Here is a 72089-nt window from a genome sequence, read left to right as displayed (position 1 = left end):
TAACTAATGTATRACTATTTAATATAACAATATTTATTATATTATATTTATATAATATTACTAATACATTATCATTTTATTTTTTACAATATTAAAAATTAGCTATCCTAGTTTTCTAAAAAAAATTAAGAATATTAATTACACAAATTTTTATCTATGCTTATATTAATATGATTTATAACAGGAAAAAAATTATAATTTATTTAATCTTGAATATAAAATCTAAATGATGTATTAATTGAGTTTATATTAATATAATGTATAATACAATAGACAATAGCATCGGAAACTAATTTTACTGTTAAAATTTGATATATCTTAAATTTTTTGGTCCAATTTTAATGTTTTTTTCTGTGTACTGTAAAATAGATAATCTTTTACTATTATACAGACATTTATCTAAATTTTTATTTAATTTTATTTATTATGATAARWATTATTTGTAAGTAAGATAGATTAAGTTGTCACATTGTCTTGTTTTACACAAAACACAATTAAAATGTATAAATTTTGTAACATTTATATGTAAAAAAATAACAATAAATTTGATGAATAATTTAATAATGAAAACAAAAATTAAATAAATAATAAATAACAATTAATGCAATTAAAACGCTGTGTTAGTAATTAAGAGTAAATTGTTTAGTGTTTATCCAAAAAAGATTGAAWTTTTTTCAAGTAATTTATAAGATTTATAGCTGAAATCTCATACATAAACAATACTAAATATTATACAATACTTTTTTTTGTATAAAGTTTTTCTTTATTCAACAATGWTTTTCATTGTGAAATTAGGTAAACCCCTCCAGCATTGTTATCATCAAATAAACAAACAAACAGCAAAATTTTAATATTATTATTGTTGTTATTGTGTTAATAAGCAATTTATAATTCAATAATATTTGATATAAGAAAATACTTAATGTGTAGATAATATTCAAAGCTCTTAATTATTATTATTATTATTTTACATCACTTATACCTAAATAGTTTTTTAGACAGTAGAAGGTTTGCTATCATGTCATATATCAAACAAAAATAATAAATTACTTAAAACACGTAAATAACTTTTATTTTTTATGATTGTTTATTTATAACAAAATTTACAGCAATACTTCATGTGATAAGTAATTAATACATTAAAATTAAAAATAGCTGAAAACATGAATAATTAATTATTTAGAGTAATTGAAAAAAATAGTATAATAGTTTAGTACAATATATAATAATATTATTTTTAGTCAGAAAAATGTTTGTTTAAATACATCATTAATTGTATACTTTGTACCAAATATTTTTTAAGTACAGTATATGTATATCGTATTACACATGTATTTAAATAAATTTTTATAGTTATAATTTATATGGTGTAATGGAAAATTACTAAACAAATAATTAAAAATAAATAAAATAAAAATAAATCTTATTTTTAAAGTGCATTCAAAATATCATAGAAATATATATATATATATATATATATAATAAAAAAGGACATCAACTATCATCATAGGTATGTCCTTCGCACGAGTTTGCGCTTCAATCTCCCAGTCCTCAGGATTTCACTTGACTTGACTTTTGCTTTACATTAGGAGAAAAAAGTTTTTTTTTCATTTCATTTTTTATTTATTTATTCATTTCCAGTGAATAAAGATTAGTTAAAATACGAAATACAAAAAAATATTTATTTATTTATTTTTTTGTAAAATAACTTTTTAAACAATTTTTGTTTTTGTTTTAAATAACATAATAGTTTTGTATATTTCTTAATAATTAATTAAAATATTATTATTATTGATAAAATCCAAATTCATGACTTGCTTTTTGAGATAATTGTACAAGTTCAAAAAAAAGTTTTAATTACATAAAAAAATCTAGTATTGAATATAGTAATTTATCAAAAGTCATATATATATATTACTGTAAAATATAATTAAACTATTAAATAGTTTGCATATTTTTATATGAATTTTTTTTGAACATTTTTTGATAAAATTTATTAGTGTTGAAAAATTGAAAGTTTAAATAAATTATATATATATATATATTTTATACATTTAATTAATTGATAAAATAAATTTAATGGTGATGATAACTAAATGCCAAATATTTAAATTATTATTTTTGATAATATTTTTCAATCATAAATGTCACACATTTATCACATATATTGAATCAAAATATCCACTATTGGTAAGTATTATTAATATTAGTAATAATAACTAAAATAACTTAAATCAAGTTTTTTTAATACTAATTTTTTATTTAGGGCGAGGATGCACCTCCTGGATCGCCCTGGCCATTACCACAACAATGGACACGATCAACCTATGCCTACCTATTGGACCCAAAATTATTTTTTATGACCAGTAATGCCGACAACTGTACGATCGTAACAGAAAGTCTTTCCCGACTATCCGATGAGTTTAACTTATTATTCAAAACTATTGACGACAACCATAACCACAACAACAACAACGACAATAACACCACAAATTCATTAACATCTTTGCGATCAATTAATCTAAAGATTGATACAACCTATCGGTGCAATGAATTATATCCACAACAAAACGATAACGAATTTTACGAGATATCCATACCATACCAGTCCACAAATGATGGTCAAATCCGTGCCGATACCATATGGGGTGCTATTAGAGCTTTGGAAACTTTAAGTCAATTGATTTACATAAACCCGAGCAGACAATTGGTCATCAATGCCACCCGTGTTAGCGATTGGCCACGATTTGGATTTCGCGGTGTTATGTTGGACAGTAGTCGACATTTTTTACCGAAAAACGTAATCCTCGCCAATTTGGACGCAATGGCCTACAATAAGTTCAATGTATTTCACTGGCATATAGTCGACGACCAGTCCTTTCCATTTGARAGCAAAATATTTCCTGAATTGACCGAAAAGGGCGCGTATTCACCGAAACACGTCTACAAACAGACAGACATCGCAGAGATCATTGAGTACGCCAGGTATCGGGGCATTCGGGTCATACCCGAGTTCGACACTCCAGGTATGTCTCAATTTATTATTTTTGTTGTTATCATCATTTATGTGATACTAATTTTATGTAATTATGTTATAATAGTTTTAGATATAATGTCTATAAAATAATTTTATCAGAAAAAAAGTATCAAAAGGCATATTAAAATTTGTTTTTAATAAATTACTTATAAATTATTATTATTATGAATTTTAATTACACATTAATTATATAATATTGTGTGAAATAAAAAACTACTACTATTACTACCACCTTGATTTTGACTGTTCCCAAGTAGTTATAATTAGTTATTAATTATAGTTAATAACTAACAAAGATAAACAAAAAAAATTTTATGGGAAATCTAATAAATAAAATATATAAATAATTATTATGCATAAATTAAAAATATATGTTTCTATATCTACAGTAATTGATACAACTGTAAATATAATTTTAATTTATGCAAAAAATTAATTTATAATTTATTTTATTTATTAGATTTCCCATAAAAAATGTTTATCTTTGTTAGCTATGAACTTAATTAATAACTAATATATAATATATAGACTATATATATAAATATATAGACCATATGATATAATTTACAGGAAATCACTTGTTTATATTGTATATAAAAAATTTTATAAAATTATTAAATATAGTAATTAATAATTTGAATATAATAATAATAATAATAATATTTATAATATCGTTTAAAAGATTGTATATTTAATATACTATATGACTGTATCACAAATTAATAACCTTCAAGTTGTGTTGGCTAAACATAGACATTCAAATTATTAATTATAGAGATAGTCTTTTTTAAAGATATACAAACTGATAGCATACCTGTGCCCTTAGAAATATAAATATTTAATAATAATCCAAATATAGACCTGTTGTTTGGGAATTTTCAACATTTTTTAGTTATAAGAAATAACCTTTAGATTGAATTATAAAAAAAATTATGTAAATTTTTTTCTGAGAGAAACAAATAAGATTTATTAGACAATTATAGCACAATTTTTTTGAATGATATTTTAAAATTATTGTTTATTATTACAATTATAAAAATTTTTTTGTTTGATTATTTGATTTGAATGAATTCAATGAATTAGGACACACTCAAGGTTTCGGTAAAGCTTTTCCGCATTTGTTGACCCCGTGCTATGGCGACAGTGACGACCGTCCATTTACGGCCAAATACATGAAACACGCGACCTCTGAGATACTGAATCCAATGTTGAACTATACGTACGATTTTATGCGCGTATTTTTTGACGAAGTAAAGCGCGTGTTTCGCGATGAGTACGTGCATTTGGGTATGGATGAGGTCTACTATGATTGTTGGCGATCCAATCCACATATCTGGCAATTTATGATCAATAATAGTTTTACTGAACTCAGTCAAGTGGAACAGTATTATACGGAACGTATGATAGACAAGATCAAGGATCTGGGACTCAAGCATATCATATGGCAGGACCCCATTGATAATGGTGTACATGTATGTCATACTATTAATATTTTAATTATGTTTTATTATTAATTGTTTCTCATTTAAATAGATATCTAATGACACATTAGTGATGGTATGGAAGGAAAGCTATAGACACCCGACAGCCACAAGCAATAGCTGGAAGGCTAATGTTCAGCGTATTGTTTCACAGGGTTTGCTATTTATATTTATATTTATTAATAATGTTTGACTTTATATTTTTATTATTATTATGTATTAAATATGATATTATGAAGGCTATCAAGTGATTGTCAGCGCCTGTTGGTATCTAAACTATATATCATACGGACAAGACTGGGAAAAATACTACCGGTGCGATCCTACCAAAAGTTTAGGTATGCTTATATTGTAGTGTTATTTATTTAAAAAATAATAATTATGTGCACTAAATAATAGTATATGATTTAATAATAATAATAATAATAATATAGCCGATGATAAAGAAAAGGCACTCGTGTTGGGCGGTGAGGCCTGTATGTGGGGCGAGTATGTCGACGGAACTAATGTATTGGCCAGACTCTGGTCAGTAGTCGTGAAATATTTTTAAAACTTTAAACTTATTATTTATTTAAATTGTAGGCCTCGAGCTTCGGCAGTGGCTGAGCGTCTCTGGTCAGACCCATTAATGACTAACGATATCGAGAGCGCAAAGTATAGATTGGATCAGCACAGGTATGTTTGCTATTGTTGGTGTTTTGTAATTATAATTATATTTACAGTATTGTAAATTTAATTTGTACAACAATGCAAAAACAAAACCAACCTAACAATCCATGATTAATGATTATATGTGTGTTTTTTGAACTATAGGTGCCGTATGCTCAGGAGGGGTATACCCGCACAGCCTATACTTAATGGTTTTTGTGGTGACTATGAATGGGAAATGAATACAAATGAATTATGATTACAATTTGTTTTATTTTATTATTAATATTCTTATTTTTAAAGTTAATGTTTTAATATAACATATATATATAATTAATATTGTATTTCAGTTTATTTCAAGTTCATTAATATTTGTATTTAAAATTTTAAATACCATTTACTTTATTGTATTATTTGTATATAAATTGTTTGCATTAATTTAAAAGCTTTTATAAATATAACCACTTCCTATTATTTTTTAATTATAGTTCTATTGTTTTTTATTAGTATTATATTAATATTTAATTTATTTGCATTATATTTAATTTAATATATTTTGTATTTACCTTATTTGAATGAAAATTATTATTTACAATACTATAATAGATTTTTATGTTAAGATTTTTTTCTCATTTTATTTATTTAATATAAATTTCTAATATATAGAAGTGTATACTTGTATATTGAAATATAATAAAAAGATGTGTTTTTTAATTTAAAACAATGTTTTATATAGTAATGCTAATTATAAAAACTCAATGTTATTATAATTTTCAAGAAAAAACTATTTGCATTTAGGGTTAGAAAAAATTATAAAAGTATTATTTATAAAAAAAATATTTTCAATAATTTTATATACTTTTAATTCAATGTATTTTTATAAATCATTGATTAATGTAATTTATAATAATATATATTATTTAGTTTGTGATAAATAAAATATAATAAAGTGATTACCAATTACAGAGAGCATAATAATTTTATTGAAAAATATTTTATTATAATAGAATAATTTAAATCTTTATATATATATTTATCTATATCTTTAAAAAAAATAATTGTTGATAATTACTATTAGTGTAAAATTTACAAAACTTATTATAAATTATTATAGATAGTAAAATAATTAATAACATCTATTAATTATTTAATTTGAAATAAGTTTTTGAATATACAGTATTATAATGTACTATAATGTATTAGATGTTTAAATACTATGTTTGTAAATCAATAGATGGCAATAAATGCGTGTGTTTTTTGGTTTAAATTTTAAAAATAATTTACAATTTTTACACATTATTACTATTATTTAGTATATTGAAAACGTTATTTAAATGAAGTTGAAAGTTAAGTTAAGTTAAAGTAATTTACAAAATATTTAAATACAATGAAAGCAATTACAGTATTGTTATTTATATTTAATTACTTAGTTATCAATACTTATTTTACATAATTAAACAATTATTTGAGTACTTTTTGATCTAAATATAGAAGAAATACTTTTATTTATTTTTTTATATTTAATATTTTAATTATTGTTTTAAATAATTATTTAATTAAAGATTGTATTACTGATTAATTATAATAAGAAAAATATTTTTTTTCATACAGTTTGTCAATTAGTTAGTCAATTGAGATATTATAAATAAATTTACAGATTGATACTATTTTAAAAAAATTATAAATCATTATTTATCTATAAACATAATTATATAAATTTAATTTGCTTATGAGTAACATTCATAAGTAATTAACATTTTATACGGATAATAATAAATCTAATTGATTACAATTTGATTATCTCCTGTATAGTCATACAAATTATAAAATCATTGCCATTAAAACATCTTAACACAAATAAAAAACAAATATACATTTTAAATTATTATAAAAATTTAATACTGTATTAGTGTAATGGTTTTGTTATTATTATTATTATTTATAAATACAGTTACAGTATCTCATTGGATCAATCGTATGAATTGATGAAACCCGATATATATATATATATATATATTCATTAATCGATTTGTAGTGTTATGTATGTATATCGCTAATCAAATCGGTGTATAATTTTTAAATATATATAAAATTATGATAAATTAGATTATAGTTATTATAGTAASAGAGAGAGAGAGAGAGAGAGAGAGAGAGAGAGAGAGAGAGAGAGAGAGAGAGAGAGAGAATAATAATAATAATACTATGTATTATATATTTTTAGCAAATTATAGTATGTTTGGCTGCCGGCCTTTAATCCGATTTTTGAAAAAAGTCTATTTTTAATATTGTTATTTAAATTATTAATATAAATAAAATATTCACAACTATTATCTACATCTAAAAAATAAAAATATCTTACAAATCGCATTTGTTATCTTATTTATCAAAAAAATATTAATATAGAAAATAAAAAAATAATTGTATTTCATTTATTAAAATTATATGTGCATCTGTTATATTTAAATTATATAATATTAATATTGTCAAACTATTAATATTAATATTATAATGTTGAAATAAATAAATTGATAGCTTTAAATTTTTTCACAACAAAAACCAACAAAAAATCTTAAACATTTGTCTCACAATTAGTTTATTGAACTCAAACACTGTAAAAACCACATTAAAAATCGTTTAATATTTTTTGTTATTTTGCAATCATTACAAAATGTTTTTTTGTTATTTTTTACTATTAGATGTTTTATTGACAAACAATTAATAGTTAATTCGCAAATGTTGTTAAAAAATTGTTTTTCATTTAAATACTATATATATATATAAAACAAATATATATATAATTTAATTTACATTAATATATACAATTTTTTTAATTTTAACAATTAAATTTCTATAATTAGAATTATTTAATTTTCTAATAAAAATAATTTTATTTAATTATTTCAATGAAAATAAAATGTAAATTGCAAAATTGAAATATATAAATTTATATATAAGTTATATATATATATAATTATATTTTAATACTAATTTTTTTAATATATTATTCAAATCATGGATATATTTAGATAACTATATTTGATTTAATTTTGTGTTAATATTTGATAAAGTAATTATAACATTTTAAGTAACATTTTAATATATCAAAACTTTAAACAATAGTTATTATATATGTATATCTGTATTAAATGCTAATTTATATATCATACACTAATTTACATTTACTAATAAAATGTATAACTAATAAATTATTTGAAACATTGTTGCCAAAGGGTTGTATATTTTAGCTAATATTACATTATATACATACAAATAGAGGTATATTCCGATATATTGTATGATATAGAGTGTAAAGTACATACTGTATGTATGATTTTAATAATAATAAAAAACTATGAAACAATATACTTATATTTTTTAGTCATAAATCAGATATAAAATAATATGTTATTAGTGAACTTTTTTTTAAAAAATTCAAATACATTAATAATTGAGAATACAATATGATATTATTGAAACATTAAACAATTATTATAATGATACATAATTAATCATGAATGTTTTGTTGCATATAATTTAACCATTACTAATTGTTATAACTAAGTGTATTTTTGTAAATTATATTTAATCAAATTTATTATAAATTCTTAATATAAAAACATAATTATTTTGAGCCACGAATTACAATATAATTTTTTTCATTAATATAACACATTTTCTTTTATTTCTAATATTTTTATATTTAAATAAAAGTATTTGATATATGATTCTTATAAGAGTTTTTAAATTGTAAATTTCTGGAAAATTTTCAAAATACATTTAATAGTAAATTATTCAAGTAATATATAGTCTATGACATATTAATTATAATTTAAAATTTGAATTCATTTAGAAAATTGTTATAAAATTATTATATTATATTAATTTTCTAATCTTAAAAATAAAAATGTGTTAAATTGTTAAATTTGTTAAACAAGTGTTAAATTATGGTCTCATTTGTTTGAATGACATTAATGAGAGAAGAGTGAACTTTTTTTTGAGGATATGTTTGTTATTATTAAATATTAAAATGAAATTTGTTTGTTGAGACATAACATAAAATATATTTTCAAATTATTTTTAGACTTTTTTGTTTTTATTATTAAATCTTTAACTCTATATAATCATAAAATTAATTATTATAAATACTTTTAGAAACTTTATTATAATATTCAAATAATTGATGGCTCCTAAAATTTAAATATAAATTTAATTGTATAATATTAAATTTACAATTGTTTTATATATTATATAAAGTAAGAAAAATTATTATTTAGAATAAAATATTTCTGTAACTTTCTTAATTTATTTCCAAATATTCATTATTAACTAAATCTATGTTTTAAAAAACTCATAAAACTCGAGCTCACATTAGACACGAATTTTTAAATGTTAAGTAAATTTTTTTGCTATGTTTTTATGCGTTATTTTAAATGTTGTTAATGAAAACTATAAATATAGTCATTTATATCAAAGATTAGTGAAGATTATATATAATGTTGTTGTTATTTGAGAGATATTTACGGGAGATATATAACCCATGAAATTGCTTAAACATTCAGTGCACACATATTTAGCATTTTATGCTATTAGTTGGATATAAAACATTTCATAAAACTTGTGATAATAGTATTTAATAGTTTTTTATCTAAAAAATTCAAGATATTTTTTTTGCAAAAAAATAAATAATTATTTTATTTGTGGTTTTGAGATTAATTCAATTTATAGATAGTTTGGTAATAATTTTTGCTTTAAATTAAATTTTAACATCTGTGGCAAAAATATTTGGTTTCTCACATAAATATTATAGTTAATAATAAGTTATAAATATTTTATTACAAAAAAAATATTATTAGTGTTTCTCATGGATTATATTGTATATTATTAGTTTGTTGCTATTTATTTATTTATTATTATTATTTAATAAATTAATTTAATTTAAAATCAATGACATTATATTTTGAGCATAAATTTGCTAATTTAAACCCAAAATTTTTAAATAATAAAATAATCATTTATATATAAACTTTTTTAATAGAAAGAAAATTTAATATCAAATTATAAAATAAACTTTTAGATAAATCGTATTAAAATTTACAAATTAAAATCAGATATTTAATCAAGTGAGAAATTTTTTTGTATCAAAAAATTTAAGTTTGATTTAAATTTAACTAAAAACTAATATATATATATATACAGTATATATATTAAATTAAAGGCATTTAAATGAAATAAATTTTTAAAATAATTATTTATTTGTTATTTTTATTTTCATGTAAATCAAATGATTTCAATTAATTGTGTCAAAGATTTATATCAAAAAATAATAAATAAATAAACTTATATTAAGTTAGTCATCAGTCACTAAGATATGTGTTTATAAAAAACAGTTAACTAAACCTACAGTTTCTCAAATTATAAAAATCCTTTTAAAATCTTACGAAAATGAGAACTAAATCTGTATGTTATTAATTGATTTTATTTTTGAATAAATATCAAAATATAATTTTCATAAATAATATAAAAATATAAAGTATTAGAAAATCAAGACATTTAGTTATTTTAAAAAATACTAATTATATGCATATCATTGAACATAACGCTTAATTAAACAACTTATAATATATGATATATTATATATCAAATATCTTATTAAAATAATATAAATATTTTTATTTATTTTCAATTTACTAATATAATTTTTACTCAAAATATAAATATATTATAATATATTTAATTGATTAAATCTTATTTTATAGAAAATATTATTATGTTTTTTAATTATATGTCAAACAATATTGATGCTAAAAATACAGTTTAATAGCTATTAATATTGTCATAAATTTTAAATCAATTAAAATCTAGCCATTGAATGCCCTTAGAGTATTTAAAATATAGTAATTTAACTATACTTTTTTATTAATTTAAATGTATTAATTAGTTTAATAAGTTATGAAAAACTATTTACTAAAAAATACTTTAAATTAATTATAATGTTTTAGATTTGTTATATAGTATACAATGTAATAATAAAATGTTTTAGATATTTTTAGTAACATATTATAATTATTTTAACTTTAAACTAAAACAATATTATTGACATTTAAAAAATTAGTTGTAATTTTTATTTTATTTTTTTATTTTTTAAGCTGAATTTTAAATATTTTTCTTTGATATCTGATTTAAAATATTATTAACGAGTTATTTATAGCTTTTCACTATTGAATAGTTTACGGCTAATGACTATTTTAAATTAAATATCATTGTTTGTTAAATTTGTTATTGTTTTGTATTAGTATTTTTGTACTAATCTTATTTAAGACACTTATATAATAACAAAATATATATAGTTATAATTATGAATAATTTAAAATATTGTATTTTATTTAATAAACACATTTACTGTATCTCTAAATTTCATTAACAAAATACTATATATTAACACATTAAGTAAAATGTTGTTTAAAAATAATAAATAAAACTTGTATTTCATTTTTATTTATTTGCCTAATGTTTAAATATAATTTGAATATTATTTCTAAACATAAATGTGCTAATAATCGGTTTTATGAATTGTCATCAATATCTAATCAATATTATTTATTTTCTATTTAAAAAAATTAAATTTAAATATTTTTAAAACTTATATTTAAAAAAATAATGATTTATAGATTATAAATTGTATTATTCAAATTTATAAAGAAATATTCACATTAGTGATTTGATATAAATTAGTACCTGTTTGATATTTTTTACTTCAATCAATATAATTTATGAAAATAAAATTCAATAATTTAATAATTGCCAAAAGCAAAGTCAAAATGAGTTTGCAATTAAAATTATTGTTACATTTTTTTGTCATAATTTTTAAGTTTAGGAGATTTTTGTTAAAATGTTTAGAGCTGTCAATTAATTTTTATATCCCTTAACATTAAAAAAAACTTATTATAAATTACAAATTTATCATCAATTTATTATTGATTAGGTGCTCCCCTTTTTTAACAACACTTGTTAAGCGAAAAAAATGCTAAATAATTGTTATATAATAACTGTTATAATCATTAATAGGATAAAGCAGTTGGCTTTTCACAAATTGTATAAATATTTTTTTGTGTTTATCATAATTCAATATAATTACTGTAATATAATACTAATTTTAATTATCTAAACTGTTTTATTGTTTTATTTATAAGTATATCGTAAATAATAAATATATTATTAGTAGTTAAAAAAATTCTTAAATGTTATTAAAAGTCATTTCAATAGTACAATATAAATGTGATTTAAAAACATTTGCTTTGAGGCCTTATATACAAAACAATTATTACTTAAAATATAAATCACTTAAAAATTTATTAATATAAATATAAAATATAATAAAGAGAAAAAATTAGCATAAAATCACTCAATCGGTTTGCAAATAAAATAATAAAAATAGTTTTTAAAAATTTTTGTTTGGTTTTAAGCAAAATCTACTTATATTTTTGATTTTTGAAAAAAAATAAATTAGAAAATAAGATCAAACTTGTGATGTGGTTTTCAATAGATCAATGACTACTACTGTAAACTCTTTGAGCCAAACATAACTAAAAGAGATAAATATATAATTAGAAACTTAAATATAATGGGATAATATTAGTGAGTGAGTGTGTGTGTGTGTGAGAGAGAGAGAGAGAGAGAGAGAGAGAGAGAGAGAGAGAGAGAGAGAGAGAGAGTCTTCAAGATTTTGCCGGCAGTTGTATTTCAGCAGAAAAATTACTGTTAGTTATCAGAGATTAGTATCAATTATAATGAATGCTTTACAGAGCACCGGGTGATGACCAGCAATGAGTTAGCTTTCATTGAAAAACATGACACAAGAGTTTTTTTCATTTACTTTAATAATGCCGATCATAGCTATGATAATAACTAAGTGTATGCTTCAAAACACTGTTTTTTAAAAATAGATATATTTTATTATACAGTATATTAAATAACCTACAGATATATTTAGACAAAAAATATGAGAACAGATAGATTTTGAAAAATGTTTTTGAGTTATACTGACTCTAATATTTTGGTTGATTAACAAAATAGAGTTTTAATAAACTCATTTGAAGTCATTTTTATATTGATAATCATTAATTTTGAACATTTATTTTGAATTTTATAAAGTTTATGTTATTAATCTACTAGTATGTTGTTTCCGTGTGTGTGTGTGTGTGTGTGTGTGTGTGTGTGTGTGTGTGTGTGTGTGTGTGTGTGTGTGTGTGTGTGTGTGTGTGTGTRTGTGTGTGTGTGCAAAACGATAGATGTGTTTCAATGTCAGATGAAAATCAAAATATATATTTAAAGTCATTTATCTATTTTTTAAGTAACTGAATCTCAATATAACTTTAGGTTTACTGTATATAATATTGAATAATATATATATATATATATAGTATATATATTTATACCAATATCTAGGCTCAAGATTTATGGTATAATGTAATAGACATTAATCACAGTATAACCCTAAAATATAAGCCTTAAAATGATATTAGATTTAATTTTATAGTTTTTAATTACTGTATATAATAACAAAAACTATTATTAAAAAATTTTTCATTTTTATTATTATTGTTAAGTAATAAGGCATATATTGTAACTGTAGCATATATAATATATTGAATAAAAAAATGTATTGATTTAAACATATAAGATTAATGACAGTTACATCCTATTAATTTAAGGAATGCCAATAAATATTTTTCGTTAAAAAAATATTTATTATTATTAGCAGCAAAATAAATAATTATTACAAATAAATATATTAGTTCAATATAATATTGATTTTTTATTTCTAGTTTAATACATGCAATTGGTTTTGTAGTTCAAGTTTCACATAGTTTTTATGGCTAATGTTTAACTCTTATTTATACAGTATCTTATATTAATTTATGTTATATTTTATAATTTATGTATAATTTTATAATTATCAGATAATAACTTTATGTAATACATATTTATTAAATGTACACAAAATTTTTTATTTAATATGATACATAATTTATACATTTCCATAATTAATTAGCATATTTTGTATTATATAAAAATCATAATTTATTAAATATTAAAATATTATTTTTCATTTTTATTGCTAATTTATATATATAATTATAGTAATGATTATATTTTTCAGATCATTAATACTAATAAATTTCTGGTGATAATGTTTTAAGTTATTATTTATTTTACTTTAGATAAACAATATTTTAAGATAATTAATAATAATATTTGATAATTATTTACAGTATCATAAATTTTTTCAATCAATAATAAAATTTAAATTTAAATAATTACTTAATCATACAAAAATATTTATGAGAACTCATCATAATAAAATTAATAATTATATTATTATTATTGTTACAATTATTAATATTTTTCATTTTTATAGTAATTAGTAAAAAATAAATGATAAAAAATAAATGATAAAAAATAAACCAGATTATTATTAGTAGTAGTAATAGTATTTAGTCTCTAATAAATAAATGTCTATATATTTAAAGTGTAATTTAGATAAGCAATTATTTGGTTATATAATGCTTTATAAAACAATGGGTGTAGTTATTAATTGTGCCGTAATTATAAAAAATAATTTGTAATAAAAATAGTAGCAAAAAAGAAATACAAAATTACAATATAATTACATTATTTGTTATATAACTTTTATATTTAATAGTTATATAATTTATATAATAGTTAGATATGTGATGCAACTTATTTTCAATGGGATGGTTTATACAATACAAAAATACAGGTGCACTAAACATATTTTTTTGGGGGGAAACCTTTATTTTATTTATGTACTAAACTAAAGTATATACAAATTATCTTAAGTTATATACAATATATACCCTTTATTTGTGTGATAAAATTCATCCATTTCTTAAATAGACATAAACTACATTATAATGATTATCATTATTATAATAACTGGTCAAATATGCGTTTTATTATAAATATATTCAAACACATCTAAACATAAACAAAAAATAATAATTTTTAGTATTTTCTTGAATAGCGTGTATTTTTATAAAAAAAAGTATGTTAGTGTTTAAAGTGAATGAATGAGTGAGTGAGTGAGTGAGAGAGAGAGAGAGAGAGAGAGAGARMTGGTTCAGTAGTATTAAATAATTGGGTGCCCTATAGACACATAACACCCCTCCTCTCTATGAAAATAAAGTAACATTCACTGTATACCTGTGCAAGAATAAGGCATTTCTCTCTCTCTTTTCCCTCTCTCTCTTCCCCCCATTTCTCTGGGCTTCTCTATATTCAGATGTCTTTTAACAAAAATATCGGTCTCTCTCTCCAACCCCTCAATTGAAACCCATGTTCTCCCTCTCAATGCTCTAACGGATCAAAAAACTTTTTATCCCATTCTCTCTCATTCTCTCTTTTTTCTCTGAATGTGTCACACAATTTCATATAAACATTAAAATTTCTATACAATAACTATTTGCTTATAAAACTATAAGCATATTATTGAAATATTATATTGTTTGAAAGTGTTATTTAATAATAATAATAATAAAAGTAAATCAATTGTTATTGCATAGGAAATGTATTATTGAAATAAATATTATTATATAATATCTGTATATCATTTACATCATTATGATTAAGGAAATATTAAATTAATAATAATAATTAATTTTTATTTGTTATATATTTCTATTGTGAATTTTTTTTAATTAAATATTATATTGTAATTGTACTCTTATATAATCATTTGTGTTTATATATATATATAAAAAAATTTAATATAAATTGTATTTATGTTGAAATAATACTACATTTATACAAATGTAGTCCAAATCATTTGATTATAAAATATCTGATTTGTTGTTTGATATATTGAGTTCGGATTTTCACTTATAAAGTGTTTTAATAATAAAAGAAAACTTTTGTGTTTAAATAAATATAAGGGATTTATTTTTATAAAACACAAAACAATTATCGCAAAATAAATATTTTGCAATAAATTATATGCTAAACAACATTTCAATTATGTTAAAAATGACATTATTTGGTAAGTATAAGCAATATTTTTTTTGTTAATTTGTATTTTGTATACAATTAATTATTATTATATAAATAGTACTTTTGATTTAATTAAGTTATTTCATTATCAGACAAACTATGATGTTATCTATAATTAAAATCTTGAATTTTTGCATTACTAAAGATGTAAAATATTAAAGAAATGTATGAAAAAACATATCATAATATGTATAAGAAAATAGTATTAATAATAGTAATAATAATAATAAACTTTTCTCACTTCACTCTAGTTTAACAGTTCATTGCATACAAAATTAATTTTATACACATTTTAATATATTAATATATAAATACAAAGTATATGAAAATAAATAAAAAAAAACTATATAATGAATTACTGCTCACTAAAATTTTTAACGCAAAGCAAACTTTTTATTTTTATTTTTATTTGTTTGTTATTATTATTTCACTACTTTGACTACTGTATTGTCTGCATGAATATAAAAAGAAAAAAGAGTATATAAATAATAATAATAATAATATGATATTATTATTATTTATATATAAAACATATAATTAGGTTTAGTATATAGATATTAAAATATATATATACAGTATATATAATATTATATATATATATATATATATATATATGAGACACGATTTCTTTTGTGGGTATAATTTAAAAGTCACTCTAAATATCATGAAAAAAGTGAGGAATGGATTACATTCATAGAAAATAATAAAAATTCAAGAGTTTTTAAGATTAAAGAGAGTAATGAATGAGACAATTGTTTGAAAATTAAACGCTCAGATATTTTTGGCTTACAATCCGTCACTAAGTTAATGACCACAAAGTTTTATATTGCATTATAAACTATATTTTTGTTATGAAAATAAAAAAAAACTGTTTTTTATATTATTAATATTTTTATATTTCATCTTTATTTGTATTTGTTTGCCACTCCAACTATAATATGCAGTATTTTTTTGTTATTAACAAACAAATTGTAATTCAATAACAACAACAACAACAAAAATAATATAAATAACTGTATTGTATGCAAAATTTTATTATGAAAATAAAAACTTTATTACTTATCGAATTTATTACTAAAATTTTGTAATTGTTATTATTGAATGAATCAAAATCTATAATAAATAAATTCATTTATTTTTGTAAATAAGTTGTACATAAAAATTCATTGGAAAACTTATAAATATATTAAATTAATTTTATTGATTATAAGTTTTATGCATTATTAATAAATATTCAATAATTTATTAAATAAGATTTTATTTTTAAATAAAAAATTTTATATAATTAACTTACTCTATTTTTTAATAGATAAAATTAAAAAATCAAATAAACAAATTAAACAAATTATTAAACAAATGTATTACTAATAATTGTATGTTAAGATCTAATAAAAATATCTAATACTACAATATACTATAATTTAACTAACTAATAGTTTTTTTTAATATGCTAGTTTATTAATTTTTAAATATTAATAGTATATAACAAAAATTGTTTATAATTTATAATACAAATGTATTAAAATTATTAAATTATATCATATAATATTTAAATTTTTGATTTTTATGTTTATGTAATGTGTAACTGAAACATATAATTAAGATAAATATACAAAATTAAAAATATAAGATTAAAAGCAGTGGTTTTAAACATGACATATATTTTTCAAGAAAAATAATAAAAATAAACGCAAAACAAATATCTATAATCGGTTTGGTTTTGTATTGAAATTGCAAACTGAAAACTAAAAACAAAACTGTATTATTGATTGTATACACAGTTTATTATATTTATTGATTTAATAAACATTTTTAAATAACTACATAAAAGATAAATATATTTATAATAATAAACAAGATTTTTATTATTATAATTATTATTAATATTGTTTTTATTTGGTTTTTAACTATAAGTTTAAATAATATTTCTATAACTTATTTTTAGATATCAATAATTGATTTCGTGTTTTTTGTATAGATAGACAAATATAAGAAAAACTAATATTATTTTTATTATTGTTATGTAATGTTATATAATTAAAAAAATGATATTTATTTATTAATTTTTCATAATAAAAAGATTGTATTTATTTATTTGTTGTTTGTTTAGTAGATGTTTAGATCTGCCATAAAAAACAATGTCTAAGCAAATAGTTTATTCAGATTGTTATGTAAATCCTATTTTAAATTAACAATATTTAAACAAATTATATTATATTATTTTGAATAAAACAATGTTTAGGTAATTTGGATTTTATTATATTACTGTATAAATATTTAATTGAATAAACTATTATATAATATTTAGTATGAAATTATTCTGCAATACATTTATAATGTTAAATTAAAAAATATTAGAAAAATTTAACACTTATTAAACTTAAAATTATTATTATTATACAGTATATAATAGATAATTAAATGTAATACTCATCAAAAAAACTGACATTTAATATAAGTGCTAATTTTTCAATGAACCTATAGCCTTGGTATTGACCCAATTATTTGTCAATAATATAAAATAACCATTTAATTATCTATTTATATTAAAAAATAGTTTTCATTTTGAGACACGAGTAAAACTAATTGTTTTATCAAATGCAATCAATGTTTATTTTTGTAAATAAATTAATATCTAAACGATTTGCTATTTTATTTAGTGACATACAATGTTAAATTAAAAAGTTTATTTAAATAACAATTATAAACTTCAAAAGTGATTAATTATATAAATATTTTTTTGTCAATTCTCTATCTAAATGCATATTCAATAATAGTTAATATATAATGATATTTATTTTACAATCGATTAAATGCATGGGATTATTAAAACAACATGAAAAAGCTATTAAAAAACATTGATTGTAATTATAAATTTAGATTTAATTAAAAAAATATTTGTACATTGAACTTGTAATATATTGGTTTTATTTTTAAATAAACGATAAACAATGACATTTTTCATAAATTATATTTTTATAATATATTGTATAACATTATTTTAATACAGTATTTGTAAATATAAAATATACAGTTTTATTCATTTTAAATATGTATAATAAAACTATAGGTAATGCATGTAAATTGCAGTATAAAATATTAAATAATTTTTTAATAAAATTTGTTTTAAAAAGCAAAAAAAAATATTTATTATATATTACAAAATAGCATAACATTTAAATGATAATTAAATTCAATTTTATTTGTAAATAGTACTGTTGTTTTCTCGGTGTAATTTATGTGTTATTTTATTACTTGTATGTAATAATAATGTTTATCTAAAGTGCGTTTTTTGTATTGAATAAAACGTATTTTAATGTATTAAATCACACAATAATATTAATTTATGAGACCTGAAAATTATTTATTCAGTAACTCATTATAGATGTATAATCAACAAAAATAAAAACATACAAAATATTTTTATTTGAGACCCAAACGTGTCATAAAAATTGTCTTAAATTTTCATAATATAAGTACAGGATTTAGTAGAGTTAGAGAGAGAGAGAGAGAGAGAGAGAGAGAGAGAGAGAGAGAGAGAGAAAGAGAGAGCCCATCCCTGAAAACATATATCAAATGATACCTTTCCATCACACCCTTATCCATTACTTAAAATTAAAAAAAAATAATAATTATTATACTTTAATAATAATAATATAAAACAATATATAATAGGGACTACTATTAAATAAATGTATATATGTTTATACAGTATATCAGACACAACGAGAGTAAAACACTTTTCTATCAATGTGTCAAAAATTGCATACATTTATTAACATATATTTTTGTTATAATAATTGTGTTGTGTTAAGAATATAATACAGTAATTAAGGGAACGGGATCACTGGCCGGTTGTATAGTTTTCTATAGCTAACATTGTTCTCTCTCTCTCTCTCTCTCTTAATTTCATAACATCATTACAATTTTAATGGCAAATAATAAATCAATTAAAAACTCGTGTGTTTTTAATTTTGGTGTTTAAAGTACAAAAAAATAAAATTATCGTTTAAATGGAAAATGTATTAATTTATAATTAGTTAATACAATGTATTTTAATTGTGTGCTACAATTAATTATAGTAATTATCAAAATCTGTAAAATAGTAAGAAAGAGTTAAAAAAAAGTTATAATAGAAAAGTAAAATACAATTAAAAAAATAAATTTAATTCATTAAAATAATTTTTTATATTTTAGATTTTATTTTATATTTAGTTAAATATATTTGAAAAACGTTTAACAAATCATATATTATTTAAAAAGTTATGTTAAAAGTTTATTTTATTAAAATTTTATATCTTCATAATGACAAGTAGTTTCAAAAAATAGACAATACTTTTATCAAACTAACAACACTAGACTCACGTAAACTTTATTGTAAAATTAAATTAAAACTATTTATAATGAAGAAAAAAATTATTTTGTTAATGAAAATGCTAAGTCAATGCCACACCACTTGAATAGTTATGTGAGAAAAAACGGTTTTACAACTGTTATGCAATTATTTTATATATATATATATATATAACTTAAATAACTAAATGTTTGGAGGCTTTGACCTTAAAGAGAGCTAAACATACAATCAGAGAGTGAGCTAATCATCTAATAATAAGACGAGAGAGAGAGAGAGAGAGAGAGAGAGAAATGCCTTTTACAATACATACACAACAAGTAGCACAGGTATGTTATATAAAACCTATGGCCTGTATATAACTGTAACATAAAAAGTGCATTGATTTAAATATTATTGATCTTTAAGGCAGTATTTAAACAGTTTATATCACTTTTTTTTATTTATATTTATTATTATTTGTTTTATATTATCGACTTATTTCTCATTAAAAAAAGAAACTGATATTTTGCTAATATTATGTGTAATTGGATTTATATCTCTATTTTTTTATATTTATTTTTAAATGCCAGTTACGACAATTCTGCCCCTTTTTAACATAAAAAAATATATTTATATCTGCTATAAAAAGTAACAACAGTTTTAATATCATAACATTTTTTTTAAAAAAGAAACAAATAAAAACTATTTGATAAAATTAAACATTAGATGTAATTTTCTAAAATATAAATAAAAAACAATATTTACAAATTACTATATAAACTAATATTGCAAATATTTTTAAAAACATAATTTTATACAAAAATAAAAACATTTTCTCTTTAAGCTTATATATGTCAACATAAATTAATGTAATTATATGTTAATTTAATAAATCTTATTTAGATTAGCAATAAATTTAAAGTTATACAATATAAATTAAATTAAACCAATTGTTTAAAATCTAAATATGTTGTAAACAAAATGTTTAATAACAATACACTAAATATCTTTATTATATAGATATGTATTTTTTATTGTTTATTTTATTATTTATAAAATATTGTGTCATTTTATATAAAACATTTTATTATAAATTTTATATAAATACTTAATACGATATATTTCTATACAGTATATATCTCTTTTAAATAAAGAAAAATATGCTAAATATTTTTAAAATCTTAGTGTTTACAAAATACATAACCTTATGACATAATATCACTTTATATAAAATATTATTTTAATATATAAAAATATAATATAAAAATGTAAAAAATATATTTCATTATTTTATATTATTTATTTAGCATCAAATGATTTTTTTTAAATATACAGAAAATAGCAAATAAAAAATTATCAAATAAACAACTTTATTAAGATTTATATACAATGTTTAACTTAGATATTAATAAAACAAAAAATTGATTAATATATAAACTTATTTTTCTGAGATTATTATCATATTTATCTAAAAGATTATATGCTATAATACCCAATAATTGTTTAACATTAATATTTTTTATTCGTAAATAATAATTTTTATCAAAACTGCTTTTATGAGAAATAAAAATATAATTTATTATACAAAATATGTTACTTTGTGTCAGTAAATAATATTTATGGTATACAATAATTTAATAATTTAATTAAATTAAAATTTACTGTAAGCTTATTGTCAGTACAAATAGTTATAAAATATGTTAAATTAAAAATATTTCGAAATAAGAAAACAATTTTTTAGTTAATTAATTTAATTTTGATTTTTACACAAATTGAAAAATTATTTTTATTTTCGATAGTTACTATCTTTATTAAAGTTATTAAAATTTATATTTAGAAATTTATAAAAAAAACACTGTTTATTAAAAATATTATCCAAAAATTGTATAAAACTATTATAATTGTAATAAAAAAGCAATTTAAATTTATAATTTAATTATAAAGATTATATATTTATATAATATATAAATATATATATATATATATATATATATATATATATATAATTATTTATTAGTTTTTTCTATATATTTAATTTTAGTATTATTTTTTATCTTTTTTAAGGTTACTCTAAAGTTTAGAGTCTAAACTAATACTTTTAATGTAGATTAAATGATAATTTAAAAGATATTTATTTTTTAAAACTTGATAATATTGAGTTATATAACATAGTTATTATAGAAAAAATAATTATAATAAAACAATTTTTTATTTACTTTAAAAAATATAATTATTGTATTTTTTACTTATAGATTCCATAAAATTATTATTATTATTATTTACAACATTGTTATCATTGGTATTACAAACAAAATGCGAGACAATAACAGGTGCTTTGGCCGCACAGTTATGTCGAAATCCGTCGGTAACGTCGGCAACAAAGACACCCTACGGTGTCATATGTCTGATACCGGAGCCAGCGGTCAATGACATGAATCTCATAGAGAAACGACAGCAAGAGTTTGTAAGATCACTGCCAAAAATCTTAAGATATGAACAAAATGGTAATTGAAATCACTGTTTACTATTCAATGGATATATCATTTAGAATTTTTTATATTTAATAAAATCAGATAATTTCAATCAAAAGTTTGTGCCACAAATTAAAACAATTAGCAATCAATTTGATGCCCAAACCAATCAATTATCAAAGAGATCCATATTTTCAAATTGGTTTCAAAAGATTTACGATTCTTTCTATAAGACTATCTATAAGTCGTTTCAGAAGTTACAGAGCAGTCCTCAGCAGCCAAATGGACAGCAAAACCTACCTCAACAACAACAACAACAACAGCCACATACCCAACAAACGATGCCAATTGGCGATTCATTTGGTGCCGGCCATCCATTACTGGGTGCAGCCGATCTACCGATTCAAAAACCAGACAATCTGTTTGGTCAGGAGTTCCCATCGCAGGCAATGATACCGATGCCCAGTAATTCAGGTAATTAATAACTAATACAATATCTTATTTTCCATGAAATAATAATATAATCGATTAATAAATGATTTATATGTTTAAGCAAAAGTTAAATAACGTGGGATTAGATTTTATTTTTATTATTATTAATACTAATATTGTTAAATTTTTTTCTAAATCTTTATATATAATTTTCAAATACTAAACAGCAGCAACAAAAATATATGATATATTAATGTGAATTTTGATGAAAAGATTTTACAATGTGTGTACCACCTCATAGATAACCTATATTTTATTAATAAACAAAATATTGTACGGTATATATATATATATATATTAATTTAATATTATTTTTGTTGTTATGTTTTTTAAAAACATTTTTTAAACAATAGAAATACTTTTATTTAATAAACAAAAATAAATAAACTAAACGCAATTATTTTATATTTTAATAAACAAGATTAGAAAAATGTATACTGTATTAAAAATTTTGTTGTTAATTATTTCAGATCAGATAGTTATGCATTAAAAAATAACAGTTATTATTGTTATTATTATTATAAATATTATATTACTGAATAGCATAATAACCAACAAAATAAAACAAACTAAATAATTGCAGATTTTATTTTTATACGTGAGCTAAGCAAAGAAAATAGCAAAATATTATTATTAATTGTCTGATCATATAATTTAATGATTGATTGGCTATATATTTAATCAGTTTATTTGATATTATACTAAAGATTTTTTAATATTAATAAATTATTATTATAGATGTTTATTGTCATAGAGGTGATCACGTTTCAGTTTATTTTATTATTTTTATATAATGTATAAATTAAACTTATATTATTTACTTTTATAAATACTCTATAGATATTTATAAATATACAAACGATTTTTTTCTGAAAAAAACAAAAATATAATTTTTAACGATTTTCTAGTAAATAATTAGCAACAAAAAAATCATATATTTGTAAAAACATTTTTTAATTAGAAAAAAATAAATTTTTTGATAAATTTCAAGCATTATATCAATTGAATTGACATTTAATCAAATGATCTCCTATGGAGACAATCCTTTTTATTTACCACAGAGTGAGTGAGTGAGWGAGWGAGWGAGAGAGAGAGAGAGAGAGAGAGAGAGAGAGAGAGAGAGAGAGAGAGATCTGGCATATATTCTATATATATAAAACAAAAATTGTATTTAATTTAATTTTTTCTAATATAAATTTGTATTTAATGAAATATATAATATTTATTTTTTTTGTTAGAAGACATTGACTTATTAAAATCAAACGGCAATATATAGTATATAATAACAATTATATACCTGTATATTATAAGTGGGTTTTCAGTTGCAAAAAATAATAATAATAATCTCATCAGTAATAGTAAATAAGTAAAAAATATAAATTATTATTTTTTAGTCAATAATAAATAAATGGATTATAATAAAGAAATATATAAATATAACAGTCAAATGCTTGGTTTGATTTATTTATATAATTATTAATATTATTATTATACTTATAATAATTTTGTTTTATATTAAAATGTATCGCAAAAAATATAAACTTAACTTCTGGCAATAAACTAATTTAATTTATCTAAATGCATAATTTGTATATTATGGTCGTATTAATTATTATACAAAATATATTTGTATTATCAGATGGTAATAAAATATATATTAATTTGATGCCTAATTATAAGAAGTGCAAATTTTATTGTTAACATTATTATTATAGATTAACTATTAAACTAATAATAATATTATTATTTTAGTATCATTTATAATTTTATTCAATAAAAAATTATTTTAAAAATATAATAATATCTGAATTTTAATCTTTTGTGAGATAGGAGTGTCATATAATGTTTTAATATTACTATTATGCTAAATTACTATAACAATTATATCAAAAATTATTAAATTAAAATTTAACATTTTGTTTGTAACTGTAAAATAATATTACTTATATTTTTTATTAAAAAAAATTATCATATTTAGAAAAATTTTATAAATTATAATTAATTATTTAATGTCTTAGATTCAAACCCAGAATACATACCACTCCAGGCCTACACTAGCGGTTCCACCGGCGATGATGTGAAGCTGAATGAACCGGTCATTGATGAGCAACCACTGGGCGAAGCCGTTCTCGATTGGCCACAATATAATTACGGATCTATCAGACAGTTGGCCACATATTTGCAGTCAATACAGCATAAGATAAACCGACAAAAATCTAACAATTTTGATACAACTGATGACGATATTGAGTTCGGCGGTAATGCCAATCATGACAATAATAATGACCAGAAAATCGGTGCAAATAAAGAAAAAGATGATATTGTGTTACCATTGTATAGTGACAGCAAAGTCTGGGATAAAGACGAAAGTGAGAGCCGCACGTCTGAGACCGTCCGACACGTGTACGACAATCCACGCAAAATGGTGTTTGAATTTACGGGATATAAAAGAGTAATTCATTTTTCTTATGATTTATATATATATATATATATATACTGTATATTATAAAACTATTTTGCTTTACAACAGAAATTAGATTGTAAGGGACGGTTCAAACCGTTGAAGACCATTGAATCAGAAACAGAAATGTCACCAAAAATGTTGTCATCTTTATCGCCAAAGTCTCGCCGAAAGCGATACATTGAGTTGGACTACAGTCAGATGCAGTTTCGGAAACTTCCGATTTGGTTCAACAAAAACACCGACAATACGGTTCCCGAAGCTATTGTTGAAGTAAAGCCGCGTTCACTGTTCAAATGGCAACAACCAATGCTCGGCTGGAGTCCTATTGTACCGCACGAAATGGTCCGTAAAGATGTGTTTCTCAAAAGAACTGGTGACCCGTTGTCGGGTGAGACAGATCAGGAACAGGTCGAAAGCAGACACTCTAATCGGTGGTATATTTTTGACAAAAATGGTACCGAAACGGCTAATAATGATTCAGAAAGTGCAGAATCAGTGACATTGGAAGCGCTGAAGAACTTGGATTCATCTAAAAGTTCTGTTGTTATTGATCGCCGAAATTATGCCAACAATCGAGCTCTTAATTATCTGTCCAAAGATATGTCCGGTTCCGATAAAAAGCAAACAAATAGCAAATATGAATCCGAAAATCTGGTGTTTAAGCGACGACCGGATTCTAGTTTGTCGTCATATGATAATCAAGTGACCACTACTCCCAAAATGACCACAGATTCGCAGGAATCGTATGCATTGAGCGCAGGTATTAAAGCTGTTGAAGTAGAGAATGTAGGCGAAGATGTAGCCAAAGCCAAAAGTCTGGACGATATTACTTCAATTCCCGGCGCTGTCATCAAACCGATTGATCCGAAACTAACAGATATTTTGCTAAAAGTTTTGAGCCATAATCCAGATTTTACGCAAAAACGTATAACAAATGCTTATTTCCTGGAGTTTCCCAAAATGCCTGAATATAAACCCTCTCCGATCACCACAACCACCCGTTCACCCAGAATACAGAAAATAGTTAGCAAAGAAGCCATATTTAAGCCAACTTTTAGTGAGCCACCGGTGCAAACACGGGTAAAGTTGCCCAACGGTTCATCCTATCAGTTGGACTACGATAAGGACATTCAGGTCACTGACGCTGATTACGAGTACGGAGAGATAGTTTGCGCCAACAAGATATCGGGCGCAGTGGCCGATGTCCGCAAAGGTTGCCAAATGTACTACCAGTGCACACAGTATACAATAGATACATATGTTTGTCCCCGAGGCACCCGTTTTGACGATCAAAAACAATACTGTTTGCCAACTAATCAAGTAATATGTGGAAAATATTCATAAGTTTGGGGTTTATTACTATATTTTTCTATTTAATTATTATTATTATTGTATTAATATTATTAATGAAAACTTTGAACTCAAAATTTTTGTGATTATAAAAAGATTATAAAAAATATATAATAGTTATATCAATAGTTTTAAGTGATATTATAATTATTTGCCAATTATTGTCAGTTATGTGTTTAATGTTTGAAAAATATTTTATAATTAATGTTTTTAAAAAATATATATAAAATTTTTGTTTTATTTGTATGTAAATTATATTTGTCAAGATTTAAAAAGAATAATTAAAATTTTGATTAAAAACACTTATGAATAAAAAAATATAAATATAAATAAAAATTAAAAAATGTTAATGTAAAATTTGAAATGTCAATTTTTTAAATAGATATAAGTTACTTATATTTATTGATGGTATATAAAATTAAAATAGTATTTCTACTTTTTTTTAAATCTCATAAACATTATCAATCAATATAACCAGTGCTAATTCAATATACAGGTAAATATATCAAACATAAATGAATTTAAAAATATCATAAAGTATTTATATTTAAAGTTGTTTTCATTAGAAACCTCATTATAATTACAAAAATATTTTTTTTAATTTGTAAAAATTACTCAAAAAAGCTTTAATTTTTCTCAGTTTCACAGATATAATGACCGCTAAGTCTTATCTTAACACTTGTTGTACCCAATGATGTAGTGTTGAAATCGGGTGTTAGACTTACATTTAAATACCATTTAGTAATAGACTATATTTCTAATGTTCATTATATAAGAAATTTTATTTATAATATACAGTATAGTAGTGGCAATCATAAGACAAGAGTTGAAGGTTTTATTTTTGAAAAATTGTGATAAAAACAAGAAAAATTGATATTTTTAAAATTTATTATTTTCTATCAATTCATTGCTTATATTATATACAATAAGTTATTGTATGTGTAAAAACCAATTTTAATTTATTTTTTAAAAGTGCTATAAATAATAATATAACTGTCAACACACTGCCATCAATTGTCTATTAATCATTTATTTCAAATTAAAAATAATAATTTATAATGATAATATACAGTATTAGATATTATACAGTACTTATTAATTTATGTTTGATATGTAAAAACTATTAAATTTTAGGCTATTTGTAATAATTGCTTAAATAAAATGTTTTAAAATTTAAAGTTAACTTAATAAACGTTTAAACGTTAATATTTATATAAATTCTATTACTATTTAAATAAAAATTCCATATTTAATACACCGTTAAATTAAATAGTTATATGAATTTGAATATTTGTTAATAACTTCAATTTAGATATATTTCAATGAAATAAATAATAATTTAATTAACAAATTGTCACAAATTTAACTTTTATGTCAATAATAGAAAATATTTTGCATTTCTTAAAATATTTTACTACACTTCAAATACCTGACGACCTATTTATATGTCAACCCTTTGTCTAAAACCCATTTATACAGTAAGTGATAGCACTGACCATACATTTTATGCTTGATATGCCAGTGCTTACAACTGCAACGTATAAACTACAAATGTATCAAAAATTCATATTCAAATAAATGATAATTTAAAAAATACAATTAGTTTTTTAATATATTGGTTCGTCTAAACAACAAATGCCATAACTTATATATTAAAGAAATACTATTTTAAAACATTCAAAAATTCAATAGTTATTAAAATTTACTATTAAATCAATAAATAAATCAATCATTAATGAAAATTCATAACAATTTTTATTTAAATATCTTTATATATTCAAAAAAAACAATCGACTAATTATAGTGAACACATTTTATATATATATATTTGTAAATTATTTAAATATTAAACAATAAAATTAAATTTTGTTTTAAAATTTTAAAAATATTAACAACTTTCTCAAGTGTTATATATAAAAAATTATATGAATTTTATCAACAAAAATCTAAAATATTATTATATAATATATGTCTTTTATATGGTAAACATATTTATATATTTGTCTGTGTATATTGTGAGCAAATAAATATATATTTTAATATTAATAATAATAAACATTTAAAATGACAATACAAAAATACATTAACTAATAAATTAACAAAATTTTTAATTGATAATTATAAACAATTTGTATGCTTTTATAAAAAAAACTTTTAGTCACCACTAGATATAAGGCATAGAAATTGTTATATAATTATAATAACTTTTTTAAATTAAAAACAATTGATATTTATATTTAAAATATAATATTTAAAAAATAATAATGTGCTAAATAATACATACAATAATAATGGCTATAAATTATTACATATATTGTAATTATATATTTTTTATCTATTGAATTGTACTTTTTTAAAAAATGCAATTTAAGGCAAATGTAATATATATTAGTAACTCTTTTACAAATGTTGTGTAAACAATAATATGAATCAACTCTTTTTATAATAACCAGTGTCTATGTCCACACATATATAATGATAAGTTGAGGTTATTATGTTAAGGACATAAAACACGACATTTGGGTTTTTGTTTTGTTTGTTTGAATGAAAAAATGTTTKAATTGTGATATATATTATACAAAATGATATGACGGATGATCACAATTGATGGATCGGTCGGTCAYTCATTCATTGTCGTCCTCGTCATCCCAAACGCTGTGTCGCTCATAAAACTTGATAACCAGTTGCGGACACCTGTGTTTGGCCACTTCGGACAACACAATGGTTTGCTGACCATTAGACCATTTAACCAAAAATACAAGCGTATCGTTTAGACTGTTGATGCCGACAATTTCGTTGGCCGTCCAGCCTCTATCCCAACCGTTCAATCGATTGCGGATCAGCTGAAGAATTTCTTTCTCTTCATCGACAGACATTGACTTCTTCGGTGGTTTTGATGACAACTTGATTGATGTTTTTCGTCGTTTAGCAGACTTTACGCTCTTTTTCTGGTCATATAAAAAGTCAAAATACAATTTTACACATTTATCATAAAAAAATGCTACTAAAGTATACCATATATCTTAATAAATAAATTAATATATAAATAATAATTAATATTATTTTATATGATATACTATTTATTAGTTCAAACAATTTATGAATAAGAGTGTAAAAACTACAGCATATGATTGAATTTAATCTCTCATTTAATGGTTTTTTATTGGTTTGTAATGTGAAACGAGAGGTTAAGAGCTATATGTTAATGCAAGCACTGGAATATTGTGGCGGTGTTATCGATGTTGACATACGAGTGCTAAAACATAACATATTTTTATACACACACACAAACACACACAAACACACATCAATTTTACATAAATAAAATTTCAAAAAAATTTTAGTGAGTCATTTTTTTAGTTATTTCATTAGACAAACATTTTTTTCAATTAAAATTTAAATAACGATGAATTATAAAAATATTTTTTTAGGACATCAAAAACATTGCTAAATCATTGTTAAACTAATTTACTATATTTTCGATACTGTACTATAATAGCCAACAATAYAATCAAGTAATGTATTTGTGATARACATAGACTATGAAAACTGCTAATTGGATTCTGCAATTGTATTATTAGTTTTTATAATAATGGAAATATTGTATATTGATTTTTTTAACTATTAAAAAATCAATAAACAATTATATATTAAATTGAAATTATAAYGTAAAAATTTAAATATAAAATTCTCATCAAAATTTAAAAATAATTGAAGTCATTTAATAAAAAGTAAAATTAAAATAAAATCACTTTATTTAGACATAATAGACATGCATGACGTTTTCAATAAATTAAAAATTACATTATAAGCAAAATAAAAGCATATTAAGCATAAAAATACCTTTTTATGACAAATCAACAAATGATTTCTTATTTCCATAGTTTCCTGTAATTTGTAAGACAAACATACGGGTATTGTTTGACGGGTTGTTACCACAAACGGGAGGGGACAGACACAACATAGATAAGCAAATTATGATTTTATATCAATATAAAGTAAGACAACATTTAAAATAGCAAAATATTTACTTAATAAAAAATAGGTTATAATATTATTTACCATTATAATGTAATTGATATTTATATTAAATATTATTATTATAAGTTAATAATATAAACATTTATAACTAACATATATTTTTAAAAATCTTTTGATATCCATATATTGATGAATAACAATGTTTTAAATAATAAATTTGACAAACAATTAGCCAATATAAACATCCCAACAAGACATGCAAAGCATTTGATATAAACAATAAATATATGATTTTTAAGTTACAAAGTTTTATAAACAATTTAAATAAAATATTTTTCAATTATATTATCGTAGTTTAAAATTAATTTTTAACTAAAAAATTGTTAAATAAACTAAATAAATGAAAAACAAGAGCTCATTTCAATTTCATGGCACTCAGTGGGTGAATGAGTGAGTGAGTTAGAGAGAGAGAGAGAGAGAGAGAGAGAGAGAGAGAGAGAGAGAGAGAGAGAGAGAGAGAGAGAGAGAGAGAGAGAGAGAGAGAGAGAGAGAGAGAGAGAGAGAGAGAGAGAGAGAGAGAGAGAGAGAGAGAGAGAGAGAGAGAACCGGTCCTAAAATTTCACAACAGAGCCAATGATACAATAATACCACATAAAATAACATAAGGAAAATAGATTTGGAAAATCTATTTAAAGGACAGGCATATAGTTTTGAGGGCACTGTTATTATAGTATACTTCATTCAAATACAGTATTATTATATTATATTAAAATAGTATTTTAGTATATTTTTTAGTCAAATAACAGTTTTAAATATTTCAATCATCCAATTCATGCGCTTGTATTAAGAATAAGAGATTAAAGTATAGATAAACCTTTTTAACAATTAGTACTATCTCTATAAACACTTACCGATTGATTGGACTCGACATCCGATGGATGGATGTAATTAAGAGGCACTTCATGTAATCTTTTCTTACTATTACTGTTGTTATTACTATTCGTTGAATTAATTTCCTTATTATTGTTAACTATTATTGGCAAATCATCAGTCGCATCACTCAACTTTTTGCCGATAGCTGATTGACCGTCAATGCTGTCATGTAAATCGCCATTAACTTCGGTGATAACTGTGTTCAACATAATGTCATTACTATTTGTTGAATTAATTTCCTTATTATTGTTTTGACTGTTAATATTGTTATTATCTATATTATCATTATTATTATCATCGCTATAGTTCTCATTAAATGTTTGTTGGCTATGATGTAACTCTTTGTATTCAATTAGCGGCACTTCAAGCGGACTCTTTTGAATGTCATCTATTTTATATCAAATTTAAAAATAACATTTTAAATAACTTATTTTCTAACCCTTAAATATATTCTTTTTAATAATTGATACAAACATGCAAATTAAATAAGCAAATAATATATATTTATAGAATATTATATAAAATATTTTACAATATAAGTTGATTATATTTTTAGATTTTTTTAATATCAAATTATAATTAGAAATATTATTTTTTAAAAATAGCAACAATAAAATAATATATACACAATAAATATTTAAAAAATAGTAATTATTATATTTACCATTATTAGAGAACTGTTTAGTGATAGTTGTAGTGATAGACACAAAATTGTTATTATAAACAGATTGCTGTTGTTGTTGTTCCTCAACATTTGAATCATCGTATACTTCATATGTCGAAAGAGATGGTAGTCTAATGATAAGATTAGTTTCCATCGATTTGTTGTAAGAGTTGTATACAGAAACCGGTGAATTGTCTTTGGATATGTCGTCGTCAGTAGAATAGCTAATTTCATTGTTTTGATCATTAAGTTCTTCATCGTTGTTATCATTATTTTCTTCATTTTTCTGGTAATTGAGTTCTTCATCATTGTTGTCATTATTTTCTTCATTTTTCTGGTCATTGAGTTCTTCATCGTTGTGTTCTTTGAGCTCTTCATTGTTGCTGCCATTGAGATCTTCATCGTTGTTGTCATTATTATCTTCATTTTTCTGGTCATTGAGCTCTTCATAGTTGTTGTCATTATTTTTTTCATTTTTCTGGTCATTGAGTTCTTCATCGTTGTTGTCATTATTTTCTTCATCGTTGTTGTCATTATTATCTTCATTTTTCTGGTCATTGAGCTCTTCATCGTTGTTGTCATTATTTTCTTCATTTTTCTGGTTATTAAGTTCTTCATCGATGTTTTCTTTGAGCTCTTCATTGTTGCTGCCATTGAGTTGGTCATCATTGTTGTCATTCAATTCTTGTTCGTTGTTTTCATTGAGTTCATCAACATTTTTATTGACTTCATCGACAACCAAACAAATAACTTTCTCTATGACTTCAGCGACATCACTATCTACACAATCATTGTTGTCAGCACTATCATCGTCAACAACAACAACAGTTTCATTATCATTACAGACTAAAGTAACATCATATGTCAAACTGATGAGTTGAGAAGACTGAGTTGTGACCACCGATTCAGCGATGAGATCGTCGTCAGCCGAGGCAATAATGAGCTCCTCTTCCTGGTTGACAGAAGTAGTATCTAATTCACAAACAATAGCTTTGAGAGCAATTTCTTCTTCGACAAAATCATGCGGTACACGAATATGTGGTAATCTTTGGATCGGTCGCTGGAGATCATTAACACCACTATATTTTACTGTTTGTCTCTCTTGTGGTGAACATATGGAAGCAACGGCCAGTGCTGTCATGTCATTGATTCCACAATCAATTCTATTATCTATATCATCTTCAGTACGATTATCGTCGTCCAGAACATCAATTTCATTTGAATCCTTATCGACAACAATCTCTTCAGAATCTATATTTTTATTGAGACCAATATCTTCATCATTATTATCATTATCAACAACAATGTCTTCAGAATCTATATTTTTATTGACACCAATATCTTCCTCATTATCATCCTTATCGACTTCAATGTCTTCATCGTCATTAACAGTTGTATTGCACTCAATTGTTTCTGTTTCCACTATAGTTATCGGAGACTCAGATATCAAAGTATTATTATAATCGTTGTTTTGGTCTGATTGTGACATATCGTTGTCATTACCCGTAATCACATTATCTATTGCTATTGCACTCAATCTATTATCATCTTTATTGGCGTCAATATTGCCAATCGAAACACTAGTTTCAATGTTTTGAATCTCTTCGTTATCGACCATTTCATAAGCTGTAGTATTATCGACAACTGTATCTGTCTTATCATTAATTAAGAGATCTTCAGATTTGCGAGTATTAATCGTGTCCTGTGAATCGCTGTCGACAATTCTTAAGCAATTATTTTTCAACAATTCAAGCAACTGCTCGTTCGTCAAGTTTTCAGGTGATTCTCCGTCGGCACAGAAGTATATCACTTGGTTGTCATCAGTGGTTGAGGCGGGTATTGATGACGTATCGTCACCTGAAATACTTGCATTTAAGTCAATACTTTTTTCACTTTCTTCTACAACTATGTCGTCATCGCACGGATAAGACAATTCAATTTCTTCCATGGCTTCGGTCAATATATCTTTGTGGCCATTGACTTGTGCTGATGCCGGCGGTGTCATAGATGCCGAACTAATTGACGATCGAGATGTTGGCCTTATTAGTGGCGGCGGAACATCATTTAAAACAGCTTTTAAAAATAAAATTTAGTATAAATTACAAATATTTACAAAATAAACAAATATATATATATATATATTTAAACTAAAATTAATTCTAACCTTTATTTAAGTTACTATTTGCTTGTATAGTATGCTCTTTGTTTTCATAACCAGTCGGATATCCCATAGGTACTGGACTTCCAGTGGTTCCCATATATCCGTGTTTCTGTATAAGTGATAATCGTTTTTCATTATCAATCAGTTTAGGCGATGAACTATTGTCTTCATCTTCTCCTTCTGATAACAATCTCTGCAATAAATCATGTCTTGTGATACTATTATTATGACTATCATTAATAATGGTATTATTATTGTTGTTGTTTTTATTAGTATTGATTTGATTAGACATTTGTGAGTTAAACACTTGTCTATAGTCTGAGCTGTGATTGTTATGTAAGGGTAAACTGGATCTATTGTCACAGATTTGTGGCCTAAGATTCGAACGGTGATCAACTAGTTGTCTGTCTTTAATGTTTATGATATTGTTATCAAAATTAGTCATCTATTAAATAACAAAAATAATCAAAAATTGTTTTAAAAAATAAAATTTATTTAAACTCAACAAACCTGTTGAACATATGGATTGAAAATTGGTTGCTCTTTAAAAGAGTTGACTGCTGTGTATTGCTGGCTATCAATACCATAGTTTTGTTCAATTATTTTTTTACGGACTTCCTCTGACTGTTTTGGTTCAACAGTTATCCTCTTTTGATGACATTCAGCGGGTAATGGAATAAATTGAGTTCTCATTGGTGGAAGTGGTGTTGGAGTTAGATGTTGTTGTTGAACATTGTTATTATTATTGGGTATAGATTTGGGAACCGATGAAGGAGATGGTAATCGTCCACAATATGACATTGTATTGGGCATAGAGTATGGATGACGCTGTTGTTGTTGTGTCAAATGGGACATTCGTTGATGAGTTAGTATATCTGGTCTGATTGTCGACGTATTTACGTATGAATTATATGGCCTTTCATGAGGACCGGGCATCCGATGTTGCAAACGATTAATATTATGATCTACTACTGTATGGGGTAATGGCGATGACCGCATTAGTGATGGATATGGTGGCGGTGGTCTGTTATGTGTTGAATATCCAACAGACTGAGACATTTGCGTTTGAGGACGTATGCCATTACTGCCCATCGATGACATTACATTTGGCATCTGATGTCTTGCATTGGGCAACAACATTGAGCTTCTCATGTGTTCGGATGTCGTATGAGTAGAGGGAGGGTTTCTCATGTGGAACGACTGAAAATGTTGTGTTGTGGATGAGTCCAGTCGACTATTATTTATCATATGTGTTGGTATTCGCCTAATACTATCAGAATATGTATTTGGCTGAGGAATGTTGTAGTGATGCTTTCGTGGCTATTATTAAAAAAATACAATACAAAAAACAACAAAATAAATATACCGTAACTTAAAGTACAACTTATGAATACAACATACATGATTGATATGTGATGTCGATGGAAGTGTTGTCGGTAATGAAGGCATCATTGGTGGCGAATGTTGAGTTAGTGGCGATCGTATGTTGGACTGTATTGTCGACGGAATGCCATGAGTTGGGGTCGAGTGTCGCATATATTGATTGCTATATGTCATCGATGGAACAGTCATACCGTCGGTAACCGGTGGACGGAATGATTGATATGGATGATTGGTTTGGTTGAGAAGAGGCCAGTTTGACGCGTCTGCAACTAATCCATCGTTTGAAATCATTTGTTGAGGATATGATGACCGACTAGTTCGTGTCAAATGAGATAAATTGGTTATTATGGGCGGAGTTGGGTTACGTAAATCAGTCGCTATATCTATATAAAAAAGAGTAACAAAATAGTATAATCAGTTATCATATCTAAAAGGATGGTCCAAATAGTTCATAAAAATTATATATATATATATATTTAACTAAAAGATTATGTCATACTATGGTTAGATTGAGTTATTTGGTTTGACATTTGGTTAATAGTCATGTCTTGTAATGGACTTCTACCTGTAATCACATCGCATAAAATATTGGATGTGGTCTGCAGTTCACCTGATTTGTCTTTGAAATTCTGTAAACGATTGGATATGTTATCGTAGTTGAGCATACTTGATGTGGACATGGATTGAGTGATTGTTGAAATTGGTGGCAATGGTTGCTGATGAGTAGATGATAGTGGTAACGGTGTCTGACTAACTGTCATCTGTGAATGTGCCGGTATTGTATTAATCAGTGGATTACTATCGTAACAGTTGGTATAATTGCTGCCCTGAGAATTGCGATCATATGTAGGTTTATGTTGCCATTGGGAACCTGTAGATGATATAGTCGGTGGTAATGGTGAAGGCGGTTGTCGTTGTGTGGACGAAGACGACATCTGGATATCTAAGTCATTAAATATATCTTCAGTTATAGATGATGTGACACATAAAACAAATTGATTTTTAATAACAAGAAATTTAAACAAGAAAAAACAAATTAACAAAAATTAACAAAAATTAACAAAAATTAAAATAAATAAAATTATTAAATAAAAAACAATTAAAAAAAAAATTTATAAAATAAATGATAATGAGTTAGTGTTTGTTAATATTTAGTTTATTTTTTATCGAAATACCTAATGAATGGTAGTCTAAGAATAAATCATGCGTTTTATCTCCATATGTTTGATATGGATTTAATCGGGATATTAATGACAACGAGTTTGTTAATAGATCAACACTGGATCTTCTAAAACTAATATCTTTAGTTGAATTAAAATTACCTCCGATTTGATAGGACTTATCATATAATGGTGACACCGTAGGTCCACCAACTGGTGAATTATTATTATTAATATTATGATTATTCAGTTCACGTCTATCGACGGCCAACGTGTTTATTGGTGAAACATTTTCAACTATTGGTTGCACTGGTAGTTGTTGTTGTTGATGATGTTGATTAAAGAGTGGCTCCAGGTTAGATCTATTCAACCTATTATCTAAAATATAATTAGAGCCAACGCTATAGTCACAATGGACACTAGTGGACTTAGTAGGACTTCCAGTATAGCAATTATTATCGACTGTTGTGGCCACAGGCGATAAATCCATAGAAACAGGTGATACGGGCGAATAGGCCGTTACCAATGCTGGCAAATCATCAGTCGCATCACTCAACTTTTTGCCGATAGCTGATTGACCGTCAATGCTGTCATGTAAATCGCCATTAACTTCGGTGATAACTGTGTTCAACATAATGTCATTACTATTTGTTGAATTAATTTCCTTATTATTGTTTTGACTGTTAATATTGTTATTATCTATATTATCATTATTATTATCATCGCTATAGTTCTCATTAAATGTTTGTTGGCTATGATGTAACTCTTTGTATTCAATTAGCGGCACTTCAAGCGGACTCTTTTGAATGTCATCTATTTTATATCAAATTTTAAAATAACATATCATTATAAATAACTTATTTTCTAACTCTTAAATATTTATATATATATATTAATAATTGGTACAAACTTGCAAATTAAATAAGTAAACAATATATATTTATAGAATATTATATAAAATATTTTATCAATATTATTTGATACAATATAAGTTGATTATAATTTATATTTCTATTATGTATTATTTTTCAATAGACAAACACATATACATTTGACAGACAGTAACAATAAAACATAGCGGTATTAAAAAAAATACGGCAACGACTTTTAAAAAACTTTTTGAAAAAAATAAATATAAAAATGTAGTCATAAGTAAATAATGTATACTATAGGCTATAAATTTATATAAAACCAAATAATGCAAATCATATGGAATAATTAGTTATTATTATTATTATTATGATAAAAAATCAAAATAACTAAATATTTATTCGTTTAAATTATACTTAAAATATTACGCTATTTGATATATGATTTGACGTTAATATATATAACTATAAAGTGATACAACATATTTTTTGTCACTTAATGAATGTATTCAAAGTGTTAATTAAACAATTATTTAAAAAAATTATTTAATTGTTATTTTAATTAAGTATAAAATCAACGTTAATTAGAAATAAATCTTTTCATCAAATTTTCATCGAAAACTTTGTCACACAAACAAAAATATAATAAAACAAATTTATAATTTATATTAAAATATATTGATGTTATTATAATAACTGTGAAATATATAGAAACTTATTTTGTTGTTTAATATAGTTCTTAATGTCACTCAATATAAAAACATTGCATTAATTTAAAACCATTTCTTTATAATTTCAAGATATGTAGTTCAGTAGAGTATAAACATATTTTATCGACTTTCATAATAATAAGTTTTAGCGCAATACCACAAAACATACGTAAGTATATATATAAATATATACCTATATATATATATATATATATAAAGTTATATTATAAACTATAAAGTAAGTTTATATATATATGGTATATTATACAGGTATACTACAGTATACAATATACAGGTATATACAAGTATATTATGTTTAAAACACACAGTAAATTCACTAATAAAAAAATTGTGTGTATGTGTGTGTGTGGCATCATTTGCACCAGTATACTGTATATGTCTCTCATGGAAACATTGATAAATCAATGGGAATATATATATATATATATATAAATATAAATTATATATAATGAAAAACTACAATATTAAAATTAGAAGACAACTATAATATAAGCACAATGTCATCTAAAAAGCGTTATATTATTATACAGGTATATATAGGTAAGTCTATGAGTGTGTCACTAGTAGTCATTCAATATTATAGATATAAAGAAAATTAATGACATTATTCACAAGAATTTTTTCAATAATAATAATAAAGCTATTAAACTAATGATAACCTAATAATAACAATGAAATAATTGATTTGTTTCAAATGTTTATATTTTTTTAAGATAAAAATTAAAAAATGTAATATTTTGATTTATAAAAAATTGAAATCCGATATAGACAATATATTAATAAAATATACTGTATATAAATAGCCATAATTTTTAATTTTAGTAATTAGAAAAAATAGATTTTTTTAAATATTAAATTTTCAATTATTAATTAAATTATTGGCTCAAAATTGTATATAAAATAGTAAATTATAATTAGATATTATTAAATTATAAATATTATTATTAAAAAAAATAGCAACAATAAAATAATATATACACAATGAATATTTTTAAAATAATAATTATTATATTTACCATTATTAGAGAACTGTTTAGTGATAGTTGAAGTGATAGACACAAAATTGTTATTATAAACAGATTGCTGTTGTTGTTGTTGTTCCTCAACATTTGAATCATCGTATACTTTATTTGTCGAAAGAGGCGGTAGTCTAATGATAAGATTAGTTTCCATCGATTTGTTGTAAGAGTTGTATACAGAAACCGGTGAATTGTCTTTGGATATGTCGTCGTCAGTAGAATAGCTAATTTCATTGCTGTGATCATTGAGTTCTYCATAGTTGTTGTCATTATTTTCTTCATCGTTGTTGTCATTATTTTCTTCATCGTTGTTGTCATTATTTTTTTCATTTTTCTGGTCATTGAGTTCTTCATCGTTGTTGTCATTATTTTCTTCATCGTTGTTGTCATTATTTTTTTCATTTTTCTGGTCATTGAGTTCTTCATCGTTGTTGTCATTATTTTCTTCATCGTTGTGTTCTTTAAGCTCTTTATTGTTGCTGCAATTGAGTTGGTCATCATCGTTATCATTGAACTCTTGATCGTTGTCTTCATTGAGTTCATTAACATTTTTATTGACTTCATCGACAACCAAACAAATAACTTTCTCTATGACTTCAGCGACATCACTATCTACACAATCATTGTTGTCAGCACTATCATCGTCAACAACAACAACAGTTTCATTATCATTACAGACTAAAGTAACATCATATGTCAAACTGATGAGTTGAGAAGACTGAGTTGTGACCACCGATTCAGCGATGAGATCGTCGTCAGCCGAGGCAATAATGAGCTCCTCTTCCTGGTTGACAGAAGTAGTATCTAATTCACAAACAATAGCTTTGAGAGCAATTTCTTCTTCGACAAAATCATGCGGTACACGAATATGTGGTAATCTTTGTATCGGTCGCTGGAGATCATTAACACCACTATATTTTACTGTTTGTCTCTCTTGTGGTGAACATATGGAGGCAACGGCCAGTGCTGTCATGTCATTGATTCCACAATCAATTCTATTATCTATATCATCTTCAGTACGATTATCGTCATCCAGAACATCAATTTCATTTGGATTCTTATCGACAACAATCTCTTCAGAATCTATATTTTTATTGAGACCAATATCTTCATCATTATTATCATTATCAACAACAATGTCTTCAGAATCTATATTTTTATTGACACCAATATCTTCCTCATTATCATCCTTATCGACTTCAATGTCTTCATCGTCATTAACAGTTGTATTGCACTCAATTGTTTCTGTTTCCACTATAGTTATCGGAGACTCAGATATCAAAGTATTATTATAATCGTTGTTTTGGTCTGATTGTGACATATCGTTGTCATTACCCGTAATCACATTATCTATTGCTATTGCACTCAATCTATTATCATCTTTATTGGCATCAATATTGTCAATCAAAACACTAGTTTCAATGCTTTGAACCTCTTCGTTATCGACCACTTCATAATCTGTATTATTATCGACAACTGTTTCTGTCTTATCATTAATTAAGAGATCTTTTGTTTTGCGATTATTAATCAAATCATTAGATTTATCTTCATTTAACATATTATTATTATTATTATTATTGTCGGACACAGTCTTCAACGACACCTCATAGGACGGCTTTTCATATGTGTTGGAAAGCATACGTTTGAGCACTAGTTTAGGCAATCGGAGCCTTTCAATGACTACTTGTGGCTCTAAATTCATTTTATTGTTGCCATCATTGGCGGTGCAAATATTTTTATTGGTCTCTAAGTTTTCATTCTCTGTCTTATTTTGATCGACAATCTTCTCGTCCACCGTTGAATCTGAATCAAAGTCAGAACAAGTATCGGGAGCTTTGTTAACAAATGGCTGAACAACTGAGTACTCGGACAAAGAGGATACTGTAATAACCACAAAAAAATCACAAAACGGTAACTAATTATTAAATAATAAATATTTAACAAATAATACCTGGACTTTGGACATCACCAGGATCTGGACATCCTCTTAAAACCTCATAATCACAAACTGTTGAATTTAACAAAGAGTTTCGACGTGACGCCACTGATGATCGTCTTGAACTACATTGACTGCGACTATTAGATCTGGATCTTAACATTCTGGCAGATGTTGTCTCACTGGTATTACCACCAAATACGGGGCCCGTATTGTTAAGCTTATCGATAATTCGCTGAACATTTGCTAAATCAAACAAAAATAAAAACATAAATTATATAATAAAAATCAGTCAGTTTTTGGATGTTTTACATTCATAGCTGACATCTCTGTGCAAAGTTGATGGTGTTGTTGTTGATGATGATGTCAATGATGTGTCGATGGGATATGAAAATTGTTTTGTCTTTTTTGGTTTCTTAGCCCTGGGTTCAGTTGGTGTTGACTTTTGCGACTTCTTATGTGATTTCGATGTCGATGCTGAGGTCATGTATTGAGCGTTTGATGATTGGTCGCTACTTCGGCGGCGCTTATGTGACAGTTTCGATGGTTGACCAGACCGTTGACGTTCCTCAAACTCTTGGAGTAGACTCTCGGTTGCGATGTTCTCCTCCGGTTCCCATGTGTTATAGCTATTACCCCAACCCAACCATTTTATATAATATAATGTTTTGCCCATTTGGTTGACCTTCTTGTCCAGTATGGCCTCAACGGCATAAAGATCACTGCCGTTAAGTGGCGGGGGCCGTGACCTGGCCTTGGACTTTGATCCCGACATTATCTAAATATAGAATAACATTACAATTATGTAATTAATAAAAAATTAATTAATTATATTTCAGACATTATTTATATGCAATTTTACGCAATTATCTAATAAATTTATTAAACATTTGGTTTTTATAGTACAGTATGAAAATATATTATGCAAAGTTGTGTATCCAATAAAAATTGCTTATAAAAGTAAGTCATATTGAAACTTTCAATTTGAAAATCATACAAAATATGTAAATTTCAATTATTACATTTAAAAAGATTGTTTTTCATTAGTATTATTAATTAATTTTCAATACAGGTATTAAAAAATACAGTATAGTATTCATAAGCAATCAGATGACATGTAAATTAGTTTTTTTTAAAAATACAAATTCAATATTAAACCTTGAATTGTAATTATATATATCTTTAAAAATTACTAATATTCAGTAATCATATATTAAAATATAATTGTTTAAAAAATAATAGCTGTAGTCATTCATACAAATAAAAGTATCACATTTAATATTTATTTATTTTTAAAAAAAAATTGAACCTCAATTTTTACTATTTATTATTAATAAATAAATAAAATTAAAATAAACATGCATGTTTTACATGTGTTTTTTTCTAATTAACTACTGTATATATTATTTATTGCTGTAATAATTAGTTAAATAATTTATTAACTCTATGAAAAAACTACTTAAATTACCACCACATAAACAATTACTGGCAATAAAACTAATTAAAGTTTAGTAAATAAAACTATAAAATAGGGATTAATAGTAATAACCATAATAATAATATAGCAATATCTATCAATGATTATTAGATTTTAAATTTTTTTAAAAAAAGTGATGATTATAATTGTAATGACAAAAAATTTCAGCCAATTTCAAGGCCTCTATCTAAAAGTCACTTTAAATCAATACAAACATACTGTATATAAAAAACATTAATTATATTTAATAGGTTATCATGTATCGATTAATTCAATAGTATTTTTTTAACAAATACATAAATATACAAAAAGTTTATATATTGTATAAATTAAATATAAATATTGAAAGTATAAAATCTCATTCAATAATTTAAAATCAAAACTCTTGTCAAACATCTATTGTTATTAATATAATATAATCTTTACATTATTTTACTTCATTTTTAATTAATTAAATATAATACAGTAATACAAATAATATTTAAACAATTTTAGAAATATAGAAAAAATCTATAATAAAATAATATTTTATTTTAAAAAAAATCTTCAACTTCTGCTTATAATGAGATATCAAATATTATTGAATCGTTATTATTATTATTACTAATTTTATTTTAATATTTGATACTCTACTTTACATAAAATTACAATTACATTGCTTTTACTGTACATTAAAATATAATTTATACTGTACTGTATATATACTGTAATTATTATTTTCGTCTAAATAAAACAAAAAGTGAATTAATTAATATAAATAAATGCAAAAAAAATAATAATTAAAATTGACAATTAATTATGATAATAAAACTTATATATAAAATTTAATTTAGTTTTCAAATACAAACAGACAATTTTGTTGTCAATAATGTCATGTTTTATCTAATAATATCTTAACAACACTTATGTATTGAATACTAGCATAAGATATAGCAATCAAAAGTAAATGAAATAATTAATTGTAAATATAAACATAATATACGGTACAGTATTAGCCTATAAGTGTTATATACATTAGATTGTATATCATTATATTACTTAATATCATTCAAATAATATATGATATAACATATTAAGTAAATATTAAGTTTCATTACACATATATAAAATGGTCTCAATAAGGGACGCCAAAAAAAATATAAAAAGTTAAGCAATTGTTAGGATACGAGATCTGACAATAAATAATGTCTACAAAATTAATAAATAAATAAATTATATAATACACACAAAAAATTAAATACAAAAATTATTTTCATTTATTTTTATATTCTATCTACACAGAAATAATAAAATGTTCATTTTAAATTTTTGTAAATATTATAGATATAATACTACCGATTCCCACAATTATAGTTACAAACAGTACAACATATTTATAAGTTTAAAAAATTATAAAAAATTAATTTAAAATATAACATTATTTATAATCATTTAAAATGTTCAAAATCACAAAAACAAGATAATAATAATCAAATAATTAAATACAATGGTTGGTAGAGCTCTTTAAGGATTTTAAAATCACCAACCTATTGGGTTGGTAGAGCTATTTAAGGAATTTAAAATCACTAACCTATTGGGTTGGTAGAGCTATTTAAGGAATTTAAAATCACTAACCTATTGGGTTGGTAGAGCTATTTAAAGTATTAAAATCATTAACCTATTGGGTTGGTAGAGCTATTTAAGGAATTTAAAATCACTAACCTATTGGGTTGGTAGAGCTATTTAAGGAATTTAAAATCACTAACCTATTGGGTTGGTAGAGCTATTTAAGGAATTTAAAATCACTAACCTATTGGGTTGGTAGAGCTATTTTCGACTATTCGAATATCTCGAATTGAGGAAGTCGTACAGCTATGTGGTGGTATGAAGAAATTGGATGCTATTAGATCTACCATCACTATTCATGATTTTAAATTCCTTAAATAGCTCTACCAACCCAATAGGTTGATGATTTTTACTCCTTAAATAGCTCCACCAACCCAATAGGTTGATGATTTTTACTATAAATAGCTCTACCAACCCAATAGGTTGAAGATTTTTACTCCTTAAATAGCTCTACCAACCCAATAGGTTGATGATTTTTACTCCTTAAATAGCTCCACCAACCCAATAGGTTGATGATTTTTACTCCTTAAATAGCTCTACCAACCCAATAGGCTAATCTTAAATATATAATGTCATATTTATACGTATTTATTATTTTTACGGATTATTTTACATTAAATATAATTTATAAAAAATTATTTTATTTTTTTAGTGTAACTTGTGTAATTTGTATTTTAAATTTTTTTATTTTCATTATACTGTACAATCAAAATTTACTATTATTTTTTTGTGTGTAAAAATTATATTTATAAATAAAACTAATTTGATGACGTTATTGACATTCATTTGTTGATAAAAATTATTTTGAATTACATGTCCCTAATTGAGATTTTCGTGATTTATAATTAAATAATTAATACATAGATTAATAAAAGTGATTATTTTTGTTATTAATATTTTTACTAATATATTATTTATGTATAAAAAATAATAGTTATAATTTAATTATACTAAATATTGTTTAATTTAATTTCAAACTTAATGTTAAATAAGGGATGAAATGGTGATATTTTGTGTTATCTTTGTTGTCAATTAATTGTTGATTTTGTGATAAAATTATAACAATTTTGATTCACTTGTCTTATAAAGTATATCCTTAGGTTTGTAATGACATATAAATATCAACAATTGTTTAATTATTTTGTGATTAAAATTAATTTAAAGTATGCCGTCCCTTATTAAGGCTATCCCCAATTAGGATTATTTACACTAACTTATTTTTTTAAAATAAAATAATACTGAGTATAAATGTATAAAATAAATCAACAAAAATAACAATAGTGTTGTCAATTATAAATTAATTAAATATTATAACTAAATATAAAATAAAAATATTTACATTTGTTTAGTGTGTGTGTGTGTAATGTGTTTTTTTTTTGAATAAATGGTGGGTTAAAAAAGTAAAGTTACTAATGTGTAAGTTATTAGACATAAAAAACATATATAAATATATATTATCATGGTAAAATTTTATACATATTTAAACTAAACACATATACATACCAGTGTTATAACAAATTCATTTCATACCATTGTTTATCAATTTTTTTTCAATAAATATATTATAACTTGAATTAAAATCTCAAAAAAATTGTTTATTATTATTATTAGAGATGTTTTTTATATGTAGACTGATATGAATTGATACTATTAATAGATATTTTTTTTAATAAACACTTAAATATATAATAATTGTTACAAACAATTGTTAATTACATGAAAACATATATTTTTAGAAATATATATATAATTTAATACTCACTACTAAACCACTAATAGTTTATTAAATTTGTTGTTTATTTTTCATCAATTAGTTATTAGTTGTTTAGTTATAGACTATTACTCGTTAATAAATAAAAAAAACATTAATATTATTATAGTATTATTGCAAACACAACACAACAAGTGTTTTAATATTATTATACAGTATTATAGTGGTGTCACTGTTGGACAAACATAAATGACGTCATTTACAATGACTATGTATTTTAGTAAAAAATATAATATTTAAGTATAAAAACAAACCAATTGGTATGTATGTCACCATTAATTTTTACAGTACATACAAAATACTGTTTCTATAGTTAGATGATTTGGGACTTTTTATTATTATTATTATTATACCTGTATATTACAATTTTTAATAGTAGAAATTTTATTTCTAATACAATTCAGTATTATTTATAGCAAAATTGATATTAAATTTTTATAATAATAATAGTAATAATAATAATAATAATAAATTGGGTGCAATGATTGATTTGAATAAAAAAAATTGTGTTTTTTTGTTGTTGTTGTTACCAGGGTATTCCCAATTGACATATAATCTATTATTATTATCATTATTATTATTATTATATTAGATATTATTTAGTATTTAGTATTATTAAACTTTTTAAGCATACTATAGTAAGTTACTAGTAAACTATCCATGTCAATTTTTTTTTCAAGTCAACCTAGTTATGTAATAATCTATACACACATTTCATTGATATAATATTGCAAATACTACTACTACTACTAATAATAATAATAATAATTAAAAAAAATAATATTGTAGAATAAATTAAATACATTTATAACATTTTACATACACAAATATGTACATGCAAAAATTTTTATGTAAATTAAAATTTATTAATACAGTAGATTATTACAGTATTATAATTATAAAAATTTGTAACTATGTCATCATGTTTTTTAATATATACAAAAAAAGTATATATATATAAAAGATCAAATGTTTGTTACAAATTGTAACTTACAATCATATTTGTTGTCAAACATGAATATAACTTAAATATAAATAGAAATATAAAATGAAATATAAAATATTTATTTTTTGTAATTAAATATTAAAGATAGTGTGCACTTATTATACTACCGTATTATATAGTATATATAAATATATAAATACATGATTATATAAAAATTTATTTAAAAATTGTAACAATTTAAACATTGTTAGAAAAATATATTTATTTAATAATATATTATAAATAGATAACTTACTTCCAATTCGGAAAATAATTGAAAAATTTCTTTAAAATTATCATCATCCATAGTTATTAATTTGAAAAAATAATCATATAATTTAATTAAATGATATTTTTTTGTTATTATATGATTAAATAGTTTTAATTTATGGTTATCAAAGTTTTAAACACATTTTTAACTTTAATAATAATTTTAGATATAGTCTTATTAGAAAAACACTTAAATAATTTTTGATGTTTATTGTGTCACAATGTTAATGAAAAAAATAAAATAAATATTTTTATTATTTTAAAAAGATTTTTGACACTTTCATGTTTGTTGATTATATATTTATAATTTATAATCTACAATTTTAATGTTAAATGATTTAAATGATTATGAAAAATATGGTTTTTACCAAAACATAACTATTTAGTAATGCATAACATTTATATACTGTAGAAATCACACACACACTTGTCAACACATTGACTGACACATATTATATGATATAAAATAATAAAAGAGTTAAATATTATTATTATTATTATAAAATTGATGTTTTAAAAATAGTTCTGGTGAAAAATTAATAAATAATTTATAATAATAAATATAATTTTGCCAATAATTAATGATTTATTATGATATATTTATAATACAGTATATCTACTATTAGCTGAAAATATATTTTTTTAATTTAAGTATATATATATATTTAAGATAAACTAGTCGTTATGAAAGTTATCAAAAAGTTAAATTATTTAATTTTTTAAAAATGATTTAAAATTAAATGCTAATTATTACATCTAAATATCAAACTATCTCTTTTGTAGCATTAAACGCATGTTTAAAGTGTCTATAAAAATAAATGGGTGTTTATAATAGGATAACAAAAAAGTCAGACACAATTTCCTGGTTCATTATATTGCAATATAAATCCAATGCTATTTTATTTTAAAATGGCATTTGATTTATTTTGTATGTATTTTATTTAAAAATCTTTTTTTTCAATACTAACGACATTATAATTATAATAAAATTAATTTGTTTTAGGTTTTCCTCGTAAATATATTGTACTATTATTCTCTTAAAAATGATTTTTTTTATTAACTACAATTCATTCTATTGGGATATATTTTATTATTATTTTTTGTGATTAATTCTATCTATATAAATAATAATAGTGATTAATTAAAATAAAAATATTACACTAGTAAAATTAGTAAACTAGTAAATCTTTTAGCTATATTACACACATATATATTATTCAATCATAATATTAATACTGTATATAATAATATATGTAATATAAAAAATTTTATTATCAAATTTGAATTACAAATAAACTATTAAAATTGATGAAAATTATAATAAAAAATTAATTAACACTTTTATTACTGTATAATGATATTTAGAAAATAACTAAGTTAATGTTATAAATATTATTTATCAGAAAATAATAGTTACAAAATAATAGCATATAAAATATTATTATTATCAATTTTATTGATTTGCAACAACATATATAGCACAAAAAACAACATTTCACTTATTTTTCTTGTATTATATTTTATTAATCTATAAGACACAATATTTTCAAAGTCACACAATATACATATAATAATTTTTATTATTATTATTACTTTCTTGTATTATATTATATGATATATATATATATTCTGAAATAATATACTATACACTAAAAGTCATTAAAACATATATATTTCATATATAAATTTATATAAATGTAAATGCATTTTTACATATTTACATTTACAGAAACATATTTTTTATATAATGTAGATATTATAATATTGACTTTTGAAGTCTACGTTTTAGTGTATATAAAGATTTTTTGTTATTATTATATTTTATTGCTGAATCAAATGTATAACTCAAAAATAATTGTTATCATTCATGCAATTATGAAATATATTTTTTAACTATATATTTCTGCAATACATAAAATGCTGTGTAAATTTATTCATATAATATAAAGTTAAATAAAACTGTATATACAAAATGTAAATTGTTGTCGATTTGATATCAGTGCATGCATTTATATTATGTAAAGTTTTAAATAAATTATATAATAGGGGCGTTTTAATTAAATACAATTATTTTATTTTTTTAAATAAAGTTTTTATTTATTTATAAAATCTTCAATAAATTTATATACACTATCAATAATAAATTTTTAAAAATTAATACCTTTTTTATAATATTAATAAAATTTATAATTTATAAAATTAACTTTTATTTTACTTAGATTTAATGTGATTAAAATTATATTACAAAAAAATATATGACATAATAATTAAACAATTCCACTTTTTATATATAAGAATTGCTTGTAATTTTATGATGACTTAAATTTTTTATTAAATAAGTATACATATAATAAGAATCTTATTATTTAATTTTTAAAAATATTATGAGACTATTTAAAAAAATAACTATTGTCATTATATTTATATAGGATAATTGTAATACCAATACATATTAATTATTGTATTGTTATATTACTAAAGTAGTTAATATTGATAAATAGTCTATAATTTAATAGACATATGCTTTTCCCACAGAATATTCTATAGAAATATTATAACAATAAATTGTTAGTAAGCTTATATTGTATGTGAATATTAATAAATTTAGTTATTTAGGTTTAATTAATTTATATTTTAAATAAAACAAGAAATAAGAGTAATAATTATAAATATCTAAAACAATAATCTTTAAACAATAAACTCTATTATATTTTAAAGGTTAATAAATAAGATTATATATTATTAAAAAAATAGTTTGATTGTTAAATATTCACAGCCGATGCAATAGTATAACTCAATAAAAAATTTATATTGATATTTTATAAGAAAATATATTATTATTCAAAATTTTAGTATTTTATTAGATTTAGAACTAATAATTCGACATAAAATGTTTAATAATTTTTATATGCATTTTTATATAAATTACAATTTCTTAATATTAAACATATATTTTATTTAAAAATATAAGTCAAGGTTTTACAGTTATAATTTTAACAATTTTTTGCATTATTATGACAAAATAAACCAGCACATAATGTGTTTTTGTAGTTATAAAATTTTTTAAAAAACTAATCGACAAAATTAAAATAAAATCTTATTATACAAATAAATAATATAAATATACAATAGATAGTTAACAGTAACACATACACGCAAATAATACTACTAACAATGGAACATTTTTACCTGTTTATTTCATTTTAAAACAAAACATAGTTTAAGTTATAGTTAAATCATTATATTAAACAGTTTTTAAAAAATTATCACCTAATGGGGGGTTTTAATGGGTTTACAAAGGGGTTTAAAAATAGGTTAAAATAAGAGTTATGTTATAATATGATTTAAGAGTGCATTTATATGTGCGGCCCAATGGTCTAATGGTAGAGTCTACGTACACATAGCTATAGTTTTAGGGTTCGAATCCAAGCCAGTAAAACAAACTTTTTTTTGTAATATTTTATTTTTATTTTTATAATTATTTTATATTTAGCAATTATTACTTGTATAATTAATTAATTAATAATGCATTAATAAATGAATAAAATAAATAAATAATATTAATAACATACAAAACATTTTTTTGTAAACAATAAAACATTAATATTTTATGCAGTTTTTAAAACTGTTATAAATTTTATAACTTATAAATAAAAAAAGTTTTGTTTACAATTGAAATGTTATTATTGGATTTGTTTTAATAATTTTTATATAATATTCTTATGTAAACAATATTATTGATTAAAAGTATTCAAAATACAAGAGTTTCACTATTAACAGCAATTATCAACTATTGTCTCATTTGTCAACACATTGTTTGGAAGTCAAAGAAAGATATCAATACATCATATAATGACAAAACAGTGATTATTATAGTAAACACAGTATTAATTAAAATGCATTCATTTAATGTGTTTAATGTATTAGATACTTTGACTAATTTAATTAAAAGTAATTATATTAATAATAAAAGTGATGTCAATGAATATGAAATTAATTTTGCTAATAATTTAATGAAAGTGATAAATAATTTTGTTGATAATATTGATGACAGCATTGAAGAAGGTGAACTGATGGAAAGCGAATCTAATGATATTGATAACGATAATAATATCAAAGAAGAGTCTGATTATGAAATTTCTCCTCAAAAGGTATTTTTTATTGATTTCCTAGCCAATAGAACACACCAGAATAATAATTTTTATAGTCTTTAGAAATGAATATAAGTTTCGAAAGAATGAAAGAAATAGTTAACTATTGTAATAAACATAAAAATCATTCGAATAAAACAGTAATGAAGAGATTTTCATTAAAAAATATTCAAAATATTAGTCGAATTAAGAAATACGTGCAAAACAATGGAAATAGTAAACACAAATGGCAACGTATAGAAGAACATGTTTTATCTAAATATCGAAATGCTAGAGAGAAATTTCTCCCTGTTCACACTGTGGACTTAATTCGTTGGGCTTTGGAATCGGCTCATAAAGACAACTTTAAGATAAAAGCTAGTTCTTCGTGGGTCAGAAATTTTAAGTCAAGAAATAGAATTGTGTCTCGAAAAGCTATTAAAATTGTCAGTTATAGAGAAGTTATTAATCAAGAAAAGTTAAACGAATCTATTGAAAAATTTAAAGTCGAATTCAATAATTCAATGATTGATTACAATCCAAGGTAATTTCCAGTGTATTCTAATGGCTAGGAGTTAGTAATTGTTTTATTTTTTCAGCGAGATCTGCAATACCGATCAAACAGGAGTGAATTACGAATCGCATTCAATAAGAACTTTATCAGATAAAGGCGAGACAACAACTTCATTATCTGTCAGAGCATTGTTTGACTGCACACATTCATATACCGTTATGCCTATTGTTAAAAGTGATGGAACTTTTTATCCTAAAATTTTGATATGTTTTAAAGAAACAAATGGTGTTTTAGGACCAACAGTTAAAAAGTCATTAATTGATTGCACAAACATTATCATAACATGTAGTCATTCTGGAAAGTTAACAAAGTCACACATAAAATGGTGGTATGTTTTAATATCCTAGCCTATAGAACACACTGGAAATAATGTTTTTAATTAGGTTTGAAAATGCCTTTTTGCCTGATATGCCTGAAAAATGTCTTTTACTTTTGGATTCATATGGAGGACAAAAAGATGATAAAATATATGAAAATAGTTCGGGTAAAAAATTAAAGCGCCTCACAATACCTCCCCGTGCAACAGGAGTACTTCAACCATTAGATGTGGGTGTGTTTAGGTATTGTAAGGCTTTTGTTAAGCGTATTACAAATTATGTAATGCTTGAAAATATTGAAATACAATTAAAACATAGAAATAACATTATTAAAATGTGGTCATTAATGTTCAACCAATTCAATTCAAATGATTTTCATGAATTTTTTAAAAAATCATGGAATTCATTATATAATAGTAATAATAATAACAATAATAATAATGAAAATATTAATGAATTGTCAAATATTAACAAAATATTATTTCAATTAGAATCAATTGATTGTAATTTATGTAGTAATACAGCATTTATTTGTTGTGCTATTTGTAAAAAAAATTTATGTTTTAAAGATTTTTTTATTGATTATCATTTCCATTAAATAAAATTATACTAATTATTAATTTTTTAGTTATTTATTTATTAAAAAATAAATATTATAGTAAAAAATAATACTAAAAAATAAAACAAAAAAAAGTTTGTTTTACTGGCTTGGATTCGAACCCTAAAACTATAGCTATGTGTACGTAGACTCTACCATTAGACCATTGGGCCGCACATATAAATGCACTCTTAAATCATATTATAACATAACTCTTATTTTAACCTATTTTTAAACCCCTTTGTAAACCCATTAAAACCCCCCATTAGGTGATAATTTTTTAAAAACTGTTTAATATAATGATTTAACTATAACTTAAACTATGTTTTGTTTTAAAATGAAATAAACAGGTAAAAATGTTCCATTGTAAGAAGTGTTTAAACAATTGGTTATTAAATGTCTAACCAATTGTTAAATACTAGTCTTATTGTTAGATTAATAGTTAAATTTGTATTGAATGTATTGATTATTGAGTTGTTGACACAAAACACTAATAACAATAAAGAAAGTTATTAATAGATTATTATTCATCCAAAAAAAGTTGTTTAACAAATTTTTAAAAATATTTATAATTTAATATTTATAATCAAATATTAATATAAATATTAAATGATCAAATAGTTGATTTTATTTTTACTTTATAATGTGTCACAAATGACACTAAATTATTGATTACAAATGAATTTTACTAATAATTCGCAAATTAAAAAATTACAATAGCTTTTAATAATTAAATAAAACTAAATTTTTAAATTACAATATTTTTCAAAATTTTATTATAATTCTATAATTTTATAATTATTGTTTAATTACTGTATAGACATCTGTTGTCATACAAAACATATAACAGTAACTTAAATATTAATTTTTTAAGTTTTAAAATATCAATTCATTGATAACCTGATCGTAATGTTTGTTAAGCTCTCCTATAAACTGATAACTACCTGACCCTACATTGCTGTGTACCGTTTCATTGCGGATAAATGTCACATCAATTGTCGCCCGTGTGTTCACTGGTATTAATGCCTATGAATATAAAAATAATTAGTATAACTATAACATTAAATATTGATTATTTAAAAAAATTACATTAAATTTAATGTGTGTGCCATTAGTGACCCATGAGTTGTCAATTTGACCGTTAATTGAATGATAAGAAGCGGTCAGATTATAGAGATTGGCACCGGGTTTGGGTGAAATCAGTATATCCTTAAAGGCAACACCGTTACCATTATTATCAATACCGGCCACAGATTGCCACAGCCATCGTCCGACTGATCCTAACGAATAGTGATTGAATGAATTCATACCCGGGTTTTGAAACCCTTTTTCTTTAGTCCAACCATCCCATCGCTCCCAGATTGTTGTCGCATTATTATTTATGCTGTATCCCCAGGACGGGTAGGTTTCCTGTAACAGTAGCTTATAAGCAACATCGTGGTGTCCAAACTGTGTTAATGTTGGACACAAATATCCTACACCTAATAACATAAAGTATACATTAAAGTCAGTTATTAATGATTTTCATTTACATTACAACTAACCAATAAAACCAGTGGTCAGATGCCAGTTATGAGCTTTAATATTGTCAGCCAAATGATTGGCGGCTAGTGGTCTCAACTTTTCAGGTAATAACTCAAATGCCAATGCAATCACATAACCAGTTTGTGTGTCACCTTTGATACGTCCATCAGTGGAGTTGACAAAAGCCTTATTAAAAGCATTGGCAATATTTTGATGTAAATCAGTGTATTTCTTGACATCTTCGGGACGATTGAGAGCGGCGGCCATTCGGGACATCAACAGAGCGTCGTATCCATAGTAAGCAGTATTCATCACTTCCTTAGGTGTGTCGGCGTTTACTTGAAGCCAATCACCGAAATTATTGTTTAATCGTTTAGTCCACATGTAATCAGGATTTTGGGATCCGATATAAGTCATCCATTTATTCATAGGTTCGTAATGATTGGACACCATCTGTAAGTCGCCAAACATCTTGTATACAGTATAGGGAACTATGACACCAGCATCGCCCCAAGCGGGTGCACCGTCTGCTGGATCTACCATTCGGGGCGCAACATCAGAAAAGCCTCCTTCAGCAGACTGGCCATCGACTACATCGCGCATCCATTTGGTATAAAACGCTGCAACATCTCCATTATAACTGGCCGTATGTACAAAAATCTCTGCGTCGCCCATCCATCCCAAACGCTCATCACGTTGTGGACAGTCAGTCGGTACCGAAATAAAATTACTTCGTTGACCCCAACGTATATTACTTATCAATTTATTGACCAAAGGATTAGACGTTTCCAAACGAGACTTAAGAGGTGTGTCGGAGTGGATCACTCGTGCCGTGAGATCAGTTAGTTGTGGTTCGCCCGGATATCCACTGATTTCAACGTATCGATAGCCATGAAATGTAAAGTCCGGTTCAACGGTGTTTTCAGATGAGTCTAGTGATCAATATTTGTATTATTATTATTATCTTTCAAAATGAAAATCATTTGTTTGTGTCAAACCTGTAAAAACATAGGTATCAGTAGCTAAGGCTGATCTCAGGTTAAGTGTATATATCGATCCGTCGGGATTAAGTACTTCGGCATATCTTAACTGAACACGTGTTTGCGCACCGGCAGGTTTTTTCAATCGAATCCAACCGACCGAGTTCTGGCCAAAATCAAATACCCAAATACCGGGTTTGCTCTGCCATTTGGCAATAGGTTTGATCTCCTGTGTTACTCTGATAGGCACACCACTATCAGCTACTAGTGCTACATTTTTATCGGTTGGCCTAGCAACTACCTGTGCCCATTTGCTGTCATCAAAATTCAGGAATCGCCAATTTTTCGGTTCCAAGTTCTCATAAGACAACTGTCCATGCAACATATCTGAATATAATATTGAACCGGTACTCACTTTCCATGTATTGTCCGATTTGATAACTGCTGTAGTGTTATCTTCGTATTGTACGTGCAATTCAACTAATAGTGATTGATCGGCACCGTATAGTTTATATTGTCGAGAGAATCCTATATAACCGCTGTACCAACCGGTTCCCAATAGGACACTGATTGCCGTATCTTTTCCAGTGATTAAATTAGTGACATCATATGATTGGTAATTGATTGTCTTTCTGAAGTCAGTCCAACCGGGATTCATTTTTTGATCGCTGACCAGCATATTATTGATCCATACTTTATATACTCCCTGTGCTGTTGCATATAGAATAGCACTTTTGACTTTAGTAGTCGATGGTGTACTGTATTGTTTGCGCATATAAAGCACCGGTAATAAGCCCTGATGACTTTGTACAACCTATTTTAATAAATAAAAGTTAGTAAATAACATATAATTACAAGTAATGTTTTATTTAATACTTTTTGGTCGATATCTTTCAATTGTTTTTGTGCCTCATGTTGTAATCCATTTGGTGCTCCAATCCATTGTCCTGTCCATGTGTTCAAACCCTTTCCCCAATAGGCAACTGTACTAAATGTTGACTCTTTGTCCTCCTGATCCCATACTTTAACTTTCCAGTAGACTATCTGTCCTGCATTTAATGTCTTTCCTTTGTAATGTATATGATTGGTCAGATCGCTGGCCACTTTGCCGGTGTCCCATAAGTTGCCAACATTTTTGGCCAAACTTTGTTCATCACTTGATACCAGTATTTGGTACGCCTTTTGCGATAAACTGTGTTTTTGTGGATCAGTTGCCTCTAAAGTCCATTGAAGACGCGGCTCAGCGACATCAACGGCCAATGGATTTACCAGATATTCAACTTTTAAATCTTTGACTGAGATATCAACGCATTTTGTATATGAAAAGCAAATAAATACTATAAGAAATATATGATTTAAAAAATGCATTTTCAATTTTTTGTTTAAAATATAAATTAAAATATCATATACTGGTATTAAATAAATTTACAGCATATATATAATTTAGATATTAACAACTTATAACTCATAATATATTAATTATTTAACAAATTGCTTTTTATATATATTGGTAAATATAATAAACTGATAAATTTGTGATTTGTTAGTTATTAATAATTATCAAAAATTGAAAAATGTTAAGTACAACACTTATATGTAATTATTTTCACAATGTTTAATATACTAATTATTATTATTATTATTATCTACAAGATTATTGAGTACTAAATTAGTACTATTAATTAACTATATTTTTTAATAAAAAGCAAAATATTTTAGATTAAATGCATTTCACAAGTTTAATAGAACTTTAAAATTATCTATTTATTTGATTTTAAAAAGGTAAGTTATTTTTTAAAGGTAACAGTAAGGTAACAGTACTAAATGTAGTTAATATTTTTATTGTACATTATGTCACTAATTCAATCTAAATCACTTTAAAAAACCAAAATCAATGTGAAATTTATTAATAATTAACATATGTTTTACAACATAGCTATATATTAATCCTGTTTTGAGTTTGATTAGCAAAACTATAGAAAAAATTAATAATTTAAACTTTTATCATTATATTAAAAACTTTTATCAAATAATTATGGTTGATAAAATTAACTATATTGTTATTTATAGTTTAATTAAATTTAATGCACCTAGATATAATTTTAAATATGCTACATCTACATGTACTTATACAATACATGTACCAGTTCTACAGTGTAATACAACAATTATTGTGATATTATAACCATTTATTATTATGTATGATAAAATGATATTTTTAAAAAATAGTTTTATATTAATGAATTTCATGAATAATAAATACATGTTATTAAAATTTTTATTGCTTAAATATTAATTATTCATTATGTAACAATCAATTTTTATTTGTAATTAATTATAATTATTTCAAATTAACATTATAATCATATATTCCTGACCCAACTTCGTATAACTTGCCGGCAAAGCTCAGATCAACAGTAGCTCTGGTATTGACCGGAATGTTAATCTATAATTAAATTTAAAAATATATAATTTAAAATACATCAAATATTACTATAAATTTTTTTTTAAAAAGTCGCACAAATCATACCTTTAATGTAAATTTTTTATCACTCGTGTGCCATGAGCTGTCTATCCGGCCGTTTATTGATTTGTATGATGCGTTTACATATGTAAGTCCCTGCCCTGGATTAGGACGGATTAAGATATGTTTGAATCCAACTTCATTGCGTTGAGAACCGGTATCAATGCCAGCCATTGATTGAAAAAGCCATCGACCGACAGACCCGAGAGAGTAGTGATTGAATGAATTCATTGACGGATCTTGAAATCCTTTCTCTTTAGTCCAACCATCCCATCGCTCCCATATTGTTGTCGCGTTGTTGGCAATACTGTAGCCCCAGGAAGGGTATGTATTCTGCAATAGCAAACGGTAGGCCACATCGTTGTGACCGAATTGTGTCAAAACTGGACACAGATAACCGACACCTGTTTAATACAATTATGTTATAAACTAGAAGTTATAACTATATATATATATATATATATATATACTTAACCGATAAAACCAGTGGTCAGATGCCAGTTATGAGCTTTAATATTTTCGGCCAAATTATTGGCGGCCAGTGGTCTCAACTTTTCGGGCAACATCTCAAATGCCAGTGCCAGCAAATACACTGTTTGTGTTTCACCTTTGATATGTCCGTCGGTTGAGTTGACAAAAGCCTTATTGAAAGCATTGGCAATATTTTGATGTAATTCAGTGTATTTCTTGGCGTCTTCGGTACGATTGCTAGCGGCGGCCAATCGGGACATCAACAGTGCATCGTATCCATAGTAAGCAGTGGACAGTACCTCTTTAGGTGTGTTAGCATTTACTTGAAGCCAATCACCATAATTATTATTAAGTCTTTTGGTCCAAATATAGTTGGGATTTTGAGATCCTATATAATTCATCCATTTATTCATCGCTTCCCAATTGTCTTCAATCATTTTGAGATCACCATATTGTCTGTACATAGTATAGGGTACAATGACACCAGCATCACCCCAAGCAGGTGCTCCATCCACTACATTACAAGCTCGTGGGGCAACATTGGAGAAGCCGCCAGCAGATGATTGGGCTTCTCTAACATCGCGCATCCATTTACTGAAAAAAGCGCTAACATCGGCGTTATAACTGGCCGTATGTACAAATATTTCTCCGTCGCCCAAAAATCCCAACCTCTCATCTCGTTGTGGACTATCAGTTGGCACCGAAAAAAAGTTACTCTTTTGTCCCCAAAGTATATTATCGTGCAATCGGTTAACCAATGGACTGGATGTCTCCAACTGGCCAGTTATGGGTGTATCGGAATGAACGACCCGTCCAACAATATTAGTTAATTGTGGTTCACCTGGAAATCCAGTTATTTCTATGTACCGAAAACCATGGTATGTAAAGTGAGGTTCAAAATCTTGAGCTTTGGTATGATTTCCATCCAAAACATAGGTATCGATAGCCAGTGCTGATCTCAAGTTTTTCACATATACATTGCCATCTTTTTCCAGTGCTTCTGCGTGTCTCAACTGAATGCGTGTGGATTTACTATTTGCTGGCACATGTAGTTTAACCAAACCGACCATATTTTGTTCAAAATCAAAGACCCAAACTCCAGGTTTTATCTCTCGACGCGTTTTCGGACTGATTTCTTGTGTCACTCGTACTGGTTGTGACCTTTCGGTTACCAATTTTACTTTCGGATCAATAGGTTTGATGATCACCGGCAGCCAGCTTTTGTCATCATAGGCTGGACTACTCCATTGGCCAATATCACGACTCTGGTAGTATAGTTCACCCATTAATATATCAGAATAAATGATAGGACCGGTATTAACTTTCCAAGTGTTATCTGATTTTATGACAATTTTTTCATTATTATGATATTCAATGTGAAGCTCCAGAAGCGCAGTCTGATTTGATCCATATAATTGGAATTGGTGTCTATAGCCGACGTATGAACTAAACCAACCGGTGCCCAATATCACACCCAATGCATTGTCTTTACCTAACAGTTCAGTCACATCATAGGCTTGATATTGAATAGTATTATGATAGTCGGTCCAACCGGGACTCATACGATCATCAGCTACTGGTTTGCCGTTTAATAGTACTTCATATGCTCCCTGTGCTGTTGCATACAATATTGCAGTTTTTATTGTTGGTTCACAAGTAAAATGTTTTCTCAAATATAGCACAGGCATTAACGCAGGTTTTGATTTGACTAACTATTATAATAATTAATAAAAAGTTATAAATAAATGTGTAATTGTAAGTTATGCTAATTTAAAATAAATATTTTTAAATAATTCTAGTATAGCATACCTGTGCGTCAATTTCATCAATATTTTTCAGTGCATTTTTCTGTGTGCCTACCGGTGCACCAATCCATTGTGCTGTCCAATTGATAAGCGCATTGCCCCAATAGGCAACTGTACTAAATGTTGACTCTTTGTCCTCCTGATCCCATACCTTAACCTTCCAGTAGGCTCTCTGTCCTGCATTTAGTGTCTTTCCCTTGTAATGTATATGATTGGTCTGATCGCTGACCACTTTGCCGGTGTCCCATAAGTTGCCAACATTTTTGGCCAAACTTTGTTCATCATTTGATACTAGTATTTGGTACGCCTTTTGTGATAAATTGTGTTTTAGTGGATCAGTTGCCACTAAAGTCCATTGAAAACGCGGTTCATTGACGTCAACGGCCAATGGATTTACAAGATATTCAGTTTTCAAATCAATTGGATTTATATCACTATTGCATTTAATATATGCAAATAGAAATTGAAACAAAATAACTAATATTTTCATTGTTTTTTATTTTTTATAAATATATTAATGTAGTCATTAATCAGTCAGTTAGTAATTTTGCTGATTTTTATATAATGTTAAAAATTTTCAATTATAATGTGACAATTTATATTTATACTGTATTATATTATATATATATTTTTTTATCAATTATCGAGAAATTTTTAATATTATTTCCCATATAATTTTTTTAAGATAATATAATAAATATTTTATAGAAATATTTTACTTTGATACTTAAATATTGTACTTAAGCTAATTTGTCTTATACAGTACAATTATAAATTAAGTGCAATTAATAAATCTATATCATTTAGATACATTTTTTATTTAGGTTATATTATAACAACGATTATTGAATTTAATTAAATGTATAACTTATTTTTGATTATACTCAAGTATTGATCCATCATAAGTTCATAACTATTTAATGATAACAATAGAAATGCAATTATATGTATATTATATGTATTGATTTTACATTTTTTACTATTTATTATTGTAAAATAACTTTTTATTAATACACCAATTTTATTAAATTTGTTAAAATTACAAGCTATTTATTTAATTAATTAAACAATTAAAATAATATTAAACAAACGTTATATTATATATAATTATTTATATTAAAGTTGTATTTTTTTAAGTTTACCGGTATTATAAATTAAGCTTATTATTTGTTATTGAAGTTAGCATAACATTTATATAATAAAACAAATAATATTATATATATATATTTATAAATCACAGAATTTCACAGAAAATAAAATCTTATAAAAAACATATTTTTTGTAAAAATTACAACTTTTATAATGTTTTGTCTATTTTAGTTACAAAATAGTTTAAAATCATATTTATATATAAAAAAAATTGTAAAAATTAAATAATTAATTTCTATTGAGATATTTTCCTAATTTTCCCAATTGTTGACCAATTTTCTTCAATTCTTCGTCAATGATCTGCCAATTGTAGAGTACGTCCTGAGTTGTTGGCGTCCTATGGCTATCACTCGAGTGTATGTAATCAGCGGAACCAGAGCTCAGACCACTGCCAAACCTCTCAGAATAGCCGTTATTATTATTATTATTATTACTGTGATTGTCATCGTTATCGCTAAAAGAAATGTATAGAAACAAAAATAATTTAAATTAATTAAAAATATGAATTTATATATTTCACTGCATACTTGTGCTCGTAATCATTGTCGAGTTCAAAGTTTACTGGTTTATCGTTGACACTACCGCTGCCAAGTCCTGAGTTCATCATAAACGACATATCCTGTAAGCTATCGACAGCACCGGGAGATCTCATTGTATTGAAAAACATTTGTTCGTTTAGTTGGGGATAATTTTGATTATTAAGTTTCGACATCCATTGTTGAGATAATTGTAACGGCAGTGGTAATTGTGCTTTATTTAGTTTAGCATTGGATTCTATGCGTGTGTGTGTGTGTATGTGCACAGGTAGATATTATCATTTACACATTTGTCATTAAATTAAAAATATTAATATTTTTTTCAAACCTGATATCTGTTCCAACAAATCCTGTTGAGTGGACTGTTGTTGTTGTTGTTGTGGTTGTTGTTTGGCTCCCTTCTTGCCGCGGAACAGCTCCATAACCCTTGATTTCGGTATAATTGGCACAAACAGTGGGAACGGTATCATACCTTCGCTTAACTTTTTGAATGTCTTCATTACTCCGTCCAAACCGAACATAGCTTTCATGCCATCGGCTATTAGATCCAGTGATGAACCGCCGGCTGATGTTTGCTGACAATAAATTGTTGACACATTGATTGTGGAAAAGATTACTACAGTTATCAATAATATTTTATACATATTTTTTTTGCTGGTAATAATAATTATTATAATAAAATATATTTATTTAGATTTTTAATTTTAATATTTTAATCAAATTTGATAATAGTATTCAACTTCATTCAGCAAACGCTTACTTATACTTTAAAGTAAATGACTATTGTTTTTAATATATTTAAATTGTCGACATTAATGAAAAAAAAATTCAATAACACAAAAAAAGTTGAGTCAAAATCTTATCTTTTAATACTTGGGTTACCACTAAATGTTTTAAATATATATTAAAATCAAATTATAATACAACTGATAAAAGTTAGTTCACAGACATATAAACAAAGACAATATTTATATAATTGGAGCACAAATGATATATTGCATATTAGTTTGTAGTTTATTAACAATTGTATAAAATGATTACACCAACAGTATATATATATTAATATTAAATATTTATAAGTTTATAGTTAAACTATTTTTATAATTCAAACAATGTTTTTTTCAATAAAATGAAATAAAAATAACTTAAATCTTTCTCTCAGTGCTTTGTAACTCACAATCTATCATTTGGTTTGTGTTATGTCTGTATAGGGGAGGATGTGTTTCACATACATAAAACAAAATATATATTTAAAAAAATTTTTTTTTAATAGTTTGATGTAAAAGTTATAAAAAGTTAAACGCTTTTGATCTCAATATTAAACACTATATTTAGTGTATCGTTTGTCTTAACCATTACTTTTGAGTTAAAAAATAGTGTTTCATAAAAATTAAGTTATATTTTACAACACTTTTATAAAAACAACTATCGGTGGTTCAAATATCGTATAAATTTATTTTAACATTTCTCTCTCTCTCTCTCTCACGACATACCTTACTATCTGAGAAAACTTGTTGAAAAAAAGTTGTTGAAACAGTTATATTTGTTTTAAATTATGATAAGAGAGAGAGAGAGAGAGAGAGAGAGAGAGAGAGAGAGAGAGAGAGAGAGAGAGAGAGAGAGAGAGAGAGAGAGAGAGAGCATAGATAGAGATAATAATAAAAAATTTAAACACAAGAAAATTTAGTTTAATATATTTTTTTGCTCACTAACTAACTATAGCCTCAATAAATAAATAAAAAAGTTTATTATATTATTATATTTAGTAGTACTGTATATATAAGATATGAGAATTGAATAAAATAAAAAAGAAGATATTTATATAGTGATTGTCATTACAATTACAATTTACTTATGAATTCACCTCTAATTTTAAGACATTAGTGTTGATTGAAGGTATGGTAAGGCCTATCAGTTAATACAATATATGTGTTGCGAGAAGAAAAAACAGGTCTGACTCTAGGCTTTAAAAGAAAATATATATGTTTTTAATGCCATTTAATTGGCCTCAAAAAAATTAAAACCCATTTCTGGGTCTCATATATTATATTATATATATAGCATACAAGTGCTAAACAAACCAATAGCTTAATTATCCCATCAGAGATCATATATCAGATTATTTTCCATTTAATACTAGGGGGTGTCCAACGGGGAAGGGCTCGATAACCACTAATTTTAAATCACGTATTGCCAAAAAAATCATCAAACATGTACTTAATTTGAGTTTTATTGGTCAAGTGTGAGCTCCGGTAATCAATTTAATAATTTTTTTCAATACTGTTTGCTAAAAATCAATGTCTTAGCGGACAGTTATATATATTTTGGGGTTTCCAGGCCTTGAAAAATTCAATTAGCGATTGAACAGTATTCACGATATTTCGAGTAAAATAAAATTAAAAAATAATTTCATAATTTTAGGTCAATTTTATTGATTTATCATCATTAAAGTTTGGTTTACTTTATATAAAATAATCAATTTTTGTTAGTTTTTGGAAAATTTTGTTTACAAACTGTATTTTTTATTCATTATTGTAATAATAATTTTTATTTATTTAAATATTGTTTGTTATGTAAATTTTTTAAATAATATATATATATATATATAATTTATGTCTATCAAAAAATATAATAAGAATATATCGTATGTTTGAAAATAATTGTTTAAACTAGTAATTTAAAAAAATTTTGATTAAAATCATTTTAATGAATATACAGTATATAATAATAATTAGTTAACTTATTTTATATTTATACTTTATATGCTGTTTAAAATTAACGAAATAAAATATTGATAGATTTTATGAGAATTTAATGAGAAGCTATAACTATATATATATATATGAAATACAGTAAATTAATAATAAAATAAATTGTTTATAGATATAATCAATTTATTTTACTTACTTATTAAATGTCTAAATATTAATCAGTTATGGTTAATCTACATTTTTTTCTCAAATATTTATTACTATAAAAATATAGATAATTATATTTTTTAAAATATAAAAAATGATTTTCTTTTTTAAAAAAATACATTTCATTTGTAATGTTTTTACTAAATATGTATTAAAAATCTATATTTATTAACAGCGATACTATTTTTAGATATTTTTCTCTCCAAAAATTTTATGTTACAATCAGATGACCGTCCGATAAGATTATTATGAGTTCAATAGGTTTTTAGACAGCATTAACACGACTAATATTATATTAAAACTAAATAAATCATTTCAGCAAAATTATTTAATTAAAAAATAATTTAGTCATTCAATTTTAGAGTACTTTATATATATTTGGGTCATTTTATTATTAAATAATTAATATAAATAATTATTAAAAAGTATTATTACTAACGTTCATTAAATAGTGTAATTAATTAGATTTTAAAATATAAGTAATGTATTAATGTTTTTGAAGAGATGAGTGAATACAACATATTTTAATTTCATATATCATCTAATTTTATGATATTTTATATTTCAAAATCAAATTTAAATAATTTTTTAAACATAAGTTATGCATTTAGTCTAATTAATTAATTAATTAAAAAATAATAAAAACATATTCTTTTTGTTAATAAAATTATTAAAATAATTAAAAAATAATTATAATTTATAGCTAAACATCAGTAATTTTAATAATGCTATTAAGGGTTCGTTAATAAATTAAAATATTATATATATATTCTCTCTATATTTATAATATTCCTAATAAAATTGCCAAATTTTTTTTAATGCTGACATCTATTGATTTGAATAGTTATTTTTGAGAAAGTAATATTAAAAATTATATATTAATTTAAACTTAATTAATTTAAAATTTTTATAAAGTAGTTTAATATTAAAAAATATCGTTAAATTAAATCATTAAAACTTATAATAAATATTCGGAATTATATACAATATTTAATTAATGTATAAAATATAATAGAATAAAATTAATTTTTTATTTTTCAATAAAATTGATGAGAATTTACAGAGAAATATACAGAATATAAAATATTACTGTAATTTACAGAATTAAAAACTTTAATAAAATGTTTATTTTAAGCAATAAAAAATAATGTCAATAAAAGAGTTTATAAAAACTTCATACAATTCATAGTATATATCAAATATCTGATAAACCATACTTTAAATTTAAAAATGACCAAGAACATAATTATAGATGATATTGTGATCAATGTTTGGATCAATTGATGACAACAACAACAACACAACAAATAATCAAAATTAGTTTATTATTATTATTATTATTATCAAAATTACAATTAAATTAAAAATTAAAATATGATGACTGTGTGTGTGTGTCTAACTAACTGAAGGAAAAGGGAAGCGATAGATAGAGAGAGAGAAGAGAGTACTGTATATATATGTATGTATGTGTGACATCTAGATGTCATTCCCGTGTCCTTGAAGTGGCCATCACCACGGTTTTATATCTGTTTCGGTGACCAACCGGCGTCCAATTTGGCACCAAATGTATCGATTGGGTTGCCATCGACGTCGAAGACCACTTGTGTGAGCCACGTCTGGACCTGTTCGGGACTTCGGACAAAGACGTGTCCCTGATGACTCCTAACTTCGATGACAAGATACGGCAAATTGGTGGCGACGGTCCTTTCCAGCCATTGTCGGGCCAAACGATATGATGCCTGTCGCGTGTCTTCGGAGATATAGGTGACCACGACCTTGCGGGTGCCGACCAAACATTTGGGTGCCGATGGCCAATGAAAATCGGCAGCTGTCTCGAATCGGTAGCACTGATGTCCACTCGGGCCCAATTCGTACTGATCATGACTGAAAGGCATTGTTTATCAATTGTTGTCTCACTGTTTACAGTTTTGTTATTGATATTATTGATAATATTGTAACGGTTCGGTAGTAAATGACGACGCGCGAGATTTTTTACATTTGCCGTATAACAATAATATTTCATATTATTATTATTAATACAATACGTGTTCATTGCGCGTGCATCAGTATCGATCGATTTGACACCAGGTGTCACCACTTTTTTGACTTTTATGTTATTTTCGTTGTTTTTARTAGTTTTTTCGCTTGTTTTCGTATAGTTATTGATTTTGTTGACATTTTTGTCAATATTTGTACTACTGCTGTCTACTGTACGACAATAGTATGGCATCAGAGATGCACTGTGTGATACAAATGTTTTTATAATGTCTTTTGTTTTAACATCGACTTGATCGACACGATACGTCTCTTTGCCAAGTATTTCGCGGACAATGCAAGGACCAATGAATGTCGGCGACCACTTGTTTCGTGACGGGTGATTTTCTGGTAACCTGTATTTGACGTAAGTGCCAATTTTGAAATCAGACTGTCTGTGTTTAACATTATGTTTAATTTGTCGGTTTGTCTGTGCATTTCGTGACTTTTCAGTAGCTATACGTCTGGCTTCGTTGACTGAAACGTTCGGCAATGGTTGTCCATCGGCTACCTCTCCAGTTTGAAGATACCTGGGACAGAAACCGGTGACATCATGAGGTCTATCATTGATTGAGTCGACAACAGTTCCGACATGCGATGACCACTTGAGTGTAGCCTTGTCTGTCATTGCCAATCGTATACCATTAGCAATGTTGCCGTTCATTTTTTCGCAGAGTCCGTTACTTTGAGTTCTGTATGGAGCGGTCAACAATTGTCTAATACCGTGAGTTCTCAAATAGTCTTTAAATCGTTTTGAAGTGAAATTTGTTCCGTTGTCTGTCAGTATAGCTTTAGGTTTGCGGACACATGTGAACAATGAGTTCAACATATTGATTGTCGATTCGGTTGTATTACTTTTTAGAGGTTTTGCCCACACATATCGCGAGTGGTGATCGACACATGTCAATATGTATTTAGCATAGCTGTTGTCAGCTGCTTTTCCGATAACTATGGTATCCAAAGCCCACAATTGATTTGGTTCTGCGGGAGTCTCAATAGCATTGAGTGTACCATATTGTGATTCGTGTGATCGCTTAATTGTCTGACATGTATGACAGCTTTTTACATAATCTGTTATCTCTTTGTCTTTGTTAGGCCACCAATACTGGGCACTTATTAGACGTTTTGTTTTATCAACACCGATGTGATTCATATTGTCGTGAAACTGTTTCAGTACTTCGATAGTGAGTGACTTCGGTACGATGACGTGATCCACACCTTTGTATCTAACCATAGCCACACCATTTTTATACGTAAGTTTACGGACATTGTATTCATTGATTTCGTGTTGACGTAAAGCTATTTCGTTAACAGATATGACATTGATTACGGGACAAGCAATCAGCGGCTTGATTTTTATTGCCTGGTCTGTGATATACAGTGTAATCGTAAACGCCGAGTCTAACTGACCAACGAAATAGTAATGAACTCGGGTTTTTAATACTAAAAAGCCATTTCAACGCATGACAGTCACTGTATATCGAGAAATGGACTCCTTCTAAGTATATATGAAAGTGTTCGACGGCTCGGACCACAGCTAAACATTCAAGTGCTGAAGACGAGTACTTTTCTTCTGATTGACTTGTTTTCTGTGACCAATAGCTAATGACATTCAATTGGTTTTCTTTGTTTTCTTGCATTAGTATACCGGCCAGTCCTTTATCGGAAGCATCTGTTTGTAGTATTATTGGACGATTCGGGTCATAAATTGATAATACCGGCGGTGTAGTCAATGCTAACTTAAGTGAATCAAATGCCTTCTGTTGATCATTGGACCACACAAAGTCTACATTTCCAGTTAATATTGTTAACGGTCTGGCAATTTCACTGAACTTAGGTATGAACTGTCGGTAAAAATTACCCAGACCTATGAACTGTTGGACTGAAAGCTTGTCTTTAGGGACCGGAAAATCACTAATTGCTTTGACTTTTGTAGGACTCGGGCGCACTTGATTGGCGCTTACCTGAAAGCCAAGAAATTCGACTTCGGTCTCAAAAAACTTGCGTTTCTCTCTTCGTAACTTAATGCCAGCGTCGCCTAATGTTTTAAGCACTTGTTGAATTAGTATCTCGTGTTCATGTCTTCTACTTGAATGTAATAAGATGTCGTCGACATAACATTCAACTCCTTTACCGATATAGTCTCTGAGAACATGTCTCACCTCTTTTTGAAATGCAGGACAATTGTTTTTAAGTCCCATCGGCATTGTCAAGAACTCGTATTGACCGAATGGTGCAACAAAGCTTGTCTTTTCGATAGAGTTGGCGGCCATTTTGATATGCCAGAAACCCCAAGCTTGACTTGAGAAAACTGTAGCTCCAGCTAACTTATCAATTAGTTGTTGAATGACAAGTAACGGTTCACGTTCACTGAATGTCACAGCATTTAGCTTACGGTAATCAATTACTGGTCGTGTTTTACCGCCTTTCTTTGGTACCAAAAATATTGGTGCCGCATATGGTGATCGGGACGGTCTAATAAATCCTTTGTCGAGCATTTCATCAATGTGTTGCTTTAGTTCCTGTTCTCGTTTCAATGACATACGAAACGGCTTCTCATGTATTATCGGTGCGTTCGGCATTAGTCTTATTTCGTGTTCGACATCACGTATTTGACCGACATCTTTGTCGTCTTTGCAAAACACGTCAAATTTATCCAATAAGGTGTCTATCGGTTTTACAATTTGATTGTCAACTTTTTTTGCCATATGACACGAATGTTTGGGAGGGATGAGTTCGCGATCCGGTATCTTATTTAATAATTCAAAGTTACGGATCACGTCCATACCTAATAGTGCATCGTGTTTGAAGTCCCGAAGTACATGTAATCTTGCGGTATGCACTGTTTTTCCGATACTTAGTTTTGCGTCTAGTCGGGAATACCTCCCTATATAGCCAATTAGTTACCTGACCAGTACAGTGTTTGCCGAGCGCTACTATGCGTTCGCTGTCTGAATAGCTTTCAGTAACCATTTCGAAATACTCGAGCCATGCATTGACATCTGTTTTAGACTCGGTACCGCTGTATATCTCACATAGCAATGGATTTGCTCGCTTGACTTCGGAATGCGCCGGCAATGAATATGCGGGCATATGATAATCAGGAGTACAGTAATACCTTTGTGTAGACATTTGCTGTTGAGCCGGTATCGGTTGCATTACCGGTGCACTCATTGCTGATGACTGAGCTGCCGCTGCCATTGCGGTCGTAGTTGCTGTAGTACCAGTGGTTGCGATTGCTGGAACAGTTGTGCTCAACTTCAGTAGACTTTCGGCTATCTCCCGTATGTCTCTATTGGCTATACTGTCCACCCGGTCTGCACTGTGACTACGCGTTGAACGCATTGCTAATGGCTGCGACTGCTGTACACGTGGCAGTTGAGCATTACTTTGTGAGTTAATAGACATTTTGTTAATTAAATTTTAACAAAATGTTATCCGTTTCGACTGCGCCAAATGTGATCAATGTTTGGATCAATTGATGACAACAACAACAACACAACAAATAATCAAAATTAGTTTATTATTATTATTATTATTATCAAAATTACAATTAAATTAAAAATTAAAATATGATGACTGTGTGTGTGTGTCTAACTAACTGAAGGAAAAGGGAAGCGATAGATAGAGAGAGAGAAAGAGAGTACTGTATATATATATGTATGTATGTGTGACATCTAGATGTCAATATTAAACTAAACATTATTGTAATTGGTCATTTTATGATTAAATTTAAAATTAATTAGATAATAACATCGACTGCTAGAAAAAATGATTGTTTTTGTTGTARCAGTCGATATTATTATTTAATTAGTTTTACAATAAACAAATGAACAATTACAATAATGTTTAGTTTAATATCATCTATAATTATGCCCTTGGTAATTTATACATTTAAAGTATGGCTTAAAAAGTTATTTATCTATTTTGTTACTTTAATATATCGATTGTTTGTTTTTCATATTATAACGTTAGGAGTCGTTACTGAAGTCTATAATTTTTCAATAAACAATCAAATAATACATACTGTTAAACAATATTTATATGATTTAAACAATCATAATCATTATTTTAAATAGTTATAATAATTTTTAAAAAATAATAATTCAGTATAATTATAATAAATACAATAATAAAAACAAAATAAATTTAAATATTTTAAACTATTTAATAATAATATATGTAATGATTTACAATCAATTTTACAGTAATCTTTGCCAACTTTTTTTGTGGGTATCATT

The 72089-nt window shown here is 24.7% G+C and overlaps 4 protein-coding genes across 11 annotated transcripts; 1 reads left to right on the top strand and 3 right to left on the bottom strand.

Moving 5' to 3' along the window:
- The first annotated feature begins 2085 nt into the window (after positions 1-2085).
- Positions 2086-5479, top strand: LOC128955907 (beta-hexosaminidase subunit alpha-like). Its single transcript, XM_054301586.1, has 8 exons — positions 2086-2190; positions 2267-3026; positions 4121-4509; positions 4571-4673; positions 4758-4856; positions 4953-5043; positions 5101-5193; positions 5332-5479. The coding sequence occupies exons 1-8, from the start codon at positions 2086-2088 to the stop codon at positions 5423-5425; spliced, it is 1734 nt and encodes a 577-aa protein (XP_054157561.1). The 3' UTR covers positions 5426-5479.
- Positions 5480-29640: 24161 nt separating this feature from the next.
- LOC128956320 (probable serine/threonine-protein kinase DDB_G0282963) lies at positions 29641-47107 on the bottom strand. Of its 8 annotated transcripts, none has more exons than XM_054302025.1 (13): positions 47025-47107; positions 42493-42958; positions 42196-42426; positions 40242-42125; positions 37788-38438; positions 36965-37426; positions 36484-36848; positions 35593-36402; positions 35086-35527; positions 32922-34994; positions 32236-32645; positions 31187-31231; positions 29641-30291 (listed from the first exon to the last, which is right to left on the bottom strand). In XM_054302025.1, exons 2-13 carry the CDS (start codon positions 42953-42955, stop codon positions 29968-29970), a joined length of 8160 nt encoding a protein of 2719 aa, XP_054158000.1. In that variant the 5' UTR covers positions 42956-42958; positions 47025-47107; the 3' UTR covers positions 29641-29967. The 8 variants fall into 8 exon arrangements, with proteins under 8 accessions (XP_054158000.1, XP_054157999.1, XP_054158003.1 ...); XM_054302024.1 differs by lacking the exon at positions 47025-47107 and adding an exon at positions 46766-46878; XM_054302028.1 differs by lacking the exon at positions 47025-47107 and adding an exon at positions 46766-46878 and having other exon boundaries at positions 37031-37426.
- Positions 47108-54741: 7634 nt separating this feature from the next.
- LOC128955042 (alpha-L-rhamnosidase-like) lies at positions 54742-57781 on the bottom strand. Its single transcript, XM_054300674.1, has 5 exons — positions 57288-57781; positions 56430-57225; positions 55452-56363; positions 54997-55388; positions 54742-54933 (listed from the first exon to the last, which is right to left on the bottom strand). Exons 1-5 carry the CDS (start codon positions 57777-57779, stop codon positions 54784-54786), a joined length of 2742 nt encoding a protein of 913 aa, XP_054156649.1. The 5' UTR covers positions 57780-57781; the 3' UTR covers positions 54742-54783.
- Positions 57782-58273: 492 nt separating this feature from the next.
- Positions 58274-62114, bottom strand: LOC128955906 (alpha-L-rhamnosidase-like). Its single transcript, XM_054301585.1, has 7 exons — positions 62080-62114; positions 61216-61645; positions 59411-61118; positions 58942-59339; positions 58768-58857; positions 58556-58560; positions 58274-58286 (listed from the first exon to the last, which is right to left on the bottom strand). Exons 1-7 carry the CDS (start codon positions 62112-62114, stop codon positions 58274-58276), a joined length of 2679 nt encoding a protein of 892 aa, XP_054157560.1.
- Positions 62115-72089: the final 9975 nt, after the last annotated feature.

The sequence above is a fragment of the Oppia nitens genome, unplaced genomic scaffold, assembly GCF_028296485.1.
Source record: "Oppia nitens isolate AA-2021 unplaced genomic scaffold, nextdenovo-longstitch-racon4-pilon3 scaffold2_pilon_pilon_pilon, whole genome shotgun sequence".
Taxonomy (NCBI): domain Eukaryota; kingdom Metazoa; phylum Arthropoda; class Arachnida; order Sarcoptiformes; family Oppiidae; genus Oppia; species Oppia nitens.
Note: the sequence above shows the minus strand (reverse complement) of the source record. Positions and strands in the feature narration are given on the sequence as shown.

Excerpts from the sequence above, each read along its gene's own strand:
- LOC128955042 (XM_054300674.1), bottom strand. The coding sequence starts at position 57,779 with ATGCATTTTTTAAATCATATATTTCTTATAGTATTTATTTGCTTTTCA. Across the intron at positions 57,226-57,287 it reads TGAAAGATATCGACCAAAAA|GTTGTACAAAGTCATCAGGG; the intron begins GTATTAAATAAA and ends TTATTAAAATAG. Across the intron at positions 54,934-54,996 it reads GCACACACATTAAATTTAAT|GCATTAATACCAGTGAACAC; the intron begins GTAATTTTTTTA and ends TTATATTCATAG.
- LOC128955906 (XM_054301585.1), bottom strand. The coding sequence starts at position 62,114 with ATGATGGATCAATACTTGAGTATAATCAAAAATAA. Across the intron at positions 61,646-62,079 it reads TTGAGTATAATCAAAAATAA|TGATATAAATCCAATTGATT; the intron begins GTTATACATTTA and ends TAAATGCAATAG. Across the intron at positions 58,858-58,941 it reads ATAAAAAATTTACATTAAAG|ATTAACATTCCGGTCAATAC; the intron begins GTATGATTTGTG and ends ATTTAATTATAG.